This window comes from Leucopleurus acutus (assembly GCF_964270905.1).
Source record: "Leucopleurus acutus genome assembly, chromosome: 20".
NCBI classification, from domain to species: Eukaryota; Metazoa; Chordata; class Mammalia; order Artiodactyla; family Delphinidae; genus Leucopleurus; species Leucopleurus acutus.
The window spans coordinates 10806463-10877848 of NC_139162.1; the positions used below are offsets into that span (position 1 = coordinate 10806463).

Sequence of the window (71386 nt, forward strand, 5' to 3'; positions counted from 1 at the left end):
CCAATACAGTATTACTAACTATAGTCACCATGCTGATGACTAGATATTTAGTTGCATCCCCATGACTTATTTAATTTTAAAACTGGAAATTTGTACCTCTTTATCCCCTTCACTGGTTTTGCCCAGCCCACTTCCAACCCCCCTCCTCTTTGGCTATCATAATCTATTCTCTGTATATATGATTTCTTATTTGTTTGTTTTGTTTTTTAAATTCCACATAAAAGTGAAATTCTACAGTATTTTTCTTTCTTTGTCTGATTTATTTCACTTAGCAAAATATCATCAGGATCCATCCATGTTGTCACAAATGGCAAGAGTTCATTCTTTTTCATGGCTGAGTAGTAGTCCAGTGTGTGTGTGTGTGTGTGTGTGTGTGTGTGTGTGTGTGTGTGTGTGTGTGTATCTCACATCTTCTTTTCCATACATCTATTGATGGACACTTAGGTTGTCTCCACATCTTGGCTATTGTGAATAATACTGCAGTGAACATAGGTGGGCATATAGCCTTTCAAATCATTGTTTCATTTAATTCAGATAAATATCCAGAAGTGGAATTACTGGATCATATGGTAGTTCTATTTTTAATTTCTTTAGGAACCTCCATACTGTTTCCATGGTGGCCGCACTAATTTACATTCACACCTAGGCTCCCTTTTCTCCACATTCTCACCCATACTTATTATTTCTTTTCCTTTTATGATAACCATTCTGACAGGTGTGACATCATATCTCATTGTGGTTTTGATTTATGTCTCCCTGATGATTAGTGATGTTCAGCATCATTTCATGTGCCTGTTGGCCATCTGAATGTCTTGTTTGAAAAAATGTCTATTCAGATCCTCTGCCCATTTTTTAATTGGATTGTTTGTTTGTTATTGAGTTTTATGAGCTCTTTATCTATTTTGGATATTAACCCCTTGCCAGATACATGATTTACAAATATCTTCTCCCATTCAGTAGGTTGCCTTTTTATGTTGTTGATGGTTTCCTTCACTGTGCAGAACCTCTTTGGCTTGATGTAGTTGCATTCATTTATGTTTGCTTTTGTTGCCACTGCCTTTGAAGTCAGATCCAAAAAAATATCACAAAGAGCAATGTCAAGAAGCTTACTGCCTATGTTTTCTTCTAGGAGTTTTATGGTTTCTGGTATTACGTTCACATCTTTAATTTTTTTTTTTTTTTTTTGGATGCGTTGGGTCTTTTTTGCTGCATGTGGGCTTTCTCTAGTTGCGGTGAGCAGGGGCTTCTCTTCATTGCAGTGCACGGGCTTCTCATTGTGGTGGCTTCTCTGGTTGCGGAGCTCAGGCTCTAGGCGCAGGATCAGTAGTTGTGTATCACGGGCTCTAGAGCGCAGGCTCAGTAGTTGTGGCGCATGGGCTTAGTTGGTACGCGGCATGTGGGATCTTCCCGGACCAGGGCTCAAACCCTCTCCCCTGTGTTGGCAGGTGGATTCCTAACCACTGTGCCACCAGGGAAGCCCTTTAATCCATTTTGAGTTAATTTTTGTGTATGGTGTAAGATAGTGGTCCAGTTTCTCTCCTTTGTATGTGTCTGTCCAGTATTCCCAACACAATTTACTAAAGAGACTGTCTCTTCCCCATTGTTTTGATATATTCTTGCCTCCTTTGTCATGAATTAATTGACCATATATGCTTGGGTCTACTTCTGGGCTATTTATTTTATTCCATTGATCTATGTGTCTGTTTTTATGCCAGTCCCATGATGACTGTAGCTTTGTAATATAGTTTGAAATCAGGAAGCATGATGCCTCCAGCATTGTTCTTCTTTCTCAGTATTGCTTTGGCCATGCAAGATATTTTGAGGTTCCATACAAATTTTAGGATTATTTGTTCTATTTCTGTGAAAATGCCACTGAGATTTTGATGGGGATTGCACTGAATCTATAAATTGCTTTAGGTAATATGGAAATTTTTACAATATTAAGTTTTTCCAATCTATTTATGTCTTCTTCAGTTTCTTTCATCAATGTCTTACAGTTTTCAGTGTACAGATCTTTCACCACCTTGGTTAAATTTATTCCTATGTATTTTATTCTTTTTGATGCAATTGTAAATAAGATTTTCTTGATTTCTCTTTCTGATAGTTTGTTGTTAGTATATAATAACACAATGTTTTTTTTAAAATTTATTTATTTATTTATTTATTTTTGGCTGCATTGGGTCTTCGTTGCCTTTCGTGGGCTTTCTCTAGTTGCGCTGAGCGGGGGCTACTCTTCGTTGTGGTGCGTGGGCTTCTCATTGCGGTGGCTTCTCTTGTTGCGGAGCACGGGCTCTAGGCACATGGGTTTCAGTAGCTGTGGCACATGGGCTCAGTAGTTGTGGCTTGCGGGCTCTAGAGCATAGGCTCAGTAGTTGTGGTGCATGGGCTTAGTTGCTCCACAGTCCGGGATCTTCCCGGACCAGGGCTCACACTTGTGTCCCCTGCATTGGCAGGTGGATTCTTAACCACTGCACCACCAGGGAAGTCCCCACAACAGGTTTTTGTATATTGATTTTTTTAACACCTCAACCTTACTAAATATGTTTATTAGTTCTAACAGTTTTCTGGTGGAGTCTTTAGGGTTTTCCATATACAAAATCATGTTGTTCACAGTGACAGTTTTACCTCTTCCTTTCCAATTTCAGTGCTTTTTATTTCTTTTTTCTGACTAATTGCTCTAGCTAAGATTTCCAATACTGTGTTGAATAAAAGTGTCTAGAGTAGGCATCCTTGTCTTGTTCCTGATCTTAAGGGAAAAGCTTTTAGCTTTTTTTCACCATTGAATATAATTTTAGCTGTTGGCTTGTCATATATGGCCTTTATTATATTGAGGTACATTCCATCTATACCCACTCTGTTGAGAGTTTTTTTTAATAATAAATGGGTGTTGAATTTTGTCAAATGCTTTTCCTGCATCTATTGATGCGACCACATGATTTTTGCCCTTCCTTTTGTTAATGCCCATTGCTTGCTGAATCTTTCTCTCCCAGAACAGCTTTGCTTTTTTGTCTGTCTCATTTTGTGTCCTGAGAACTTAGCTTTGGAACCATCAGGTTGGGTGTCCCAAAATGTGGCCAGAAAGAAATGCAGGTTTCACTCCATTGGCAACTAGAGTTCTACTGACTGTTGTCAGCTTCCAAGGCAACTGTCTACATCTTTCTCTCTCAGCTGTCTTTTGGGAATGGTTTGGGTCTTGGGAGGGTAGTAGCTTTTGCACCCCCCTTGGGAGTATCTCTTGCATCTGAAGGGGAGCAGGCTTTGCCACCCCAAAATATGCCACTTACACATGAGGATTATTTTTTGAGCTCTTGATTATTTTTGAGTTCCTGAACCCAGCAGATTCAGGAAAAGCCCTTTACCTTCCCTTCAACTGCCTAATTTACATGGGAAAGAAGGCCTATACCAGGAAGAAAACTATTATCAGAGATATCATTTTGAAACAGGAGGGAAGGCAGCAGGGCACAACCTTTAAAAGAAGGACATAGCTGTTGAGGATAGGACATAAACTGTTTAGAACCAACTAGGTCCAAGATGGTGGAAGATTTGATGTCCAGTGGACCTTGAGCCTCATTATAAGCTCATTGTAATACATTAGCATATGCTAAATGACACACCCACGGGCGCCATGACCATTCCGAGGCTGACCATAAAAGGGCAAAAAGTGGTTGGTGACCCAATTCCTGGAAATCCTCACTCTTTCCCCCAAATCATTGGAATAAACCTTCCACTTGTTAGCCATGAAATTATCCAGACCACAAAAACTAACCACCCCATATTTCAGGGCCACTCTCGCCTTTTGAGACGGACTGCTTTCTGTCCATGGAATGTGTATCTCTCTAAACAAATCCACTTCTTACCCATCACTTTGCCTCTCACTGAATTCTTTTTGCGATGAGATATAAAGAACTTGAGCTTCATTAAATCCTGAGACCAGGTGTGCGATTTCAGTTAAAAGACAGTGGGGGGCTTCCCTGGTGGCGCAGATGGTTGGGAGTCAGCCTGCTGATGCAGGGGGCACGGGTTCGTGCCCCAGTCCGGGAGGATCCCGCGTACCGCGGAGCGGCCAGGCCCGTGAGCCATGCTGCTGAGCCTGCGCGTCCGGAGCCTGTGCTCCGCAGCGGGAGAGGCCACAACAGTGAGAGGCCCGTGTACCGCAAAAAAAAAAAAAAAAAAAAGACAGTGGGTTCAACTCCCAGTCCATGGGTTGAAGACCCAACCTGAGTTTTGGTCTGGTTTGAGTCACATCTGAGGTGTGTGGTTTCAGTTTCACCTAAGAAACTTATGTGCCTAACCAGGCAATCTTTGTTTTCTGAACATCTGCTCTGCCTTCCTGTGAATGACCTTCCTCCTCCTGGTATCATCAGACCCCCTAGCACTTTCCTTAGCTCAGGTATTATACAGGATGTCGTTACTTGGCTGTCTTTTGAGCCTTCCTATCTTTACCGGGCTCCGTAAATGTCTGTTTCTCCTGTTAATCTCTCGTATCAATTTAATTATTAGACCAAAGAACTTAGAAGGGAAGAAGGCGGAAAATTTTCCATCCCTACACATCCAAGCGGTTGTTCAATACTGCCAGGAATATTTACTGTTTTTCTCGGCTGAAGCCTGACAAGATATTTGAAAGGATTCTTTTTTTTTTTTTTTTTTTGAAAGGATTTTTTTTAAAAATAGCTCTATGGTCTGAAGTTGGCCAAGTTGGAAACTGATATTCAGAACCTGATAAGAACTTTTTTTTTTAGGCTTTCTCCTTTAACCTAAAATAAAACTATGTACCCACAGGGGGGAAAAACATTCTGAAGCCTTTGTGGAAGGATTTACTAAAACATTCCAAAGACACACAGCTCTAAACCTAGAACATAGGAATCTTTCGATTTCCATCTTAGTGGAAAATCTTCTCCCTGATATAAAGAAGCAAATTGAGGATAATGTAGTTGGGTGAGTGGGTCAACCTCCATGTTATTCAGGTGGGCCCCAATCTTTTGAGGAATTAAAAAATGTCCTTGTCTTACAAATCGGGTCTTTACAAGACCAGACATGCGGCTCTAGAAACAATTCAAAGCAAACCTATTGTTTTTACCAAGCCCCAAACATTCATCTCGAAAGGCTTGCAGATATGTGCAAAACCTCTGAATTTAGGAAACAAGAGCCCTTGGTGGCAGAACTTGCATTCTTCCCCAGTGCCTTTTGAGATGTGAGTATTCCACAAGCTGGGTCGGGTCAGTCTCCACTTTCAGAGAGTTCAGTCTGGGAGGGGCAGTCCCGTGCACCAGCCATCTCCTTGTGTATCACACTGTATTCACATGAGGAGGAGATTCAGGTTCCCTCAGAGGAGGTTTTGGAGGAGTGAGGAGTTGGCCAGGTTTATAATAAGTTCTGTGCAGTTGGTGGTACCATTTTGCAAATTTGGTAACTGAGTTTTGGAGACATTAAACAATTTGCCTGAGGTCACTCAGTGAGCAGGGAAGCCAGGATTTGAATCTTAGGAGGAAAGTGATGTCAATGGAGTATCCAGGCTGTCCCCATTTGTGTGACATAGAGAACACTTAAGTTCCCTAAAGATCCCTGGACGGTGGTCTAAGGCATGCAGGCAGTGTCAGTGGGGCAGGGGATCATACCCAGGCCTGGGGGGTCAGGTGGACCTGGTGTGAGCCATGGTACAGGGATTAAAGCCTTCTGGGCCTTGTCTGTGGACTTGGGATAATAATAGCAACAACGGTGAGACCCCACATTTATCGTGGGCTTACTGTATACTTTCACTGCCTCAATTTTCCTCATCTCTAGACTGGGAATAACAAGACTAGTAATGAGAATAATAAATGATAGGTAGCATTTATTGAATATATTTTGCATGAAACTCTCTGTTCTAAGAGAAATACACACCCTGGTGTTCCTCATCTGTAGCCTGGGAATAATAATAAAAGTAATAATAAGAATAAATGATATGAATGATTTATTAAATACTTAATGGATTATAGGCCCCCGTTCAAAGTGATTCATGCATCTGAGTTTCCTTCACAGATGGATTGGGAATAATAATAAATCATCATAGTAATTAGTGATAGCTAACATTTTACTGAGTGTTTACTATATGCCAGGTCCTGTTCTGAGAAGAACAGACTAGACAGACAAGGGCCATGGGTCCCCAGGAAGTGTCTCATATTGTTAAGGGAATCACTGACTGAAACCACCTGCCCTGGCCAGGCCCAAGAGTACCACCTGCAGGAGTTCTCTTACAACAGGAGGTCCTGGTAAGGAACGCAGAACTAACAAGCTACCAGCAACCAGAAGAATTCGGGAAAGGTCAAAAGGAGACAAGGAAGGACCCTGAGTCAGAATGATTGGCCAGAGACAACCTGGAAACTAACCCCATCACCATAAAACCTGAGACTGCGAGCCACGTGGCAGAGCGGTCCTCCTCGGTTCCCCTACCCTGCTGCTCTGCACCCAGGCGCCTCTCCCCACTAAAGTGTCTTGCTCTGTCAGCATGTGTGTCTCCTCGGACAATGCATGTCCGAGTGTCGAAGGCGTCCCCCTTCCAGGGCCAGCACTCTACCCCGTGCCTGGTCACCTCGCTCGGCTCCACCACACTGGCCTCCTCCAGACGCTCCTCGCACTGGACAAACTCAGTCCCCTCCACAGCCCTTGTGGGCGCCATCCCCTCTGCCCAGCGCCCCTTCGCCCAGACACCTACGGGGCTCACTCCCTCGCCTGCCCCCTCACCTCCCTGCTCAGGCACCACCACCTCAGTGACATCCTTCCTGACACTGCTACTTAAAATCCGGGGCCTACCATAGTGCCTGGTACACAAGCAGACATTCAGCAAATGCTTGTTTAACCCACACGTGCTTAGCAGGTGGCAAGGTGCCCTTTGGAACTGGGTCCCCCAGGCCAGCCTCCTGAGCTGCTGACATCCTTAACAGTCCTGCACTCCGAGGAGACTGGGGTAAGGGCACCCCAGATGACGACACAGCAGGGCAAAAGCCCTGAGATGACAAGGTGCTTGGAGAAGGGTGGAAAATCGGCTGTGTGGCTTGAAGCAAACGTGTGAGGGTGTGAGAGGTGAGGCCAGGTAGGCGGGCAGGTCCGAGGGAGCCTGTGGGTAATGCAGGGACTCTGGGAGGCTGGGATTTTACTCTGAACCACAGGAGACTGACAGGACCTGCAGCGGGTTTTTAACACGTCCCTTCTAGCCCTTACTGGTAAAACAGACGGTCAGGAACCCGAGATGAGGCCGTGGAGATGGAGTGGTCTTGACACCCACCCAGTCATTGAGCTGTCGGGGGCGTATACAGAGCTCCCGCGTCCTGAGCCGGCCAAGGGACTGGTGGGCAGAGTCCGGCGAGGCCCCGCCCAGACTTCCTGAACCACGCCCCCTTCTCCCGGAGAGAGGAAGGGCACGACCCCCACCCCCAATGACTCCTGTGGCACAGACTCAGCCGGGGAGTTGGAGGATGGTCCGCAAACGTCGCCTTTATTTCCGGGCGGCACTTGAAGGAAGGTGGGGCCGGGTGGGTCCTACTGGCCTAGGGGGGCGTCAGGGCCAGCTCCGCCGGCGGCGCCAGGTCGCCCTCGCTTGGGAGCTGGGGGCCGTCCTGCGGGGGCTGGGACTCAGGCTTTGGGGCCCTGGCGCCCGCCCACGCTGACCCGCGCCGCCCTTTCCCTGTCCCCACCGCCCCGAGGACGCCCTGCACCCGCACACCCCCCTCTCAGAGGGGCTCCGGATCCCAGATCCCGCCCGCTGTGTCTCGGCCCGTCTTGCCTCCATCCCGGGCTCTCTACCTCTCCGGCCCGGTCCTCTGGGGTGGTCTGAGTCTGGGCGGGGACCTGCCCCCCGAGTTTCTCCAGCTCCGCCTTCAGCCTGCGGAGAAGGGTCAGAGGAGAGGAGGAAGAGAGAGGGAGTGTGGAGGGGGCACAGGGAGAAAGCGACTGACACTCTGAGCCCTGAAGACTGCAGAGAAGCCCCGGCGGGAGGAGAGCCCCGCCCGCGGAGGCCCCGCCCTTCTGGGAGGGGCAGAAGGGGAGGTGTTGGCGGGGCGGACCTCGGGCCCCCCGTCCTCCTTTCCCCTCTTACCCGTCTTTCTCTGCCGGGGCGCTCTGGACCTCGGGCGGCGAGCGCAGCCGCCGCTCCACCGTCTCCAGCTTTGCCCGCGCCTGCCTCTCTGCGGGTGGGCGGGGCGTCATGGGCGGGGCCGGGAGCTCCCGCTTGCCGCCCCGGCTCCGACCCCACCCCGCGCAGGAGTCCCACCTTCGGTGAGCAGCTGCTCCTTGCTGCTCTGCAGGGCACGGATCTCCCAGGCCAGTCGCTGCTTCAGCATCTGTGAAGAGAGAGAGGAGCCCTGTCCGTCCAGCTGTCCTCCTGGCCCCTCCTCCTTAGCGCCTCTCGGAAAGTCCTTACTTGAATTAGGGCGTTCATTCATTCATTCAGCTCTCCGTTAATTCAGTGTGCAGCTTCTGCTGTGGCCGGGCGCTGGCATAGATGCTCTCCCCCTCAATCACTCCCCATGTCCCCGTGTACCTTAAACCTCATCTCTTCCCACTGTCTCATCCCCCAGCCTCACTGTTGCTCTTCCTCAAATACCCCAGGCACAGTTCAGCCTCCCAGGGACATTGACACTCAGATACCCGCATGGCTTCCTCACTTCCTTCGTGTCTGTGTTCAGATGACACCTGCTCAGACAGGATCCCCACTGGCGTTACATGATCTACCTACTTATTTTCTTGTTTAGAGTCTGGGTATGCATCTCCTTGCTCCTAACCAACTTGGGGACAGCAAAGACTTGGCCCCTTTGGAATGCTGTTGGACACATCCAGAGACATGGGTTGAACGAAGGAATGCCCTGAACATGCCTGTCTGGTTCGGAGTTCCCATTTGCCACTGCAGGATAAGCACTCTAGGCAAGCAGGAGGGAAGCGCGATCAGCAATGGCTCCTGCAACACTCTGGGCAATGGACGCTGGGTGTGGCAGTGGGGGATGATGAGACGTGGTTGGGTTTAAGGTAGAAGCTGAAGGACTGAGTAGAGGCGGTGAGAGGAAGAAAGGAGTCAAGGACTACCCCTCGGCATTGGGCCTGAGCAGTAGGCGGACCCTGGGCTGATCAGCAGAGACACTGAAGCCAGGGGAGGAGTGGCTTTGGTTGAGGCAATGACAATGGCTCACGTGGAATTCCCAGGGGTCCTTGTGCTGGCCTGTCAAATCCTCCAGACGTTCTTCCACGTGCAACCTAGGGGCCGACATCCAGGAATGAGAAAACACATGCTAGGACTGACACCCAGCCTGGCTCAGTCCGGGGGTTTCTCATTCATAGGGCTTCAGATCTTTGCCTGGTGGTCCCTTGCTAGGAGCCCCTTTATGGGCTTTTTCCTCCAAGCCTTGCTTCCAACAGCACCACTTCCAACAAACTCTCCCTCATGCAAGCCCCACTCCCATTCCCCACACCGCGCCACCCCAGGCCTTAGACCCAGGGTTACCCCGGCTTCCTCTGTCCTTGACTCTCTGTGATCTGACAGTTATGGATAGAAATTTGCTCCATGTGCTCCGCCAACATGTACTTCCTGGGAAAGGCAAGAGAACCCTCAGTTATATCCTCTGAATGAGCCCCCACTCCTTCCAGCAGGAGAGGGGCTGGGAGTCCTCATTCTCCTTTCCTCTGAGCAAATGTGAACCTTCATAGGCCTCTCTTGACACTATCACCCTGTCCATTCTGTCCCCCATCAAACCATGCCTTCCCAAGAAACCTTTGTGAAGGGTACAGTAGTTTAGTTTCATGAATTATAAAGTCCTAGATTGAGGCCTGGATCTGCTACTCCACTGTGATTTGGACAAGTTATTTAACCTCTCTGGGTCTCAGTTTCCTCATATGTAAAATGGTGGTACTGTCATTGCGAGGATTAGTTGATAAATGAACTTAAACTGCTCATCAGACAGTGGTAGGTGTGGTGGGGTTAAGCATATATACACTTTAACTAACTATCATCAAGTTTTACCACATTATTAAAATCATGATGTGCCAGCATTTGAGACTTCTGGTCACAAGAATGTAAAGGTTCAAAGGACGGAGAGATAGATGGATAGATGGCTGGATGGACAGTGAACTGGATGGGTGAATGGTAGGCTGGAGAGATGATGTCTGGTTAGAGAAATGATGAGTGGAGGGGTGATGGATGGATGGAGAAATAAAGGAAAGATTGTCAGAAGGATGGATAGCTGTCTGGATGGATGGTTGGGGAAAGAAATGAACGGTTAAATGGATGATTGGAAAGGTGGAGAGAAGATGAATGAATGATTGGATGGGTGAAAGATGATTAGATGGAAGGCTGGAGAGATAATGGCTGTCTGTCTGGATGAAGAGTTGGATAGTTGGATAGATGTATGTATGGATGAGTGGGACAGTGGGTGGATGGGTGGGTAGATGGATGGCTGGGGTCATAAATGAGTAGACAGATAAACAAATGAATGGATGGCAGAAGAGCTGGCTAACCAATAGGGGAAGACTTAGAATAAAACTAATGGGTGAAATTTATTTGATAAAGAAACTAGCAATGAATGATTAAATGAGTTCATTTTAACACCACCACTTAATGCTAACGATGAGCAGGGGTGTCTCTTGTCTAGCCATTTGATTTTATAGAAAGGGAAAGTGAGGAGTGTGTGTCCAAGATTTATTTTCCCTAGCTCTTGCCCACTCCTCCCTCGGGCTGGGGAAAAAGGTGGGGAAGAGCTGGGCAGGACCTCTTACCTCTGAGCCTCACTTTCCTTCCTTTGGCAGTGCAGCTGGAGGGTCCTCAGTGCCTCTGTGGGAGGAGGAACCGAGGGGCTTTGTGAGAGCTCTTGAGAACTCAGGGCTGGGTAGAAGCAAGGGGCCTCGCATCATGCTGGGCATTGGAGGGCACTGAGGGACTTCAGTGCTTACTCCGAGTCAGATGGCGGCCAAGGGAGAGAGCTGAGCAGAGAGGGGGCCACCCTGACTCAGGTGCCAGGGGGATGCCTCTGGCTGTCTGGGAACTTCAGGCATTTGTGGGGTGATGCGGTAGAATAATGAGGACGAAGCAGCTGGCAAATACCTTGCTTTTTGCTCAAAACCTCCTCCAGGTGCACTTTCTCTCCATTCACTGCAAAACACAATGACACTTTGCGTCTCCAGGGGGCCTCATCCTGTGCCCCGACTGCAACTTCATGCAAAGGGAAGGCCCAAGGTCACAAAGAGGATATGATACAGCCTCAGGGGAGGAGAGGTATCTCCTCACCAACCGTGCACCCATCTCCCGCTGGGGACCATCCTGGTCCAGCTTTTCCCGCTCGGGGCACACATTCCCTGTAAGTGCTGAAGGAGTGAAGGGCTGCAGGGCTCCCTTGTGTACGATGTCTATGGTTTATACTGAGGGTAGAGATGATGAGAAATACAGAAGTACACCACGTCAAGTAGAAATAATGGCTGTGAAAAAATAAATCAAGCAGGGGAGTGAGAGAAGGTGGTGTTCTATTTTTAGAGGGGGCCATCAAGGTAGACCTGTTGGGGTGAAGTTTCAGCTGACAGCTGAAAGGTGACTCGAGATAGCACGAGGCAATGTGGATTATGTAGGACGAGAACCTCTCAGGTGGACGGAACAGCCCTTGCAAAGACCCTGAGGTGTGCACAGGAACGTCAGCACTGGTCATGAGATCTCTGGGACCCTCTTCTGGTCCCACTTACAGGAGTCCAGGTCCCTACGCAGGGCCTCCCAGAGAGCTTGGGCTTCTCCCAGTTCCTCGCTGGATTTCTTCTTTGCTGGGTCAAAAAAAGGGAAGAAGACACGGTGTGAGTGCAGCCACTAGCCTTGCTATTCTCTCACAGACCCTGACACTGCACACTCATCTTCAGACAACCCGGAGGGGCCTGGATCTCATAGATGAAGAAGTGGAGACTTTCAAAGCCCAGGTCCCTCTTGGGCAGCTGGCCATCTTACGTCCCGGAGCTTACCTTGCTGAAGCTCATTAATCCGGTTAATCAGGTCTTCGACCTGTGGCTCCAGGCTTCCCTCTGCAGAAGGAAAGAAAGATTGAGCCAGAGAAGGCAGATGCCTGGCTGTCTAAGGCGGAAGGAGGGGGCGGGTGTTGCCACTGTGTCTCTGCTGCTACGGGTCAGCATTTATTGAGTGTGCGCTGTGTCCCAGGCTCTGTAAGAACCCCTTGCAGGGCTTGCATTCTGGGTGGGAGAGATGGACACTAAACAAAGATTCATGATGTCAACGCTGGTGGCAGGAAACGTCAGGAAGGGAAATAAAGTGAAGCAAGGGGCTGAAGAATGAAAGGGTAGAAGGTGCCTCTTGAGATGTGGAGAGGCCCCAAATGATGTGAAGGAAGACAGCCCTGCAGTTCTGTGGGGTGGGGAGTGTGGAGTGGGGGACATGCCAGACAGGAGGACGATGAGTGCAAAGCCCCCGCAGTGGGGCTGAGTGAGGCGCATGCCCCAAATATACGGCCAAGCGGTCTGCTGTGGCTCGTGTGGCTCTAGTGAGCCGGTGGAGAGTAGCTGGAGGCCAAGTGGGGAAGTGGGAGTGGCAGATCGCCCAGGGCCTCCCGGGATGTGGTAGAGGCTTCTACATGGAGATCTGAATGCGGTGGGAGACAAGGGAGACCCCCCTGCCCCCCCATGAAAAGGCTGGCGGGGTGGGTTGTCGTTTCTGTCCACCTGGACTCTGGTGCTGACCTCATATGAGATATGGGGAAAATGTCATTTTGACAGCTATCAAGTTCTCCAATGACAGGGAGATCAACTGTCTCTTTAGGGCGTCATCGCTAACGTCTCACATTCCGAATTTCAGTGCTCCGTATGGGGAAGCCCTCCTCGTGTGTCTCTGGCTTCAAGGTTGGAAGCACAGGGTTGAGATAAAAATCTGCCCAACCCTCGCTGGGTCTCACTACCAGCCTATGAGATACTCTGGAGTTAAGTTCAAGTTCTGGATTTCCAGAGGCCACCACCTTCATCTCCTGTGGCTTCCAGGAGACTGAGTGCTCTCCAAGGTGCTGATTATGATACAAATCCCTGGGGTCTTTGTTTTACTGGAGACGGGCAGAGTCACTGCATTTTCAATCACGCAATTCCTCTACCTAAGTTTAGTCTAGGCAGCAGCTCCAATGTACTTTTGCATGTGGCCACAGAGTTGGGGAAGGGGAGGTTCCCCTTTATTTGGAACAGACCAATGGATTGTAGTATTTTAAGCTGCTGATGGACTGGGGGGGATCCAACCTCAAACACGGCCAGAACTCTGCCCCAGCGCTGTTGTGGGTACTGGATGCTGGCTGGCTCCCAGTCTCCCATCAACAAGCAAAGCAAGGTGCAAAGCTGTTTGCATTGCCATTTGTATATAAAAAAGGAGGGCAAAGAATACACACCCAAGAATGTACTTTTTTTAATGTCTAGAAAAATACCTAAGAATTTAAAAATAGTTGCTGCTGGCCTATGCGTCATGGAAATGGATGGCTGGGGTGTGTGTGAGTGTGAGTGTGTGTGTGTGTGTGTGCATGTGTGTATGTGCGTGCATGCATATGAGTGTTGGAGGGTAGGGTTTTCCATCCCTTTATACTTCTTGAATTCTTTTTTTTTTTTTTTTCGGTACGCAGGTCTCTGACTGTTGTGGCCTCTCCCGTTGTGGCGCACAGGCTCCGGACGCGCAGGCTCAGCAGCCATGGCTCACAGGCCCAGCTGCTCCGCGGCATGTGGGATCTTCCTGGACCGGGGCACGAACCCGTGTCCCCTGCATCGGCAGGCGGACTCTCAACCACTGCACCACCAGGGAAACCCTACTTCTTGAATTTTGAAGTTGTGTTTTTGGTTTAAAGAATTAAACTGTATAAGAGGGAGAAAGTGCAACGGGATAATTTCCCAAGGTTGTGAGTTGAGAGGGTGGGTTTGAACCACATCTTCCTGACTCAAAACCTCAGGCTAAGCCTCAGACACGAGGAGACACATGACCTTTCTGCAGCTTCTTCACCATTTCCAGCAACTCTTCAGTCTTCTTTGAAGACTTGGTCTGACCTGTGGAGATGAAAATCAGAATTGCAGCATCCAGTGACAGTGAGAGGGGACTGAGGAAAGGTCCAAGCTAATCTGGGCAGGGAGGAAGAAAGCCTCACTGGGTTCAGAGGACACCCCTGGGCTAAACCAAAGATAGGCTGAGGGGCAGCTCTCCAGCCAGAGCAGGGTCCCTGCAGGACCCCTGTCCTTGTTTTTTTTTTGGCTGCACCACACAGTTTGTGGAATTTTAGTTCCTTGACCAGGGATTGAACCCAGGCCCTTGGCAGTGAAAGCATGGAGTCCTAACCACTGGACCATCAAGGAGCTCCCGGAACCCCGTCTTGTGTCTCTAGGGTTGATGGCGTGTGCTAGATGAATCAGGACCCCTAATGGCCGTTTCTTCCTGAGAGGTCCAAGAACACCACAGACATCCCTTTAATGAAATTCAGGTGCGAGAGAAGGAGATGCACTTTTGCTGCTACTGCTGTTCAAAATCAGTATGAAGTTGTAAGCGACGCAGTAGGACAGAACAATTTCATATGAATTCCTTTAAAATCATTATAGGCCACAATTTGCAAATTCTTAAAGAACTGATGGGTCTAGGAAATGGTTTACTAATGGCTGCTAACATCCATGAAAGACAACTGGATATTATAAGACTCCTGATGGAAGAACATAACACCACCTGTGAAGGATTCTGCTCCCCTCAATCCCAACCAAAAAAAAAAAAGGAAACTTCAACCTTTGTCACTTTTGCCAATGAGATAGGCAAAAACAGCATTTCATTTCCAACTTTCTGGTAGTAAATATTAAAAACTTACGCAACTCCTCTGGATCAGAAATTCCACCTCTAGATATTTTAAGGAAATAATTAAGGATGGTGGGCAAGATTGTTTCATTGTTCATAATCTTAAAAGACGGAAGCAACTTAAAGGTACCTTAGTTGACTACAGTACATTCAGAGGATAAAATTCTTTGCAGCCATTAAAACTCATGTTGTAAATCAGGGGTTCTTGGGAATTCCCTGGAGGTCCAGTGGTTAGGACTCAGCACTCTCACTGCCGGGACCTGGGTTTGATCCCTGATCAGGAAACTAAGATCCCACGAGCCTCGGGGGAAAAAAACAATCAGGGCTTCTTGACCTAAGCTTATTAAATTTTGTTGAAATGTTTGGTGGTATGTTCATTTTCTTTACATCTTTTTGTCTTGTCTGAGATCTTTTACAAATTGGTACATATTAATTTAATTTTGCATAAATCTCATTGCTTTTCTCTGGTATCATTGGTTGGTATGTCTCCTCTGGAGACTTTTATGTTCTTTAAATATTCTTAATATTTGGAATGAAATAAAAAAATTAAATCTACTTTAATAACGAAGGGAGATATTTGTGATTACTTGTTTTGTTTTTAATATTATGAAAATTTCCAAAGGCACATGGAAGTAGAGAGACCATGATGAACTCCAGTTTACTCAGTGTCCAGATCTGACAAGCATTAATATTTGCTTCAGCTGAAAAAAACATATTTGCTTCAGCTATGTTTTTCTTGTGCTAAAGTATTTTCAAGCAAGCCCCAGACTTCATGACATTTCATCCCTAGATACTTCATTGAGTCTCAACTAAAAAAGAAAGTCTCAACTACTAGAAGACATTTTCTTAGATGACTCCAATCCTATAATCACACCGACAAGATTAGCAATCGTCACTAATCATCGGATCATTTATATCATAAAATGCCCACAACATATGTGGTTTCCCCTGATTGTCTCCATATGTCTTTCACAGCTGGCTTGTTGAACCATTTCTTTGAAAGCTCCATCTGTGTTTTTCCTCTCCACTGCATTAATTTTTTTATTGCAGTATAGTTGATTTACAACGTTGTGTTAGTTTCAGGTGTACAGCAAAGTGAATCAGTTATACATATACATATATCCACTCTTTTTTTAAGATTCTTTTCCCATATAGGCCATTACAGAGTATAGAGTAGAGTTTCCTGTGCTATATAGCAGGTTCTTATTAGTTATCTATTTTATATATAGTAGTGTGTATATGTCAACCCCAACCTCCCAGTTTATCCCTCCTCCCACCCTTACCCCCTGGTAACCATAAGTTTGTTTTCTACATCCATGACTCTACTTCTGTTTTGTAAATTTGTACCCATTTGTACCTTTTTAAGATTCCACATATAAGCAACATCATACAATATTTGTCTTTCTGTGTCTGACTTACTTTACTCAGTATCACAATCTCTAGGTCCATCCCTGTTGCTGCAAATGGCATTATTTTATCCTTTTTTATGGCTGAGTAATATTCCATTTTATATATGTACCACATCTTCTTTATCCATTCTTCTGTTGATGGACATTTAGGTTGCTTCCATGTCCTAGCTATTGTAAACAGTGAACATTGGGGCACATGTATCTTTTAGAATTATGGTTTTCTCTGGTATATGCCCTCAGAATGGGAGAAAATATTTGTAAATGAAACAACTGACAAGGGATTAATCTCCAAAATATACAAACAGCTCATGCAGCTCAATTAAAAAAAAAAAACCACAATCAAAAACGGGCAGAAGATCTAAATAGACATTTCTCCAAAGAAGACATACAGATGGCCAAAAAGCACACAAAAAGATGCTCAACATCACTATTAGAGAAATGCAAATCAAAACTATAATGACGTATCACCTCACAACAGTCAGAATGACCGTCATCCAAAAATCTACAAACAATAAATGCTGGAGAGGGTGTGGAGAAAAGGGAACCCTCCTGCACTGTTGGTGGGAATGTAAATTGGTACAGTCACTAAGGAGAACAGTATGAAAATTCCTTAAAAAACTACAAATAGAACGACCATGTGATCCTCTCCACTGCATTGCTAGTCCTAGTCACACAGTAAGATCATAGGTGATCAGTAAATCTTTCAAATAGTCCAGCTAACATGTTGACAAAAGTTAAAAAAAATCAATGCGACAGGGCTTCCCTGGTGGCGCAGTGGTTGAGAGTCCGCCTGCCGATGCAGGGGACACGGGTTCGTGCCCTGGTCCGGGAGGATCCCACATGCCGCGGAGCAGCTGGGCCCGTGAGCCACGGCCGCTGAGCCTGCACGTCTGGAGCCTGTGCTCCGTAACGGGAGAGGCCACAACAGCGAGAGGGCCGAGTACCAAAAAAAAAAACAAAAAAAAAACAAAAATCCATGTGACAAAACAAAACAGCCTATAGAGCATGAACCCCTTTGAAACACTTTATTTTGAAATAATTTCAGATGTATTGAATACATAAAAGTTGTAGAAATAGGCCACAGGGCTATTTGCCCTTGTATCAGATTTCCCATTTGTGAGCATTACTGCACATAAATTGCAGGCATCATGACCCATTATTTCTTAATATTCCAGTATACATTTCCTATTTATAAGGGGACTCTACCAGGTAACTGCAGTATAACCATCAAAACAGAGATGTTAATATTGACCAATATTAATGTATGATCCTCAGATGCCATTCAGCATTTTTTCTCTTATATTTTAATATTATTTAGCACTACTTACATTTTCCTTTCTAAAAACTTACAAAAATGCTTCCACCTCTACACAGCCCCCAAAATCCAAGTCCCTTGTTGAGAGTCACCAGTTAGGCCTTTAGCCTTCAGACATTTTTCTAAGCAGCACACGTAGGGCTGTAGTTGAACTGCCTCTTCTTTTTTTTTCTTTTTTTTAATCCCAACTTGCTTTTCTCTCATAAGAATATGATCTCTTTTGAAGCTCACTCTGTTAATGAATCACCATCTTCTCCTTTTAAAATTAATTTTAATTTAAATTAAATTGGAATTTTTTTCCTGCCTCTTAAGAAAAAATGTCCACTATACAGGCATTCCTTAATGCATGGATATACCTAAATTTAGTCATTTCGTGATTGCTCCTGTGTTTTGCTTCCATCAACAACATTCCAATGACCCTGCTTGGTCCACACATCTGTGTATTCTAAGATTACCAAGCGTGGTGAGTGAAGATATGAAAATACCAGATATATTTTTCTAAAGCCAATTTTGATGGGTTAGAAATGGTAACTTGATATGCTTTTCAACTTTCTCCGTTGCTGGCAAAGTTGATCATAACTTCCTTTTTTTTAAAAAAATTGATAATAAGTCTTTTTTTTTTTTTAAGCACAGTGGCAGCTATACTAAGTGCTTAATAAGGAAGATTTATTGGCATCTGTCTTATTTCTTGTTGAAAGCTTGCACTCAATGTGAGGCCAAAATCTAAGAGAGCTCTCAGTGTTAGTTATTTCATTATTCATGCAGTAAAAAAATTACTGAGCACCTACTATATGCCAAGCAGGCATTGTTTCAGGTGCTGGGGAAACGGCAATAATTGGTCTGTTCTCATGAAGCTCACATCCTAAGATAGACAATATACAAGTGCATAATTATTGTCATCTGCATAGATATATCTGGAAAGATGCAATCCAATGTGCTCATTAATATGATGGTTTAAAGAGTGTGTAGGAAAGGTGGTCAGAGATAAATGAAAGGAGGGCCAAGAGTCGAAACACTTGATACAGAGTGATGGGTACAAGGGCATTCATCACGCTATTTCCTGTGCTTTGGTACATTTTGAAAATTTCTATAATTAAAAAAAATGCTAGTGGCTAACAGGGGATCATTGTCTTGGGAGATTTTCTTCTTTTGGCTAGACCTAAATTTCCAACTCCTTCTAGGAAAGTTTTCTCTTTCCTCTCACTGGTGTGTGTGGTGTCAATATCAACAAAATGCCCTGGAGAATTTTCTCCAAAGAAGCCGTCTGTGGGAGTGGCCATTCACAATTAAGATTTAAGAGTCCATGCAAAGTGTGATATGGGCTGGGTGTGAAATGATGATATTGGGGAACTACTGTTAATTTTCTTAGCTATGGCAGCAGCTGAGTGGGTGCTGCGAGACCATCCACCCCTCTTTTGTTTGAAGAGATGCATACTGAAGTATTTAGTCTATTGTTTACTTTGAAATACGTAAGCAATATAGCCAATAAAGTTGACAGCAATTAATCGACCTGCTGACAATATACATGTTATTTATCTGCACTTTGTTGAAGAGCTTTTTTTTGTTTTTATAAAAGGCTTACAATTTTTCTTCTTTAAGTACTGCTATCAATGTTTCATTATTGTAAGGGCACGAAGCCTCCCTTCCTTCTACCCGGGCCACCAGAGGCCCACTTGCCCTCACTACCTTCAGCCTCCTCAAGGACTACCGACGGCGCCACCTCGGAAGGGTCCAACTTCCCCGCCATCTTCCAACGCTCGCACGACTGGCGCGCCTGCGCTTGGGACGATGATTGGCTTAAAAAAAAAAAAATCACGCGAGTGGGGATAGGCTGTGCAGAGCGCACGCGTCCAGTGCGTGTCTGTGCGTCAGTGGACCAGGGTGAGGAGAAATGGGCTTTCAGCTCCCGGGAGGGGACAGCCCAGAGCCCCCGAGCAACAGTTGGCCCGCACGCGTGCACCACGAGGCCTGCAACTCCAGGTTAGAGAAAAGAAGGGCAAAACTAGGGTCTTGGTCGTTGGCGAGTGAGTGCTGCGTGCACGCATGGAAATTACAGGCAGGTCTCGCCATCTCCCTCTCTAGGATTCTTGTGTTGTGCAGGTTGTGCAAGTCTGGGACAAATGTCCATACGCTGTGTGGTGGTACGCATGTGTTGAGTCCCTTTTCGTTCACGAATCCTCACTTAACAGCCTATGAGAGGTTAGGTATCTCCATTTCACGAGTGAGTAGAATGAGCCGTGGAAGGTAAGTGGATCTACGTAAAAATTCTGGATCTCAGCCACCATGTGAAGTCAGGTGCTTTGCCGCGGGTTACAGAGACAGGTAGACGCTGGAGGCCATCTTCTCAATACTAGAAGCAGCCAGCACTGATGGGGGCCGTTTTTGACTGGGTAAAGGTGACGTACGTGAAGCACAAAGGAATGTCCTTATGGGGGTCGGTTTTAGGCTTTTTATATGCAGTTTTTTTCTTTAAAATATCTTCAGGCCGTTTCTGGGCACAGGCTGGTCCTGCATTCCAATTCCAGAACCCCCGTGGGCCACCCAAGGAGACCCTGGTCAGCCCTGGACCCTCAGGGCTGAGATCCCGTGGGGGAGGCAAACCCCTGATGCAGGACGGAGGGTGTGGTGCCCAGGACTGGAGGAGACGGCCCCTGATAGAGGTTGTAACATCATCCAAGTGAAGGAGGTGTGGCAGAGGGAGGGGAAGAGGGAGTCCTAAGGATTTCCCCAGCGGTGGAGGGGCAGAAGGGGGCTGGGGAAGCAGCCTGCTCACCTGTGTGCAGTCACACTGCCACCCATCTCTCATGTGTGGGCAGCCCCCCAGATCTCGCTCCATTGCCCGGGGAGACAGGGACCAGCCACAGACACCACCACCAGCAAACCCCCCGCCCCCCCCCCCCCCCCCCGCCGGCCCATTTCCAGGGTGGAGACAGGAAGTAAAAAGCCAAAGGTGGTGCTTCCCCACACGGCACAGTCTGGGAGCTCCACCTCTCAAGGTCCAGTAAACAGGCCGTTATGGGAAGCTTGGTCCGCGGAGGCAGCTGGGGCTGCTGGGGGCGTGGAGTACTTGGGTGGGTAACGAATGAACAGACGATCCTCCTCTTTCTTCACCCAACGCAGGAGTTTGGTCACTACGAGGATGGCACCTGCCTTGGTCACCAGGGGGCTGAGGCAGGTGTACAGCTCAAATTTGGAGGTCACCTGGGGGTTTGAGAGGAGACAGGGTCAGCTGGGCCGGAGCTGGCCATGCCCGGTGCTGTCCACCCCACCCTAGCCCCATACCGGTCCTATTTGGAAGGTGCACCTGGCAGCAGCTCCTCCTTGGTGCTGCCTGGTCACTGGGCTAAAGTGGGTAAGCTGATGCTATGGTATCATGAGTGGGCCAAGGGATGAGCGAGATCTAGTGGCTTCAGCTGGGTGATGCTGGCTCTGTGTGTATGTACACTCTCTGGACCTCAGTTCACTCATGTGTGCACTGGGGATGGTGACAACAATGCTTAACGTTTAATGAGCAATGGTTGTATACAAAGTCCTGTTCTAAGCTCCACACACCTGTTTTTATCATCTGTAGCCTGGGCAAAATAGGAGGATTAACGCAATTTAATCTTCATTCCAACCTGAGAAGCTTAACCTGACCAGGTCACCAGCACCTTTCCACATCACCTCTCTCTGCTCTCCCCCTCGCTCTCTCTGTTCCAGCCACTCTAGCCTCTCCTTGCTATTCCTCAAACATAACCAGGCTCAGCCTCACCTCATGGCATTTGCACAGTCCTTTCCCTCTGCCAGGTGTACTGTTCCTGGAGATACCCACACGACCTGGGGCCTCCCCTCCTACGTGGATGTCATTTCCTGACCACCCGATTTAAAATCCTGGGCCTACCAGATCTTGTTTTTGAAATACCGTCCTCCACTGAAAGGTACAAGGGCTCATTGGACAGATGGCCAATTTCAGGACTGGCACAGAGAAAGTACAAAATGGGCTTGGAATATCTTGTGCCAGAAAGTAAGAAGTGCTTAAGCGGTCATGCAGACGTGTCAAAAGGATACAGGGGCCAGTCTGGCTAACTCATGGCTCCTGCTGGCTAACTCAGAGACAATCTGAGCACAAAAATAAATGAAAGGAGAAGACTTTAGCCCAATGAATTCAAGAAAATTCCATAATATAAAATTCAAAATTCAACAAATCAATAGGAGCAGGGAAAGTTCTTCCATACAGTAGAATCTCAACCAATAAATGAAGTTATGATGGAGTCAGAAAAGTAACCATCTGGTAAATACCGGAGAGACAACTGTCAAAGGCAAAAATCATTAACGGATATTAGAATTAGGGGATGAAAATACGGTGAAAAAGAGAACACTGGCCTAATCACCACAAGATATTTACTAATTACAAAGGGCAAAAACACCTAACTTTAAAGTGGAGAAACCCGGCAGCTACCACCTTAATGAAGCGACAGAAGTTAACATCATCAATGGGATACAGTGACATTGTGGTCCTCCTGATAGGAAGCAGAAAAGGACACAACATCACTTCTGTGATACACTTGCCCAAAATGCACGACCTCAATTTAGTCTTGATAAAATATTAGAAAAACCCAAGTTGAGGGACATTCTACAAACTAACTGGCTGGTACTTTCTAAAAGTGCCCAAGTCATAAAAGACAAAAAAACGACTGAGGAAATGTTCCAGAATAAATGAGGCTAGGGAGACACAATAAACAAATCTAATATGTGATCCTGGACTGGATTCTGGACCAGTAAAAGGATATTAGTGGGACAAGTGGTGAAGTCTGAATGAGGTCTGTGGATAAGATGTGATTGTACTGATGTTAATTCCCTGATTTAATGAGTTCCTGTGGTTGTGTTAACATCTGGAGAAACTACGTGAAGGACCTATTTAAAGTAACTTCTTGCAACTTCTTTGTAAGTCTAAAATTGCTTGAAAAGGAAAGCTAAAGAAATTTTTTTTGATTAAATAAAATTCTCAGCCTAGAACAATGCCTGATACATAACAGGCATGCAAATAAATGATGTAATAAATATGCACTAAATAGCAGAATCTAGGGGAAGGTGCCGTTTCCCGTGGGGTCACATGACCAAACGCCCTGAAGCTGACCTTGAATAGACCCATAGGAAGTGAGGACAGGAGCCCTGAGGAGACCCCAGGGAAGGATACCCCAGGTGGAAGGCACAGCAGGGGACCAAGCCTGTAGTGTTCAAGAGTGCTGGGAACTCATGGTGTCAAAGCTCAACTGGTACCTGCAGACACGTGGGCGGGGCTCATGGGAAATCGGCGAGCACAGTGATGGTGGATAACGGGGCCTCTTGAAAGTCAAAGACACTCTACTGGTGGCTAACCAGGAGACACTCTACTGTAGACTGGTGGTTTGTCTACAAGTGTCCATGCATGTGTCTAAAAAGAAGAAAACTTAATTTCTGTTTTATGTGAAGAACAAATTCAGATTTGGCACTTTTGTGTTTTAAGTGCCTAAGAATGGAAAGAGATAATTAAAGAGTATTTAAGAAATTTAAGATCATGAACTGGGAGAGTCCTAGGCATAACTGCTAAGAATCTTGGAAACAAAAAGAAGTTGAGTGTCTGTCATGCAGTTTCCTTAAGCTACAGTGAACACCATCTTCTCTGTGGAAGAAGACAGAAACAAGGAGCAACTGTGCATGGTAATTTTCACTAAATTCTTCTAAGCATATTTACCTTGTTTACAACTGGATTCATTTATTCCTTCTAGTATTGACTGGAATACTCCAGTCAGATACAGGAATTTTTTGTGTAACTGTAATTTCAAAAATTTCCACATGATGGCAGAAGATCCTAATATCTGGAAACACGTTATTGAATGAAATTCAGAAAACTCTGTATTTCAATTTTACCTGAAATAGTATGCGTCTTTCCATATTTCTGCTAGTAATTTTCACACTTGTATTGTCTGATAGAGACAGTTACTGCTACTTAGAACATTTAAAATGTTTTCAGTAATTTTAAAATTTTAAAAATAAATTTGTTTTTCCAGAAAAAAACCCAAAAAACCACCAGACTCTCTACTGGTTGTTTCTCTGGTATTTACCAGATGGTTACTGTTGACCGAGGGAACGGTCAACAGAATGATGGAACTAAAGGTTCTGGGCACTGCAACTGCTGGGTTTCATAGACACACGGAGTGGCCAGGACACTTCTGGAGGCAGAACCGCAGCCCAGGCCAAGGCGTGGTGCACTTGAAGGAGGCCGTCACAGCTGGAGGGGATACAGGGGAGGGAAAGAAGGCTTGAAGTGGGGCAGTTAACTCCTTCAGAGCCCCCCACTCAACTCACCCAGGCCAGCAGCGTCTCCTTCTCAGCCACGTGGTAAATGAGGCGCAGGGGCCGGGAGGTGTTGTGGAGGCGCGCGTGCAGGCGGTGGTACAGGTCGGACAGGCGCTGTCGCTCCTCCTGTCTGCTGTATGGGGCCTCCAGCTCGGGGCTGCAGTGATGGACGGAGGCGGGGGACAAGGTCAGTCTAGGGCTTTCTTGGCTGGCCTATCTCCCCTCAGGGAGTTAAGTTAGGAGCTGAGCCTCCCCCATTGGACTGGAGGCTTCACAGGGCCTAAGCTCCCCATCAGACTCGGGGATTCCTTGAGTCCTGGGGCCCTCCTCTCCATTAGAACAGGGGAATTCTCGAGGCTGCTGGCTGAGCCTCCCGCATCGGGCAGGCCCATTCTATCGCATCTCTCTAGAGCATGGCTGGCTCTCTCTCCAGACTCATGTCTATGAGTTGCCGAACCTTCCACTTAGATAAGCCTTCCCACCGGGCCACTTGCCTGCAGGGTAGGGGCCCACCTGGTAAACTGGGGCAGCTGGCGGTGATGGTCGGGGATGTCCAGCGGCTTATAGAGGAAGTGCCGGAGGCCGGCGGCCTCCACAGCCTGCACACTGTAGGCCGAGGCACCGGCCGATGGAGTGTTGGAGAAGCTGGCAGCTTCCCTGAGGGTGCGCATGGCCCCAAGGGAGTGCATGCCGTCCTCGACCAGGCGCCGGCAGGTGGCCATGTCGTGGAAGGCCTCGGGGTCGGTGCCGAGCAGCAGCAGGCAGACAGGCAAGGCGTCCAGGCGGGCCACGTAGGCGTAAAAGAAACCATCGGGATTGAAGCGGGGCAGGCACACAGGCGCCCAGGCCTCGCCCGCCGCAAAGGCCGGTGCCCCCACCCAGTCCAGCAGCAACTGCAGGTCGGCTGGGTCCAGCCGGCACTCGGCCAGCACAGTCCGCTCCTGGGCTGCTGTCACCAGGCGACCGCCAACCGCCAGCACCGAGAGGGCCAGGCCAGGCGCCGTGCAACGTCGCAGCAGCGCACCCAGCGCATCCCGCAGCGGGCGAGCGAGAGGGACGCAGCGCACGGCGCCCAGCAGCAGGGCACCCGGGTCCCGCTCCACACTGTCCAGAAGCCGGTCTAGAGTGCGCTCCGAGCCGGCCAGCAGGCGGCGGAGGTCGTAGTTCTGCTTGCGCGCGAAGATGCGGGCCACGCTGGCACGCGTCAGGGTGCTCACGATCTGTGCGTGCACGGCCATAAGCTCCCCCCGCAGCTGTGCTGCTGACTGAGGCGTCCTTGACACGGCCACCAGCAGCAGTGGGCCCTGCTGCAGGAACACCAGCTTGTGGTCCTCTGGGGGAGGGAAGGGGCAGGGGGTAGAGATGCGTCAGTGGTGACAAGACGGGCTCAGGTGGGGCTCTTCCACCCTTCCCCAGAAGGCATACACTCCTGGTCCAAGCCCACACGGTCACTCTAGGGACACAGCACTAAGGTAAGGACAAACTGGGGGAGTTTGGACATTTGCAGGGACACGATGGGATGGTCAGGGAATCAGGCACACAGCATGGAGTGAGGAAGATGCGGCAAGGACTAACAGAGCTAGAGAGGCACCAACTCAGCCCAACAGCCCCCAAACCCACCCTCTTAGGCAAGAAGGAAATATCCAGCCAGTTACTTAGATCCCAGTGAGTTAATCACTCAGAACCCAGCAGGGCCAACAGACAGACAGACGCCTGGCCAGCCTCCACACACACTGACTCACTCCTAACTAGCTGGATAGTCCCCCAGGCAGCCAGCCAGACAGAAAGACCTACTGCCGGACAGACAGCCACAGTCCCAGTCACCGTCACCTGTTCTGCCTCCTGCCCCTTTGCTCACCAGCATAGATGGCGCGAATGGCATCTCCTGCACTCTGCACAAAGGACACGAGAGCTGTCATCACACCCATGGTAGTTGACAATGCCTCCACGCTACCATACCGCGAGTAGATGGGCTTGCCAGCCTCACTCAGCACAAACACGTGCTTCCGCTTGCTGCGCCAGTCCTCGTCACTGGGGTCCCCGCATTGGCCCCCTGAGCCACTCTCAGGGCCGCCCACGGGACTGTTCTCAGAGGCTGCCGGACCCCAGAGCCCATAGGTGCATGATGGAGCCTCGGACTGGAGCAGCAGGCCGGGGGGCTGGTCCTTGGTCTCGGATCCTGAAAGGGAGCCCCTGGTGAGTCATCTGCCTGTGGACTCCCATTAACCCCATGTGCCCACAGACCAACCAAATCCCTACCAGCCCTGCAATGACCCCCTGCTGCTGACACAGACCTCCAGGTGTCTCCTCTGCCCCTCAATAACATCCACTAACACTTAGGTTTCAACGATCCCCCTAAAACTCCAATAATCCCATCTCACTGTCATTACTGAACCCTTTATATCCCTACAGACTAATTATTCCCCTTTCAATGACTGCCATTCCGAAGTCTTCAAATCACTCCACTGCCTCCGAATGAGTATCAATCTCTTCATCTTCAATGATTCCCCCATTAGTCTCGGACCCCTCATTTATTTTCCTGGTGTCTACTCACCCCTCAATAGCTACCATTATATCTATTAACATCTATGTCTTTGAATGTGCCCCTCACCACCCTAACCCCTTATTTATTCTCACTGATCCTAATGACCCCATTGACTCTCCCAGTCTTGGTGATGACCACTAATCCAAATTCTGCCATGATTATCCACTAACATCTGGATCTTTAGGACTCCCCTCACCCCCTATTCATTCCCACTGCTGTTCACTAACATTCCAATGACCCCACATTAACGTCACTAATACCTGGGTCTTCAATGACCTTCAATGACTGCCCTGACCCACAATTTAATCTACTCCATGTCCACTGCATTCCCAAGAATGACCACCGTTAACCTCTACTAACATCCAAGACTTCCAGTGACCTCCACTGACTCCCCTGACTTTTATTCTCATTGATATGACTTCCCTTTATTCTCACTGTTATCCACTCCCCTCCCTACAATAACCACCATAACATCCACTAACACACAGGACTTTAATGACCTCTGTTGCCCTTCACCATGACCATCATTAACATTCACCAATGAAATCCACAATTTCATTGCCCTCTACTGACTACCCTCCCATTTATTTTAGTTGATGTCCACTGATCCCCAGTGACAGCCAGTGTTATCCACTGGCAAACTATGTATCAGTACTTTCCTCATAAAATCCCAATGACCTCATATTCCCTCATTTTCTCATTGACAGTCCCCAAGTACCTACTCCCAGTACTTGCCAACAAGCTCTCAAAGACGCCCTCCCCCCCCAATTACTGATTTTCAGTGAAGTGTACTGATCCTTCCCAATGACCCCATTAACATCCACTAATTCCAAAGTGGTCAATGAGCACTCATTCCGCAATGACTTCCGCTGATCCTCCACTCTATACCTTTACACGTACACCAGAGTCTTCAAAGATCTTCCTACTGGTCCTCTGACTCCCCAGATAATTTCACTGATGTCCACTGTCTCCCCATCAATGATCATCATTAACGTCCACTAAGATCTGGTTCCTTAAAGACTCCCTCCAACAACTCCCATCAACTCCTCAATGATGTAAATACTCTGAGCGCCCACTGGCCCCCACTGATCCCCTTTCCCACCTCAATGATTTAAAGACCCCAAAGGGGTCAAAGGGGGACTGACTTCTAAATAGTCCGCCTTTGACCGTATTAACATTTTTTTTGGTCATTCACTGACCTTAACATCCTCAATCCCTAGTGCCCCTCTCTAATCCCAACGGATCCCTTTATGATTCTCCCATTACCTAAATTCATACCAACTCCCCAGTGAACATCCATTGACGCCCATTCATTTCTTTTTCACTCCTCAATGATTTAAACTACGACCTGAGTACACAATGACTTCCCACTGACCCAAGCTATGGTTTAAACTACTTCCCCGGGTCCCAAAAGGCTCCCCTCTGGTCCCCCATGGATCTCCCCCAACAATAACACCCACTAGGGATTCCTTCCAAGACCCCAGTGAAGGGAGTGCATACCTGTTTTCTCCACGCTCGCATCTCCAGTACCGGGTAGGTCCCTGCAAATCCCTCCACCGTCTCTAGCCTCCCCACTGGGGAACCGCATCTCCTCCAAGTCCTCCGCGTCCCCGGGGGCTGGGGCAGCAGTGCCTCCTCCGGCCTCCATCTGCACATCCCTGTGGGGGAGGGGAATGGAGAGTGACCCGCAGCAAAAGAAACTTCTTAAAAGCTGTTACTGAACCTGGCCCCCTTGTACACACTCCTGGGGCTCGTTTCCCCTCGCGTTTCAACAGGATGAGACATTCAAAAACACGACCACATACTTGCAACCTCCAACACTTTCCGAAAAGTGAGGCTCTACCGAGCCTCTGGAAATAAAGATATATAAACACCTGTTTTAACTCCGTATCTCAATTGGCCAGGTACCATTACTTCCCGCAGCCGCGGAAGCATCACACTTCCGGATGTGGCCGCTCTCCTGCCACACTTCCGGGTGCGACGCGGCTCTGAAGACACTTCCGGTTGCGGACCTTTATTCGCTCGCTGGGCGCCGGACCCCTCTCTCCCGCCGCCCACTTGTGTTCCCTCACCGTAGAGAAGGCGCGCGCCACTCCCGGATCTACGTCGGATCTGGCCCGGAACCCAGAGCCCCTTCTGCCCTCGTTCCCACCGCACCCGCACCAGCGGCTAACAGGGGCCAGTCCGGGCCACTTCTCGTACCCAAGGTTGCCGGCGTGAGGGGAGCGCGGCTCACGTTCAGCCAATCCGGAGTACGGAGGGCGGCACTGCCTCCTTTATGGCCCAATCAAGCGAAGCCGGTCCCCTCCGACCGTTCCGCCGCTTTCCGTCGGTTTCGTATCTCCACCAATACTGTGCGTCGGATTGCTATTGCACCCGCCGATCCCTTGACTGACATCTCTCTGGACCCAATCGAAGATTCGAGCCTATTCCTCTCTTCACTGGAGGAGGTTCGCAGCCTAGGTCATGATAGATGCCCGTGCCTGGTCTATAGACGTGCTCGCCAGAATTGAGGCAACTTCACCCTCCTTTATCCACCAGGAAAGGCAGGGGCGTGAGGGTGGAGTGGAGTCTGACAGAGAGAAAATGATTGACGGACAGTCGCCGCTTCCAATCGGAGTGCCGTGCGCAGGCTGGCCAGCCTATGGGACTCAGATTCTAAGGCGAGAGGCGGGCCTCTCAGATGTAGGAAGTATTCGTGGGTGTCTGGGTATTCAGGCAGGCGAAGGGCTTAGCGGCCTCTGGAAAAAGGCAAGCGCGAGCCGTGGACATGCTCATGGCGCAGAGGGGTGAGTTTGTAAAGGCAATGTGTAGGCTGACCAGGGCCTGCCCAGACCGGCAAAAGGCCGAGCTGACCTCACTTCCGAAGATAGGGCTCTGTGGGCGGAGCCATGCAGATTAGGAGCCCAGGCCTAACTAGGGTGCTTGTGGGCGAGGCTTTGGGAGCCTTCTGAGACCTCGTTGGTTGAGGAAAATGCCCCTTCGGCCTCTGAGCGCCACCACTGGCTGGACGAGGGTTGGGCAAGATGCCCGCCGCTGGGATCCGTCCCCTGGAGGGTGTCTAAGCTAGCTTAGAGGAGTGCGCGGTCCGGATGATCCGCTCTTCTTTTCCTGGGCTGCATCAGGCGGTCCTAGCCGACAAATTTAGTGTGAGGGTGAGCGCAGATGTAGACAGTCCTGCTCTGGATTCTCCTTCTTTGCTCTGAATGTCTCTGCCCGCGACTCCTTGTCTCTGAGCCTCTTTCTCTCTCTGTGTCTGGATGTCTCTTTGCGTCTGCATCTCTGTCTCCCTTCCGATGTTTATGTCTCCGTGTGTCTGTGTGCCCTCCTTCCTTATCCCTTTAGCTCTTTTTATGTCTTTTTCTCCAGGTCTTTGTCTTAGTCGTTCTTCAGTTTTCTCTCCTCCAATATCTCCCTTTCTCTCTCTTCCTCTGTGTCGCTCTCACTTTGCTCTCACTTGATCTCTGGCTTCCCACTCTTTCCCCTTTGGTCAGACGAATGGAGCTCAATGAGGCAAAGTCCCTGAGGACCAGCCTACTTGGAACCCCGACCTCCACTGCCCACAGGATTCCCATTTACGTTGAGCAATCTTAGGAGAAGTTGACTCTCATTGTTACCGAGTCCAAGCTCGTTCTGCTCGCCGCATGACAGGACAATAAATCAAGACAGGAGGTGTTGGGGCAAGGAATAACAACTTTATTTGGAAAGCTGGGAGTCTGAGAAGATGGCAGACTAGGGTCCTAGAGAACCGTCTTGCAGGGGGTCTGGATGCAAGTTTCTTTTTTTTAAATTAATTTATTTTTGGCTGAGTTGGGTCTTTGTTGCTGCGCACGGGCTTTCTCCAGTTGTGGCGAGCGGGGGCTACTCTTCCTTGCGGTGCTTGGGCTTCTCATTGCAGTGGCTTCTCTTGTTGCGGAGCATGGGCTCTAGGCGGGCGGGCTTCAGTAGTTGAGGCTCACGGGCTCTAGAGCGCAGGCTCAGGAGTTGTGGCGCATGGGCTTAGTTGCTCCGCGGCATGTGGGATCTTCCCAGACCAGGGCTTGAACCCGTGTCCCCTGCATTGGCAGGCGGATTCTTAACCACTGCACCACCAGGGAAGCCCTGGATGCTAGTTTCTTTTATAGAACAGAGAGGGGGCAAGCGAGGAGGTAAAGTAAAAAGCCCATACGTTTTGCAAATATCTTCTGATTTCACCAGACTCAAGGAGGGGATATGTTAATTTCTTCTTTCCTGCAGTCATTCACAGGTAGCTTGGGTCAGGATGTTTCCCCGTGAGCTGAACGAAGGTATTTTAGTTTAACTTTCAGGCAGGGGGGCAGGGTTACCTGAGACGGGCTATTAAGTATGTATGCTTCATGCTATAGGCAACATCCTTTTAGTGATTAACTTGTAACAAAAGCAACAGAAATCAAAGGTTAAAGTAAAAGAAACAGATCTAATATGGAGTCAGATTTGTTATTCCCTATTACAATTCCCCACTGTCAATGTCCATTCCACAATCTTATGGGAAAAGGGGCAATGACCCCTCTGGCTACTTCCTGCTAAATAGGGGTGATGTGGGTGATTGTAGAATGGAATTGATCAGCCTTGGGCTGATAAGAATATTCTATTCTAGTCTAAGAATAGTCCTTAGAATCTTTGGTAGATAGGACAATTCTCAATTATTTGGACCCGATGAAATCCCTCAGTCCTTCTGTTGTCTAATTTGTAATTGGACTTGGGGGTTTTGGTTCAAGTTTCTATACATATCTATTAATTTTAACTTTCCGACTGTGTCATAATTACACTAGATTGCTGTGTTGTTCAGTTGAACAAGATTAAACAAGTAGGTTGACCCACCCTTCTCCAGTTACAATGAAATTGCAATCTCAATACTTATCATTTTTGAAGAGCAGACTTAAGTCTTCTAAGGGTTCACAAACCCATTGCTCTCTAGGCCTTTCGGGACCTGGGCCATTTTCTGATGACAGTGGTGCTGCTTTAATCTGAGTGTGATAAATCCATGGCTTTTCTTCAGCTAACTTGACAGATGAGTGCACGGTAAGTAATACCACATGTGGTCCTGTCCACCTTGCAGTCAGTTGAACTTCAGGCCCTTGTTCCCTCCAGGTTTTAAGGAAGACTCAGTCTCTGGGTCGGAAAGGATGTAAGGCTACTTCAGTTGGATAGGCAGACCTGTTGGAGGCAAACTCTTGAAGAGAGGTCAGTATAGTGCCCCAAATTTTAACTAATTAGCAACAGCTAGATCTTTCAGAGCGTTTACAGATTCCCCGGTCCAGGTAGACACCTGTAATGGCCTACCATAAAGTATTTCACAGGGGCTTAATTTAAGCCTGCTTCTGGGAGCCACTCTGATCCATAGCAGGGCAGCTGGCAGAGCCCTATCCGCAGTTAAATTATTCTCTTGACCTATTTTAGCAGTGCTTCCTTTTAATATATGATTCATTTTCTCATTTTTTCCCTGTTGATTGTGGTCCCAGGGTGAATGTAACTGCCCATTAATTTGTAGTGCTTTAGGATCATGGATCATGCTAGAGGCAAAAGCATGATCTTTAGGATCATGGCTTTAGGATCATGGATCATGATAGAGGCAAAAGCATGATCTTTAGGATCATGGCTTTAGGATCATGGATCATGATAGAGGCTTTTGGATCATGCTAGAGGCAAAAGCAAGCCTGTTGTCACTTCGAAGGGTGTTAGGCAGTCCAACCCGGGATAATTTCCTTAAGGAGGGCTGGGACCACTTCAGAGAATTTTCCTGTCCTGGTGGGTTATGCTTCCGCCCATCCTGAAAAAGTGTCCACAAACGCTAGCAGATACCTGAAATTTCCTACAGCTCAAGGCATTTGAGTCAACTTTATTTGCCAGTCCTCAGTGGGGCAGGTTCCTCTGTGTTGGGTCCCCATCTGGGGAGGCCTAACAGAAGTCTTTGAATTATTTTTAGCCCAAATCATGCAATTCTGAGTGACTCACTGGATGGTTTTTTGTAGGTTAGGCCCCATTATATACTTTTGAATCCATCGTAAGGTGGCATCTCTCCCGTGATGGGTACGATTATGAATGTGCTACAGCACGGGGTCCAGGAGTATCTCAGGAATCAAAACAATTCCTTGTGCACTACATTTCCGGCCAGGTGATGTGTGGTCAAGAGTGAAACCCCACTCTTCGGCCCTCTCCTTGTCCTTTTCTGAATACACTGCCTGGTGTTTTGACAAGTCAATCTGTGGGAGAAGTGATCCTATCATGGCTTGATGGTTGCCTTCTTTGCTCCCTTCTTTGCAGCTTTGGTCAGCTAACCAGTTGCCCTCTATTATATGAGTTTCACCCTTTTGGTGGCCTGGGCAGTGCATTATGGCCAATTGGGAGGGCTTATGGACTGCTTCTAACAGTGAAACCACTAGGTGGCATTTCGGGGGGCTCCAGGGAGCTCCGGTCCTTTATGTCTCAGCACAGAAAGAATTAAGCGAGAGGCAAAGTGATAGATAAGAAGCGATTTATTAGAATAGGACCCTTGTGAGGCTTACAAGTGGGTGGGTGAGAGGGTGCTGCACCCTGAGAACTCCGTGGGCTACAGTTTTATAATCAGAGGAAAAGTGGGGAGGGGGAGAAGACCACCTTCCTCCTCATTCTTGAGTAGACGTCACAGTCCCATCATCAGGTCATCCTCCAGGTTGGGCAGGGGAGTTTTCTTGTCCCTGCATGGTCAAGCCAGGAGTGTCATGGCACTATGGAAAAATGATTTCAGCTCTCGGTACAATGAGGGTCTTTCACTTTGAAATGTCACCTTTCCATAAATTATTGTTTTTTATGTGTGCAGAGAGCATGTCCTAGGGGTCATTAACTTGCTGAGCTCACTGGGCAGGATATGGCTCTCATGACACCATTGTTTTATTGTTTTGGGGCATTTCTCATGCTTCTGTTCCATGGTTTTATTGCTAAGCAAGCCTGCTTGGTTTTGTGGTTAAGCAAACCTGCTTTCTTGAGTGATCATTAACTTACAGGGGTCTCCCACCCCTTTTTCTTTACCTACAATACCCTAGTGGGATTAACTATTTAATTACCTACTTTGTCCCTTTACTCTGTCTCTATCAATAGTGACAGGATTTCAGAAGAATGTTTTATGTCTTCATTGTTCGAAGTGAGGAACCCCTTTTCCTTCCAGATTGCCCCGTGAGCATGCACCATGGAGAACACATAGCAAAGAGTCTGTGTACATATTTACTCCCTTGCCTTCAGTGGGAGTAGGGCTCTTGTCAGTGCAATGATTTCCGCCTTCTGAGCTGAGCTCCCTGCGGGGCAGGGCTTCTGCTTCAACAATCTTCTTAAGGTTTACCACCACATACCCAGTGTGTTGGCTGCCTTGGTCCATGCGGCTGCTTCCATTGGTGAACAGTTCCGTATCTGGCTCAGCTGAGGGCTGGTCCGTTAAGTCTGGTCTGCTAGAGTCCACTAGCTCGATGAAGTGTAGGCAGTTGTGCTCTGGGAATTGTGCAGCATCAATTGGGAGCAATGCGGCTGGATTTAGGGCTGAAGTGACCTGAAGTCTTACGTTGGAATTGTCTAAGAGAATGGCTTGGTACTTTCCCATTCTCCCAGAACTCAGCCAATAGCCCCCTTTTTGTTCCAGCAAAGAAAGGACGTGGCGAGGGACATACACAGTGGTGGGTTGCCCCAGAGTAAACTTCTCAGCTTCCTGAAGTCTGTCACATGTAGTGGCTACAGCTCGAAGGCAGGGTGGCCGTCCCTTAACAGTCTCTTCTAGTTGTTTTGAGAAGTAGGCAGTGGGTGAGGGGATATTCCCCAGAGCTTGAATTAACACCCCAAGACTTATGCCTTGTCTTTCATGGACATACAATTTGAAAGGTTTCTTTCAGTCTGGTAATCCCAAAGTCGGGGCTGAGACCAAGTTTGTTTTTATTGTTTCAAAGGCTGTTTGGCACTCTTTAGTCCAAGTAAGGGTCTCAAGATCATGTCCCTTTAAAGCCTCATAGAGGGGTTTTCCTATGAGAGCCAAACCTGACAGAACCCTGCCATTCCCAGGAACCCTCTCAGTTGCCTGTGGGTCTTGGGTATTCCCAAGCCTGCAATTGCCTGTTTTCTATCAGGCAAAAGATCCCGCTGTCCTTGGGAGAGGAAAGAGCCCAGATAGGTGACTTGCTTACATATCTGGGCCTCTTTCTGGGAGACCTTATATCCACAACTGGCCAAATAGTTCAGGGTTCTGATGGCATCTTATAGACATTTATCATATGTAGGACTTGCTCTGAGCAAATTGTCCACATATTGGAGTTAGAGTCCTTCATCCAATATTAAGTTTCTGAGGTCCCTAGCCAACACTTCCCCAAACGAAGTAGTGTTACTGAATGAATCAGGTCCTGCAGCTTGCCGCTTACAAAATCAATACTCACAAATGTCGGTAGAAAGAAAAGGTGCCTTTAATCAGAACACCAGCGATCTGGGAAGATGGTGGCCTCAGCCCAAAACCACCTCCAAAGATTCTGCTCAGAAATCAAAGTTTTGAAAGGGAAACAGAGAAGGAATCTCAGTTAATCATTGAGATGGGGGTCAGAGTTAGCGCCACCGCCCACTGTGTGCAGGCTTGTCGACTTCTGGTCTTCCTCTAGACATTATCTTGTTCACAGAGTTTGCTCACACAGTTTGTTCCAGAGATTACTGAAAGGGAAGCTAGGGAAGAGATCTGCTCATCTGTTAATTACTTATTCTTCATTTTTACTGCTTTGATCTATGGAAAGAACCGAAAAGTTAGGTAAGGTATTGTTTGATTAAAAGATTTGAAAGGTGTGCTTGGGTCAGATATGAGTAGAGCATGGGGCTGCTTGGTTTAAAAGTTAGTTACAATATAGCCTTGCTAAAGTGACAAGGAAAGGGGCTTCCTGCTGAGGGCGGTTTCCTGCAAAGAGCAGCTTACCGTAGGGGAATTCTTAAATCCTTGAGGCAGGACAATGCAACAATACTGTTGGACTACCTGTGTTTCTGGGTCCTGCCACGTAAAAGCAAATAGCTGCTGTGATTCTTCTGCAATAGGAATGCAGAAAAAAGCATCTTTCAAGTCCCAAACCGAGAACCAGCTGTATTCTCCAGCAATCGTTGTGAGCACAGTGTACGGATTAGGTACCACAGGGTGCAAATCTTGGCTATTTCATTAATAGGCCTCAAGTCTTGGACAAAGCAATACTCTGCTGAGTTTGGCTTTGACCGGGAGAATAGGGGGGTTGTTCAGGGACTTGCAAGGTTTAATCAGTCCTGTTTTCAAAAACTTTTCAAGAATTGGCTGAATTCCCTTTTGGGCCTCTTGACTCAGAGGATGTTGTTTTAGATTAGGTGTCCCAGCATTCCTTTTTAATGGGATTCATACTGGCCATGCATTTTTGGCTTTCCCTGGGGTGCTGTCAGCCTACACTTCTGGCCTTACCTTTTTGTAGACTTCAGGGGGGAAAAGAGCTGTCTCCTTTTCTGGGGTTTCCATGAGCCCCATCTGTAGGCTCAGAGCGTGCTCTGGTGGGTCCCTGATGTCAAGCTATTCTGTCAAAAATGTTACTTGAGCTTTTAATTTACAAAGGAGGTCCTGTCCCAAAGGAGGGATTGGACACTCTGGCATATATAAGAAAATGTGTTTCAGGGTGAGGTCCCCTAGTTGACATTCTAGAGGTTGTAAGAATGAACGATTTTGTACTTCTCCAGAGACTCGCATGACCAGGATGGATTGAGATGTTTTCTGTGCCACCTTGGTGTTTACCACAGAATATGTTGCGCCCATGTCTATTAGAAAGTCAATCAACTTGCTCAGCACTGTCCAAGTTGCCCGGGACTCCTGTGGGGAGATTGGAATTTGATGCCTCAAGTCCAAGGGAGCCCCCGGGCCTCTTCACTTACCATGAGCTTTCCTCTCTTTCTACCATGCAAGAGAGCCTCCCTGCTTCCTTTTATCGTTTTTGTTCCTATGTTTCAGCCTAGGGCAATCTTTTTTCCAGTGCCCTTCCTCCTTAACAGTAAGCCCATCGTTCTTTCCCCAGTGGTGGCTTACCTCTCTTTGGGTTACTCACCTTCTGGGAATCCAATGCTGCTGCCAGAAAAGTGGTGTTCTGTTTTGCATCTTCTTTCTTCTGTCGTCATCCCCTGTTGTTGAACACGTTAAAAGCAACACCTACCAATTGAGAAGGGTCCATTCCAAATGCACCATCTAACTTTTGTAGTTTTCTTCTTACATCTGGGGAGCTTTGCCCGATGAAGGTCATATTTGCCATCCTTTTATTCTCGGGCCTCAGGATCTGCATCCCTGTAGCATCTATGAGCTTGATAAATTCTATAAACTCTGATGGATTCTCACTGGGTTTTTGTTCTATCTCCTGAATTTTGTTTAAGCTCTTTTGCCTAGGTACCCCCTTTTGAAGACCCGCTACACTTTCTATTGATATAATGCTGTAGGTGTGGCATGCGTCCATTTTTAGGTCCCAATTAGGCTCCGCAATAGGAATGCCAGATTTGCTTCTGGAGTTTCACCTGGATCCGCTAGATGGAGCTGGTGTGCTTCCTCTCTAGTCTTGTCAACAACCATCCTCCTTTCATCCCCAGTAAGCATCCTATTCTTAAGAGTGTGAATGTCCGCCCGAGTGGCATGTTGAGTGGCAAAGACAGATATAAAAAGTTCAGTCATGCAGAGGGGGTCCTCTCAGTAAGCAGGTTTATGGTCTTTCCAGTTAAGCAAATTGTAAGGCACGGCACCAAAGACGGAGGAGAGCTTAAACAAGCTTTATTTGGGAACGCTCCCGGGCGAGGTTCACTGGTCCGAGAGAAAGGGGCCAGAGAAGTCGCGCCCGGGTGCGGGCATGAACAAAATTTATAGGGGCGGACGCAGGGGAGGTGCTTGCTGTGTGAAGCAGCCCTTTTTTGGTAATCTCTCGGGTGTTGTGGCAATGTCAGGTGTCGGTTGCATCAGCCTCAGAGCCGTTGGTTCCGCCCCTCGGGGAGCGGGAAGACCGGGGCCGAGTGGTAGGTGTCGGTTGCATCAGCCACTTTGGCGGGGGTTCCGTCTGGCTCCCTGGGCCCTTCCCTGGACCTGCTGGCCTTACACAAATATGAAGTTGAGAATGGATTGTGCATCCATAGAAACCTATCTGGTTGGCCATTTGCATGAAAGCCTTCTACGGGATATCAGCACAAGGGAAATTTCCCAGCTCGGGAAGTGGCTCCAGGTCCAAACTGAGTGCGCTGTTGGGTTTTAAATGGTGATACCAAACCAGGTCTCCGTGCCCCAGCGGTTAACCTAGAAACGTCTACTTGATCCCCATTAGTAGGGGAAACAGGAGGCGGGAAAAGGGGTGAATATATTGGCGGCATGCGGACGGTCGGCACAGCTGATGGTACAATCGGCTCTGCCGGTGGGGGAAGCGGATAGGTTACAGTTCCGGTTTTTTTTTTCTTTTTTGTTTGTTTTTTGCGGTACACGGGCCTCTCACTGCTGCGGCCTCTCCCGTTGCGGAGCACAGGCTCCGGACGCTCAGGCTCAGCGGCCATGGCTCACGGGCCCAGCCGCTCCGCGGCATGTGGGATCTTCCCAGACCGGGGCACAAACCCGTGTCCCCTGCATCGGCAGGCGGACTCTCAACCACTGCGCCACCAGGGAAATCCCCGGGGTAAGTTTTGACATAACATGTCCCCGCTGTCATTTCCTCTCTCTCCCTCTTGTAGAACAGATTTTCCCTTGGGTTTCCTTTCAGACCGATGCACCGTAAGGCGTTAGCCCTCTGACTCCTTTTCCTCCTGATGTAATAGTATAAATGCTTCAATGTGTAGGATCTTGTCATTTTCCCTTGCTCTTTCACAAAACAATTCTAACTGCAAGATCGTGTAATAATTGAGTGAGTTATTCAGGGGCCATCGCTCTTCTGATCCTAACACATATTGTGGCATACACTATTACAATATAATATCATCTCTCTCTTAGTTCTAGGCTTGTTATCGAGTCCAAGCTCATTCTCCTTGCTGCAAGACAGGCCAATAAATCGGGAGCGAAGGTGTTGGGGCATGGAATGACCACTTTGTTTGGAATGCCGGGAGTCGAAGAAAATGGCGGACCAGTGTCCTAGAGAAGCGTCTGACTAGGGTCTGGATGCTCGTTTCTTTTAGAGAACACGTAAAGGGGGAGGTGAGGAGGTAAAATAAAAGGCCTTGAGTTGTTGCAAACATCTCCTGGCTTAATCCAGACTCCCGGAGGGGATGTGTTAATTTCTTGTTGCCTGCAGCCATTTACAGGTGGGCTGGGTCAGGATGTTTCCTGTGAGCTGAACAAAGGTATTTTAGTTTAACATTCAGGCGTGGGGCTGGGGGTGCGGCAGGGCTCTCAGAGAAGACAGGCCATTATGTATATTTTAAGCTATAGGCAACATTCCTTTAGTGATTATCTTGTAGTAAAAATAGAAAACAAAAGTTAAAATAAAAGAAAGATGTAATACGAAACCAGATTAGTTCTTCCCTGTGACAGGGCCTGATGTAAGGCCGGGCACGTTACAGAAAGCCAGGCTCTTGACATAAAGCTAGGCTCTTGAAGAAAAGCAGGGTTAGGAAAGTTAAACCGGGATAAGACGGGTAAAGCCAGATCACCTGACGCAAACCCTGAAAACCTGACATCATGCCAGGCAGGAGGAATGCCATAAAGCAGGGTCAGGTGAGGTAAAGCAAAGTCAGCTGATGTAAAGCCTGGAAGTGTCGTAAAGCATTGTCAAGTGATGTAAAACAGGGTAAGGTGACGTAAAGCCTGGGAAATTAATGTAAACAAAGCCTGGTAGTGCCGTAAAGCATTGTCAACTGAAGTAGAGCAGGGTAAAGTGTCATAAAGCAGGGTCAGGTGACGTAAATGCCAGGAAACTGAGGTAAAGTCTGGGGACCCTTGTTTTTAGTGCCAGTTATGTTACAAAAGCTGGGCACATGGCGCTCAGCCCAAGGACCAGACATAAAGAGGGAACGTGAAATAAAGCTGTGGCACCAGCTATGAAGCCGGGAACCTGAGGTAAGGGGGCACCTGACCTAAAGCCGAGGGATAAACGTCAGGAAGAAAACGTCCTGGATTTCATCCTAGGGGTCTGGCTCCGTTCTCTTTGATGTTGTGCCTTGTGGAAACTTTCACAAGCCTCTAGTGTCTGTGCGTCATCCACATTATATTGACATAGTAGTGTTGTGGTGATGTCAGTAAGGTTACTGATAATACACACTTCATGCGTTCATCGTCAGGCAGGTATATCCTTCAGTGTTTCCTCCTACTTGTAGCCCCAGAACCCTTCACCCCCCACCCCGCCCCCCACCCCAGTCTCCTGTAGCTGACGGAGCCAGGTGGGTCTCAGGCCTCCACCAGGTCCTGTTGAAAGAACAAGACTCTGGCCCTTCATCCCACAGCAACTCTTCTGTCCCATTTCATTCCTTTTCTCCCCGCAGATGACCAAAAGCTTTGTGAGGACGTTTGCTGTCTTCTAATTAGCCACGTCATTGATTCTGCTTGAGAACAGACATGAGGCTGGAGTCCCAAGCAAAGATTTCCTCGTGTGGGCTTCGTGACCCACGCCAGTCTCCTTGCCCTGCACGGTTCCCTTTAGCTGGGTCTCAGACGTGGGCCTGGCCACACAGAACCTCTCACGTAAGGTCTTCTGCCCTCTGAGTTGACTCCAGGACACTGTGCTGCGGAACAAGGAGTCCTAGAGGATTCCTCCCCTGCCTCAGCGTCCTCGGAGCTTCTGGAACTGACCCTTGTGAACCACAATGTGTCCTTTTATGGAGCTATCTGGACACATTGTTCTGGCTCTAATGTTGTACCGTGTGTTCCCTCAAAGTTATCTGTATAACAGGTTATCTGAGTCACAGTATTTGCCCTATGGATTCCTGGATGGTGCTGCATTTTGAGCAAAACCAGGTTTCCTGGTACACAACACGTGGGATGAAACGGCACCACAAGCAGCTGACCCTGCAGCTCTCCAGGACTATGGCTTGTTTTCCCTCCATGTTCCCTACTGCTTCTCCGTGTTCCTTGTTCTCTGCTTTTTCTTCTCCTTCCCTGCGTTCACTCGCTGACCCTGCTCTCCTTCCTCCTCCCCAGTGCCTGTCCCTGTTCCCAGCTCCTTTACCACGTTCCCTGATCCCTCTCTTCCTACTTTCTGATCCCGTTGCTGTTCTCTGTGTGATCTGGTCTCTGTTTTTCCTCCCCGTTCTCTTCCCGCTCACTCTCAGCCTGTCTCCATCTATCTGCTCCGTGGCTTCACCAAGACTCTGTTGCCTCTTCTCAAATATTTGATTCACTTCTCTTTAGTTGGGGTAGACTGAAGTAATGGAGAGCAGACGGGGACCGACTTTGCTGTACTTTGAACTCTGTAGGTAGATTTCAAAACAAATGTGGGTTGCTGCTTTCCTGAATTCCTGTCCCATGAAGAAGCCCCATTTGCATGAAAGCGTTGAGTTCAGTCCGCTTGTTGGTGACCGGCTCCTGAGGCCCTCTCTGCTTGCCCACTGTCAATGAAACTATATGAATAAGAGCCTCCCACATTTCACTGCACCTCACCCAGCTGGTTAGTTGTCTTAATCTCTAAGCTCGTAAATCTCCCCAAGCCTGTCAATGTTCCCAAACACCTTAAGACTGCCAGGCTCACCAGTCATTCCAAACACACCATTCTTGCTAATCCCATCACCCCTCCTCCAAGCCCCCAAAGCTCACTAAGCACATGAATTCTTATCTGCATGTGGGCACTTGTTTTGTTTTGTAACAATTCACGGAGTTGTACACTTATGATGTTCACACATCAGTATAATAGAATAAATAAGTATACCCAAATTGTCCTCTCCTCTCTGCCTCTTCATTCTGTGTACTTTGCTATTTGAATTCTTCCTCACCTGCAAGTCACACTCCTGGCGCCGTTTTTTCCTCAGTCTCAGGTATAGTCTGCATCTTTACCCCACTGAGTATAAAACCTCAAGCTAGAGAGGGTGCTGGATCCGGAGTGTTTTGGGGGTAAGAAAACTTTCATCTTGTGAACCTCTCTTAAAGATCATGGAAGCCTTGAGTCGTCTGGGATAGGGAGACAGGGAGAACACCTGGCCTGTTTGGAGGGTTGAGTGTTACATTTGACTGGTAAATCCCACAAGGTCTTAGACACGCACAGGAGATGGTCTGGAGATGTGGGTGTAGTTCGAAGAGTAGGGTCGTGCCTCATGGATGCCATTGGCAGCTTGACCCTTTTCCTCCGATGAGCCTGTAAGCCTGGCTCCCAGTCCAAGGCAGGGACAGGGCTATGGCTCATGGGATAATGGACAGGTCTATGGAAAAGGGCATGGTGCATGGGGAGAGGTTCCTGTGCTGCCTGTGACTTCCTCCTATCTACAGTCTGGTTTTCCTCTGAATCCCAGTGGCCCTATATCCCTCTTCCTGCTCTTCTGTTCTCAGAGGGTCTTTGGGGGACTACACGGCTCGAGGCAGGAGGCACTCACATTGGGAGTTCAGGCGTCATCATGGCAATCATGGCAGACAAGATGAGCTAGTCAAGGCCCATCCTGCCAAACCCTGTCTCCTCCACTGTACCCTGGGGACTTTGAGAGGTCCAGAGCATGCCTGATCGAATGGATTTAATTCTGAAGTGAGTGATCTCCTGCTGTGTACAGAGAAGATCTTGGAGAATGGTTATGTCCTGGGGTCACAGTCCAAGAGGAGAGCCCTGGAGGAGAACAGGGCCACCAGAGCCTGACCTGCCTGCGTCCTCTAGCCAAACACCCGCTTGGCCCTGGGCCTTGCCAGGACTGGGAAGGAGCTGATGGTCTGGTTGCAGACCAGTGTGTATCCAGAATTTATGAAGGCATGGTGACTGCTTTCTGACCCGTAATTGCCCTCTCACTAAGTCCTTGATTCAATCCGCACATTTCCTTGCTTGACTTGTGCTCTCCTGTGATTGCTGCACATAGGGTCTCCAGGGGTCAAGGAGACCTGAGACCTTTTAGGACGTCCACGAGCTGTAGTGCAGACCAGATGAGCTGGTTGAGGCCTCAAAGACTCAGATAAGAGAAAGCCTGCTTTTCTCCCCGTCCCATAATGAGGCATGGACTGGCCTTAGTAATGGCTTGGGCATGGCCAGCCCCATAGATTGGGGTGGGAGCCACGAGCATTGATTATTGACCTGTGCATCTCCTTCCACTGAGGGCCTGAGAGGTCCTGGACATTCTTAGGCTGAAGATGAAGCCATTAATGTTGCATATAATTAGCCCAGTCTAGGACCTGGGAGCTTCATAACCGGCCTCAGATCTTTGTGTGACCCTCCACAAGATCTAGCCAGGGCCTTCCTAGGGCTTAATGTATGGCTACATAAGTACTTGAGATCTCTGTTCCCTTCCATGAAATGGGATGATTCTAGTAATTTGCAAAAGGAAATACACCAGAGGTGTTTCACCCATACCTGGACCTGATCTAGATGATAAGATTCCGGATTTTTTAGCTTATACTTTAATGGGAATTTGGGAGTCCTTGGGAGGGGATGAGAGTATTTTGCCTGTGGGAGTGTTGTGAATTTTAGGTGCCAGAGGGTGAACTGTAGTAAACAGCCTCTAAGATATCCTTCGATTATTCCTGCCTCTTGTTGCTCATACTTGTGTGTAAACCCGTCCATCTGAGTGTGCACTCGATTTAATGACAGTTCTGAGGCATAGAATGTTGCAGAGTAATGGGATGCCATTTGCTGATTAGGTTATAAAGACTGCATCTTCCTTCTTGGGCAAACTCTTTTGATCTCCCTCATCTTTCTTGCTCTAGGGGAAGCCAGCTGCCATGTCATGAGGCAGATGAAGAGGGTCTCAAGGCAAAAAACTGAGTTCTTCCAAGAGCCAAGTAAGTAACCTGAGAGGCATAGCCTCCTACACTCGAGTCTTGAGATATCTGTGGTTCTGATTTTCTTCTTGATCATAGTCTCACAAATCACCCTGAACCACAATCACCAAAGCTGAAAAAAGAACCTTTTGAAACATTGGACTCCATTAAACTTTAAATTATGCTATTTGAAAGATGTTGTTAAAAGAATAAAAGGAGGGCTTCCCTGGTGGTGCAGTGGTTGAGAGTCCGCCTGCCGATGCAGGGGACACGGGTTCGTGCCCCGGTCCGGGAAGATCCCACGTGCCACGGAGCGGCTGGGCCTGTGAGCCATGGCCGCTGAGCCTGCGCGTCCAGAGCCTGTGCTCCGCAACGAGAGAGGCCACAACAGTGAGAGGCCCGCGTACCGCAAAAAAAAAAAAAAAAAAAAAAAAAAAAAAAGAATAAAAGGCAAGCAACAGATTAGGGGAAAATCACATAGCTAATAAGGGACTGTATCTTGAATACATAAAGAACTCTCAAATTTCAACAAGAATATGAATAACCAAATACAAAATTGGCAAAAAATTGAACAACTACTTTACAAAAGAAGTTCTACATATGGTAAATAAGCATATAAGAAGGGCTGAACTAATTAGTCATTGGAGAACTGCAAATTAAAATCACAAAGAGATACTACTGCATATTTAATAAAATGTCTAACATAAAAAAGTAATGAAATTTAAAAAATCAAGAGGATAAACAATAGCATCAACACCACAAGACAGTTAGTGGGAATTTTAGCAAAATATGTGCAAGACCTGTATCCAGGTAACTATAGAATTTTGCTGCAAGAAACCAAGAAGATGTAAATACGTTGGATGTATACTATGATCATTGATTGGAGAACTCCACAAAAGTTTCATTTTTTAATATAATGAAAACCGTAATGTGCATTTTTGAGGAAACTTACGAGATTATTTTAATATTTACATGAAAATGCAAATATTTTAGAGTAGTTAAAACCATTTAAAAAATGAGGGAAGACCTACACTAGCAGGTTTAATCACATACTTAGGTTATATTAAAGAAATATAGGGCTTCCCTGGTGGCGCAGTTGTTGAGAGTCCGCCTGCCGGTGCAGGGGACACGGGTTCGTGCCCTGGTCTGGGAAGATCCCACGTGCCGCGGAGCGGCTGGGCCCGTGAGCCATGGCCGCTGAGCCTGCGTGTCCGGAGCCTGTGCTCCACAACGGGAGAGGCCACAACAGTGAGAGGCCCGCGTACCGCAAAAAGAAAAAAAAAAAGAAATATATATGATAGTGAGAAAGTTTACACATATAGATCAATGGACCACACTAGAGAACTCCTCCCTCCCCCCCACCTCTACGGTGCAACAAAAATGACAAGATAATTCAATGGGGGAAATGATGGTCTTGCCAACAAATGGAGTTGGAACAGTAAATATTCATACAGAAAAAAAAATACTGAACCCTAAATTAACACCATACAATGAATTAATATAAAATACGTCAATCACCTAAGCATAAAAGTTAGAATTATACATTTCTAGAAGAAAACATAGAAGAAAAATTTTCACAGTCTTGGGTTAGGAACGTTTTTTTCCACTTATGTCTCCAAAAGCATCAATCATGCAAAAAAAAAAAAAAAAGATGAATTGGACTTCAAAATACACCACGAAAATAAAAACAAATAACACAGACAGAGAGAGAATATGATAGATTAGATAGATAGATAATTGACAAAGAAATTTTACCAAAGAAAGTGTGCATTTGGTAAATAAGCACATACAAGATGATCAACATCATTAAGGATTGGAGAAATGCAGTTTAAAACCACAGTGAGATACCACTGCACATTTAAAAATTTTTAAATGTCTCAAATTCTCAGACAAAGAATATATGGAAAGAACTCTTAATAAGAAGAATACAACCCATAGATACTTTTTAAACTAAGGTACGCACATGACTAGTCAGTACACGACAGATGCTGAATGTCATAAACCAAACTGGGAATTCACATTTAATCCAGAATTATCTGTTGTTTGTGGCCAGTCCCCTCAGTGTCACTGCAGCCTCCACAGGAAAACAGATTGTCCTTCATTTTCTTTTTTTTTTTTTTTTGTGGTACGCGGGCCTCTCACTGCTGTGGCCTCTCCCGTTGCGGAGCACAGGCTCCGGACGCGCAGGCTCAGCGGCCATGGCTCACGGGCGCAGCCGCTCCGCGGCAAGTGGGATCTTCCCGGACCGGGGCACGAACCCATGTCCCCGGCATTGGCAGGCGGACTCAAGCACTGCGCCACCAGGGAAGCCCATGTCCTTCATTTTCAACCCCCATCAAATCTCCCAGATTGCACAGGCCCATTGATTCATGTTAGGGGAGCCTGGAAAGGGTCTCTGCACACTTTCTCCTCCAAAGGTTTGGGTATATGTGTAAGGATAAATTCTTTAGTCTCTTCATAGCAGGGAATTCCTGAATTGTAACTCCTTTCTTACCCTGGCCAGCCTCCTGTGTTAAATTCCAGGATCCTGGCCATATTAACAGGAATATGCCTGTCCATGAAATCAACATTTAAACAAATGAACTTTTCCAACCTCCATGTCCCCACCAAAATACAAGGTCTTTAAAAACAGCTCTGGGTGAATGGGGTTGGGTGAATTCCTAGAGCCCAACAAATTCTCTTGAAATATTAGGACTCTGGATTCCCACAGATTCCCTTGTATTAATCACCTCTTGCTGCTTTAACAACTTATCACAACTTCAGTGGCTTAAAACAGTACAAATGTGTCTTATTACAGTTCTATAGGTTAGAAACCCAACATGCATCTCACTCACCAGGCTAAAAATCAGGATGTCATTGGGAGGGCTTCCCTGGTGGCGCAGTGGTTAAGAATCCGCCTGCCAATGCAGGGGACACGTGTTCGAGTCCTGGTCCGGGAAGATCCCACATGCCGCGGAGTAGCTAAGCCTGTGCGCCTCAACTACTGAGCATACGCTCTAGAGACCGCGAGCCACAACTGCTGAGCCCGTGTGCCACAGCTACTGAAGCCCACATGCCTAGACCCTGTGCTTGTGCTCTGCAACAAGAGAACCCACCGCAATGAGAAGCCCATGCACCACAATGAAGAGTAGCCCCCACTCACCGTAACTGGAGAAAGCCTGCACATAGCAACAAAAACCCAACTCAGCCAAAAAAACAAACTAATTAATTAATTAATTAATTTAAAAAAAAGATCATTGGGGATGTGTTCTTTTCTGGAGGTTCTAGAGGAGAACCTGTTTCCTTGCTTTTTCTAGCTTCTACAATCTTCCTATATTCCTTGGGTCATGGTCTCCTGCCTTCATATCCAAAGCTGACAGTGTTGCATCTCTCTGAGTACTCTTCTGTCGCCACATTCTGACTGAGATCTAAGAAAGGTTCTCTACTTTTCAATATTCACACAGTTAAATCGGGTCCACCCAGATACTCCAGAATACTCTCCCCAACTCAGTGTCCTTAAATTTAATCATGCCAACAAGCTCCCTTTTGCTATGTAAGGTAACATAATCACAGGTTCTTGGGATTAAGACACAGACATATTGGGAGGGGGGCATTATTCTGCTATGGATTGAATTATGTCCACCCAAATCCATATGTTAAAGCCTTAACCCCCAGTGTGATGGTATTTGGAGGTAGGGCCTTTGGAATGTAATTAGGTGTAGACAGCCGTGAGGATGGGTCTTCATCATGGAGTTAGTGGCCTTATAAGAAGAGGCCAGAGAGCTTGCTCACTCTCCCCCATGTGAGAGTACAGCAAGAAGGCAGTGATCTGCAAACCAGAAAGTGGGCCCTCACCAGAAACCAGATCTGTCATCACCTTGGTTTTGGACTTCCCAGGCTGCAGAACTGTGAGTAATAAATGTCTGTTGTTTAAGCCACCCAGTCTATGCTATTTTATTATAGCCGCTTAAGCTGACTAAAACACTTCCATACTCTTCAGGCCATGCCACACTCCTGTTTTTCATTATAGATGATCAAGGCAACTGAGAGAGTATATGAGTTCATTTGTATAACTTCTAAGGAGGATAACTATTTACATCCAAAAGTAGACATCGCGGGAGAAGTTGAACTTCTCAGGAGGCACTTACCTTGGTTCCTCATCTAGGCTAAGTTGACCATTGTCCAGACTCCTACCCCTAACCCTTGGTATGCGTTCCTCAAAAGTATACCCAACCCATCTTCCCAGGACAAAAGGTTCCACTCCCTGCACATTATTCTTCATTAGTCTCCCAGTACTGACCAGCCATGTCCATTCTATACCTGCCCCAGGGTGCCCTGAGTCTCTGGAACAGACTGTTTGTAAACCACAACGTGTTCTTGTCTGTGGATATCTACACACACTGAGGTGGCTCCGGGCTATGACCTCTGTTCCCATGAGCCTTTCTGAATCACAAGAAATTAAAACTGAATATATGCAGCAGGAATTACTAGGGAAGATTTCTAGCTGGGAGTAGCAGCAAGGCAAACTCTGGGTCTACAAGGGAGAATGCAGCTATGCTATTTTAGATTGTGTCTTGGGCTTGTTGAATATTATATGGCATGGTTCCTTTTATTTATTTATTATTTATTTATTTATTTTGTGGCGTTGCATTTGCTTTTTTTTTCTTCCAGTTGTATTGAGATGTAATTGACATACAGCACTGTATAAGTCTAAGATGTACAGCATAATGATTTGACTTATATACATCATGAAATGATTACCACAATAACTTTAGCGAATACCCATCATTTTATATAGACAAAATTAAAGAAACAGAAAAAGACTTTTTCCTTGTGATTAGAACTCTTAAGGTTTACTCTTGTAACAACTTTAATATATAACATATATATGAGCACTGTATATGATAGTGGTAATTATATTTGTTCATATCGTACATTACATCCCAGGTACTTATTTATCTTATAACTGGAAGTTTGTGCTTTTGACAGACTTCTTCCAATTTCCCCTTCCCCCAACGACTGCCTCAGGTAACCTGATCTCTCTTTCTATGAGTTTGTTTGTTTGTTTGTTTGTACATGGTTCCTTTGAAAATCTTCCATTTTAGTAAGTGATCAGTCTGTTTTGGTTTGGAACGCATATTCTGACCTGCTTTTATGGGCTGTAGCTCAGCTATGAATTTAGCTTTCAAAGCCTTTGCAGTGTGACTCTTGTCTCCCTCACGTGTGTGCTACCCAGAGGCCAATTTTGAAACCTGTTTGTTTTTCTATATTGTAATTCACTTCTCAAACCTTCTTCTGTGTTGGTTATAGCCCCTTTCATATGTACATTTCTTAAGGGTCTACCAGGACATCAAATACAGATTTAGTGAATCCCTTTCTCCTGCTCCATCATTTCCATAAAGCTCCCCATACTCTCTAGTTGGGTTAGGAAAAAATGCCATCTTGTTATTGTAGGGAAGCAATGAGGATGTAGGAATGGAATTTCAAGCTCTAGGCAACAAGATGACAGCAGTCGCACACACACTGAGGGAGAAGCAGACTACAGAATTAGTCCAGGGAAGTCACTAAACAGACAAATAAAAATCCATCAACTACAACCACCCACAAGGCAGCAACAGAATCTAAAGTTAGTATAATATACTGTCTAAAATGCCAGTTTTTCAAGAATGCATGCAAAGAAGTAGAAAAGTGTACCTTATACACAGGAAGAAAAAAATCTGTCAATAGAAATCTTCTCTGAGGGGGGCTAAGATGTTGGACTTAGTTGAAAAGGACTTCAAAACAGGTGTTATAAATATGCCTTAAAAACTAAAGAATCAAAGAAAATACAATTACATGACTCATAAAATTGATAACATGGATAAATACATTGAAATCATACATATGAACTAGTAGGAATATCTGGAGTTAAATAAGTACAATAACTGGTATGGGTGACTCACTGGAGAGGTTCAACAGCAGATATGAGCTAGCAGAAGGAAAAATTTGCAAAACTGAAGATAGATCAATACAGATGGACATAAAAGAATGTATTCAAAGAAAAATAAGAGAATCTTAAGAGACCCTTGGGAAACCATTAAACATACTACATTAAACATGCAGTGCTAATCCCAGAGAGAGACGGAAGGAAGGAAAGGAGGAAGGGAGGGAGGGAGGAGGGAAGGAAGGAAGGAAGGAAGATAGGGGTCAAAAAGAGACATTTAATGGCTGAAAGCTCAGATATGAGGAAAAGTATTAATATGTGCATTTAAGAAGTTCAACAAATTCAGAATAGGTTAAGCACAAAGAATTCTACACCTAGATGCTGGGGATGACATATACCTAGCCTAGGCCACTGTTCTAAAGTGCTGCTCCTTTGGCGTTCTTGGCTGAGACACTCCACAGAGTTTCTGCAGCGCTCTCAAGCTACTTAGGAGATAAATAGTCAACTGTATTTTATTTTGGGCATATCTGTGAGAGAAATACAGGCTGATGATGGGTTCACAAATCAATTGGAATCATTCTTCTTAGGTTACTTAATGCAAGTCACCAACTCCACCTGCCCTAGACTCCTTTGCTTTATTTTGTTTATTCTTAGGAAGGGCCTTTTCACAATTTTGTTTTTACATTTTAACTTGTTAAATGAACTTTAATTTTGGAAATTTAGTATGGAGAGTTCCTGTATACCTTTCATCCGGTTTCCCCAGGGAAAGTACATAAAATACATGGTATGCAACCATTGTACATTCGTTAAAACTATGAAATTAGCGTTGGTACAATATTATGAGCTAAACTATAAACTTTATTCATGTTTAATCAGTCTTGCCACCCATATCCTTTTTCACTTCCTTGGTCAAATTCTGGATAACAGGTGACATTGACTCCTTAAGTGCCATTAGTCTTCTACAATATGTGGCAGTTTTCAATCTTTCCTAGCTTTTCATGACCTTGAGAGTTTTGAAGATTACTAGTCAGGTATTTTATAGAATGTCCCTCATTGTTGTCTGTCTGGTGTTTTCTCTTGTTTAAATTTGGGTTATGGACTTTCAAGAAGAGTACCATAGAGGTATTCCCCTTCTCATTGTATCATGTCAGGTGATACATGATATCAGTATGAACCGTCACTGGTGATATTCACCTTGATCACTTGGTTGAAGGTGTCTGTCAGGTTTCTCCACTGTAAAGTTGCTAATTTTACCTTTTCATACTTTATTCTTTGGAAGTGAGTGAGTCATTAAGTCCAGTCTGCGCTCAAAGAAGGAAGTGAAGTCCTCTAGGGCAGTGGTCCCCAACCCCCAGGCTGTGGACCTGTAGTGGGCTGCAGCCTGTTAGGAACCAGGCCGCACAGCAGGAGGTGAGCGATGGTCAAGGGAGCGAAGCTTCATCTGCTGCTCCCCATCGCTCCCCATCGCTCGCATTACCGCCTGAACCATCGCTCGCATTACCGCCTGATCTATTCCCCCCAACTCCTCATCTGTGGAAAAATTGTCTCCCACAAAACCGGGCCTTGGTGCCAAAAAGTTGTGGACCAGTGCTCTAGCGGTATCTACGTATGTTATTTGGAAAACTTTTGTAGGAAGGATTTGCCTCTTTTCCTCATTTATTTCTTTATTCAGTCTTTAATTTATATCCATATAATTAGTGATATTTATTTTTTCTTTTTGGGCATAATCCTATACTGTCACTATATATTTTGGGCAAATTATTCCAGCTTTAGCCATTGAGATCTCTTTGAGATCAACTCCTGTTTCCTTTTGGGATATCTGTAACTCTTACGTATTTATTTAAATTTTGTGCTTTCTTCTCGGCCATGGTCACCGAGGGGTGGAGAAAATGGAGGAGAGGTGGGTTCAAGGGTTACAGACTTTCAGTTATAGATAAGTTCTGGGGATTGAGTGTACTGCATGTGCCATAGTTAATGATACTGTGCTGTATACTTGAAACTTGCTAAGAGAGTATGTTAACGGTTCTCACAGCACTGAAATAATTTTTAAAAGAAAATGCAACTATATGAGATGATAGATGTATTAATTTAGCTTGACTGTGGTCATCATTTCACAATGTATACATATATCAAACCATCATGTTAACTTCTTTAAATATATACAGTTTTATCAATTATACCTCAATAAAGCTGGAAAAATCTGTACATCCTTGATTTGTGGCACAAGATGATGCCCTGGGATCATTTTGCATTGTCCCTGCTTCTGTCCTGGAATCAGCCATTTCTCCCTGGTGCTGCACTCTTTGTCACATTCTACCAAATATTTTCCTAACTCAGAGCCTTTCAAGGGCTTCCCACTAAGTCAATACCTATGAAAAGGTCATAATGTATCCCAATGAGGGACACGTTGAGCCTGCTAGGAAAGTAGAGACAATGTCTCAGTATAATGACAGTACATAGATATCATGTACTGGCAAGAGCCATGGAGTGGATGTGGAACCAGACTCTGAGGTTGCTGGCCAGGTGGTATTGAAGATTCCATTTGGATCAGAACACCAAGGATACAGGATTTAACACCAAGGCAGGAACTGTTTTAGGTGGTGTCAACCTGTCTCTAGGATGGCTCCTAGCAATGTGTAATAGCTAAAGTACTTGATGGAGAAAAACCAGAAATGCCATAGCAGACAGAAGAAGGTAACATAGACCCACAGAAGTAGGCGTGTTGGAGTGGATTAACTACGTAAGACCAGAAAAACTATCAGACCACTCAGTTCTTTAAGAGAGCCCATGAGATAACCGTTTATATCATCCATAAGTAATGCACTGGGGAGAAAGGCATCAGAATCATAGCAAGTTATTTAGTGGCTCCCCTCGAAGCTCAGTGCTGAAGATAGGAAACGCCATTCAGATCTGAGATCGCTAATAGCATTGGAAATGGTAGGTAACCAAGAATATAGGTACTAGGTATAGGACTTAACCGTCAAAAGCCTGGTGATACAATTATCTTCGTGAGCTACAAGGTGGGAATGGAAGACAAAGGGGCCTGAATGGATGAAAGTAATCGAGTTAATAGAAAAGAGTCCCCCTCAAGCAGATTAGATGGGCAGCCATCATGGTAGTTCTCAGTCTGTACAATCAAACGAAGTAAAAGAGGGATGGGAGGCTCAGGGAAGCTGTCAAACTGAACACTTCCCCAGTCCTGAGCCACTGTCTTTACTGGGAACACACTAAATGCTGGAGAGGATTGGTCCACAGAAGGGAAGACCCTATAACACCATACAGTAAACATTTTCCTGGTCCTCCAATGGGACTCTGGACCTTTTGGTAACTATATACTGGGACAAGGAGTCTAACTGAGCATTTCCATCACTGTTCAGCGCGGGTCTGAGTTCACATTGCTATCCGGAGAAACAAGTTTGATTGGGATCATATGAGAGCCAGGTAATTAGTAGAATCCTGGCCCCAATACAGCTCACTCTGAGTTGACCAGGTCCACATAAACTATGCTTGCACTGGATCATTCCCAGCTGAAAACTTAGGATCCTCTCAGGTCTGTTCTGAGCATGTGCCTTGTCCTGGGCCTGTGCATCACCTTCTAACTTCCCTGTCTATGTGAGTGCTTTTGAATGCGTGATTTCCTAGAGAAAGTCTTCCCAGATTTTGCTCTGAAGTTTTGCTCTCTGGCCTTAAGCAATCTATTGAATGTTTTGAAGGTAATATTTTTGCCCCAGGCATCTGAGGGTAGTTAATAGGCCTTGTAGTGTTTCTGAGGAATGCCTGTTACTTTTCTGCTCTGTTATCCTGTGCTGGCTTCCAAGTTAGATGAAACAGAGATGAGGAACTTTTATTAGTTTTATAGGTAGCCCCCAGACAGATCTGAACAGATATACAGTAATTTGAAAAAAAGATCTACTCAGTTCCTTCCTGATCCAGGGAGAAGCGTTCCTTTCAGGGAATGCAGGTTGCTACTGCTTTAAAACTGCTGCTTGGCTGGGGAGAGGGGTGGAATAAGGGCAAATAAAATAACCACAAAATTTTTCTACAATTTTGAAGATTCATTTTTTTCTTGATTCAGCATTGGCTTGATTGAGGTACATTGTTGATTGCTGGAGAGTTCTGATAAAATTGGTTCTGATAGTTTTTGTGTTTTGATGTGTCTGTGGGGAGACAAGAGCTTAGAGCTGCCATTTTGCTGACATTACTCCTCCAGATACTGGCTTTTAAATACCATTCTCTGATTTTAAAAAATATGGGGTTTACAAATGGGTACAGGAGCCAACCTGAAATTGCTCCCAATAAGCAAAGCTGGAACAATTTGAGCAAATACATAGATAATACTAGTACTGGATTATATAACCCAAGAAACTAAATATCCACGAGTCTATGAAAATGTGAATGAATCATTGAATGCATAAATAGATGGGGGGAAAGGAGGTCGATCTTCCTTACAGAACAATTTGAACTGATTCCAATTACTTTCCCTCCCCTGGAGTGTAGGCTGGACTTCTGGCTCACTTCCTAATGTTAGGGTATGGAGGGAATTCCCTTGGAAGTCCAGTGGTTAGGACTCTGCACTTTCACCGCTGAGGGCGCAGGTTCAATCCCTGGTTGGGGAACTGAGATCCCACAAGCCTTGTGGTGCGGCCAAAAAAAAAAAAAAAAAAGAAAAGAAAAGATAGGGTATGGAGAGAGAAAAGAAAAAGTGGCTTTACAGTAGAGAAGACATGGTAGAAACCACCTTAACCAAATGATCAGGATTAACATCACCAGAGATACCACGGGCATATAACGCACTCCTGTTATGATTTCATGAGAAGGGTACTTGCTCTTCAGGGATTTTTTTCTCCCATAACAAATGTAACCCTAGTCTAATAATGAGAATACAGGAGACAGAAACCGAGGGATATAGTACAAAATATATGATCAATACTGTTTACAGTTTCTAAGTTGTACAAAAAAGGACTAAGAAACTGTCGCAGGTCAGAGGAGACTAAGGAAACATGGTGACTAAATGCTGTGACCTGGAATAGATTCTGGCACAGAAAACGACATCAGTGGGGAAACTGGTGAAATCTGAACAGGGTCTGTCATTTAGTTAATAGTACTGTGCCCATACTAATTTTTCAGTTTTGACAAATGTACCCTGGTTATGTAAGATATTCTCCTTAGGGCAAACTAGGTTAAGGCTGTAAACAATTCTGTGTACCCTCTTAGAATCTTTTCTGCAAATCTAAATTTATTCTAAAGTCTAAAAATGAATAGAACAAAACAAAATAAGAGAATGCGCTGTCTTTGAAGGACTCTAGAAAAGTTTGGTGTTGTGAAATTATGTTAAAAGGAGACATTTAATCAGTTCCCAAAATATGAACTGTTCAGACTCATATCTGCCGTACATCTCCTACAACTCTAACTTGTGTCTGCACCTTACTGTGTTGTCATAGTGTTGGCTGTGCTTTATTTTATTTTTGGAAACATGTTTTACTTAAAAGTAGTCAAACTCACTAACAATTTCCTGCATATTTTGTGCCTTTTGTATCTTGAAGTCCTAAAGATAGTCTCCTTTGTGTTATGATAAAATTTTAAAAGTTTTACTCTTTGGGAGCTAGAATACCCTCCCTTCTCTTGCCCAATGATTCTTGGGTTCAGCAAATCATCTAGGGAATGTTCGGGGCATGTCAGGTGGAGTTTGACTCCAGATCCCACTGGATCTGTTTCTTTGTCCAGGCTGTGTTTTGCTTTGGATGGAGTGAGAAGATGGCAGGAAGTTTGGAATGGGAAGGGTTAGGGTCAGGCATGAGTTTGCTGGATGAATAAGAGATAAAAGGTAAATGAAGGGCTTCCCTGGTGGCGCAGAGGTTGAGAGTCCGCCTGCCGATGTAGGGGACGCGGGTTCGTGCCCTGATCCGGGAGGATCCCACGTGCCGCGGAGCGGCTGGGCCCGTGAGCCATGGCCGCTGAGCCTGCGCGTTGGAGCCTGTGCTCCGCAACGGGAGAGGCCACAACAGTGAGAGGCCCGCGTGCCGCAAAAAAAAAAAAAAAAAAAAAGGTAAATGAAGAATACAGAGGATCAAGGGGATTTTTCATCAGGATGGAGTTTGTTATCCTGAGATTTATTTTCATAAATTTTATTAATGCATATGTTACTTATAGAAAGTAAACAAAACTTAAGGGTACAACTCAATGAACTTTCACAAAATCCCCCCAGCTTGTCCCCATTTCCCACATCAAGGAACCAAACATTATAACCCTACAGTGAAAGGACAGGCTGAAGTACTGCTTGGACTACTTCAAGTAGTTTAAATGAACTGGAGGAGTTTTTGCATTCCACGTAGTTGTTAGTGGTCTGGATGGAAAGGTCATAGGATTAACAGTTGGATGAGCTGGTGGGGTCCTTGGGTGGAACGGTAGAGTTGTGTCCAGAAAAGTTATCATGTGTGCTGGGGAACTGTTGGGATTCAGGCTGTAAGTGGGCAGGTGTACATCAGGATTCTTCTTTGGAGGGGAAGGATTGGGCGCCACATCAACTTGGGTCCATTCACAGCCACCAGTCATGGAGGGCACACACTTGGAGTGCAAGGACTGGTTTCCTACCCATAAGCGGCAGCCTACATCCAATGACTGGTCTCGATGGGATATAAAAGTCCACAGACAACCCATTCCTGAAAATATAAACCCCATTCTGTAAGCCCACAGATCGATACTCACTACCCCACATATGTCCATCAGTGTCTCCATACAGCACCGTCATCAACCCCAAAAGCCCTGTCACTTATCCCACAAGCCCAGTTCATACTCCACAGTTCCAGTGAGGTTTGTGGGCAAGGCCCCAGGTAGGCCAAGAAAGAAGAGAAGCCTCAAGACCCTCCTGCCCTCTCTGCTCACGTAAAGACTATGGTCCTTCTCAGAAATGACCAGTAGATGGCAGGAAAACACATGATTTGGATATGTAGACATGTGCTCCCAAATTATGGAGCTTTGACAGTCTGGAGTTTTTCTAAGGACACCGGCTCATCTGCCTGGTGAATACTGAGAATTACAGATCATTGTGATATCATCAGATTTTCCATCAAGACGTTTTGTTCTCAGCCCACCACTTATAACACTGCCCACCTACTTCTAAGTCACTTGTCCAAATCTGTACTTGTCAGAGTAGTGTTGTGGTTAATCTCACCTTTCTCTTCGTTAAAACCCATTAGGAGGAAATAATCTACTTTTCTTTTTTTAAGGGATTTAAAAATGTATTTATTTTTTTGGTTGCATTGGGTTTTTGTTGCTGTGCGTGGGCTTTCTCTAGTTGAGGTGAACAGGGGCTACTCTTTGTTGCAGTGCGCGGGCTTCTCATTGCAGTGGCTTCTTTTGTTGTGGAGCTCGGGCTCTAGGTGCATGGGCTTCAGTAGTTGTGGCTCACGGGCTCTAGAGCACAGGCTCAGTAATTGTGGCGTGCAGGCTCAGTAGTTGTGGCTCACGGGCTTAGGTGCTCTGCAGCATGTGGGATCTTCCCAGACCAGGGATTGAACCCATGTCCCCTGCATTGGCAGGCGGATTATTAACCACTGCGCCACCAGGGAAGTCCCTCTACTTTGAAAACTAAAAAGTCTTGAATGTGGTATTTCACGTTTCCTGCTAGAGTTTTCTGCATTACAATAGAGATTTGGCAATCCAAAGTGATGAATATGTAATAGAATGGTGTGTGAATAATTTTGGACAAGGAAAGAGTTCATGTGCTTTTGAAATTAACTTGGTGGAGGCAGCCCTATAATTTTAGTAATAATAATAAAAGCTGATATTTATTTAGCACTTACTATATGCTAGGCACTGTATGAAGCATTTCATATTGGCACATTTAATTTTCACAATAACCCTAAGAAGTGATGGCTATTTAACAATTTTTTTTTTTTACTAAGAAGTACACTGATGCCCAGAAAGTTCAAGTAATTTGTTCAAGGTCCTACAAATAGAAAACTGCTCAGGACTTTTCCTTTTTATCTGTTCACACTACATGCAGTTGACAATGTGGTGCTTGTTGTTAGCATTGCTGCAGCCTTATGAATTCAGGTGAAATGTTACTGTTCTCTTGACACTGTGACGCATGGGTTAAAATCTTCTCCTTCCTAGATCTGGGAAACAGTTTTAGCTGTGTTGTCTTGAGTAAGTGTGACCATAAATGAATGCTTAAGAGAGCACTGTGATAGCATCCAGGCTGATGTTAGAGAATATTTTCAACCAGGACTGTCTTGCTGGCCCCAGGTTACATGACCCTATTTTATATTATGTTCTGTTATGTTGTTATGTTATTTTTCAGGCCGTGCCGTGTGGCATGTGGGATCTTAGTTCCCTGACCAGTGATGGAACCCGGGCCGCCTGCATTGGGAGCGTGGAGTCTTAACCACTGGACCGCCAGAGAAGTCCCATGACCCTCTTTTAGTATGATGGAGTGGTTAAAACACACATCCTAGCTGCCAGGGACCATCTTGAGTCTATCTTCTCCCTCCTGCACAGGCAGAACATCACTCAGTTCTTCCAACCTGATGTGTTTCTCTGGTGGTCTAGTTTGATGCTCATGGGCTTTTGGAACAGCTCAGCCTCAGCACCCCTGGGACTGAGTGAGTTTTGTCAGCGATGTGTTGTGTTGTGCCACGGTCCTGTGCCTAGAAAACAGCCTCCCTACTCACTGGCCCATCTCCTAACACTTGCTATAGTGGTTAGGATGCTGGGTTGAAAGTAAGAGAACCCAGCTCTGGTGAGCTCATTAAAAGGGAGGTAAGGAATCAGAGCCTACCTCATGGCACATTGGATGGAAAGCAGCTGAACTTCAGGAGGGATGGAATCAGAAACTGGAAATCCTGAGGTTTCTTTCTCTGCCCTCTGCCTATACCTCTGTCCAAACATCCTTATACCTCTCTCCACACCTCTCTCTATATCTTTGTTATTTACTTCTGAGCCCCCTGCTTTCCTTGTTTCTGAATGAAAATCCTAATCACACAAAGCTCTCAAATTCCCATGTTTCGTGTTTAGCCACATAGGAAGATCTGCCTTGTCGGCCCCAATTCCAAGTTCCTCAGCAAATATCTGATGAATTCAGTTCTGAGACTTGCCTTTTACCAGTCAGCTGTGGGTAGAGCCAAATCACGTGGTACACACGTGGCTTCTGGGAGCCTGTCCCTACTGTGTGAGAGAGAGGGGCTCCAGAAGGAGTGCACAGATCCACAAAGCTGCAACAGACAGAGAAGCGTCTCTCCGTAGCTGTGCTTGGGTAGACCTTGCTCAGAACAGTAACAGGGTAGTGAATGGTGTATGAGGCCCGCTCTGGGGCATTCTCTTAGGCCCTGGTGGGTGATTGCCATATGATCACAGGTGTCTCTGGTCAGAGAACACTTTCGCTTGAGAGAGCTGTAGGGGCTGTGATCTCCGTCCCCTGTTTTTTGAAAGTGGCGCTCCTCTTCTCTTTTAGGAACTTCTCCTCCCTCACCCTTGTGGCCCTTGGGTCCATGAATCACCTGGCCCCACCCTTCCCTTGGCCCAAGGCTTGGGCCAAGCCCGTCCAATTGGAGTACCACAGCCCAGACCTTAGTGACCGGTCGGTGAAGGGCACATGATCCCGGGGTGGTCTCCTTGGAAATTTTCATGCCTGAAAAGAGAAAAGACTGCCTTTTTTCAGTGGGGTGGCTGAGCCGGCGGATAGGAGCCCATCGGAGGAAAGGCGCCAAAAGAATCCAGAGAGTGTGAGGTGGAGAGGGAGATCAGGAGGCCTCAGGGTACTCAGTCTTCGCGTCAAGCCAGGTCTGAAGCCAGAGGCAGTTCTGTATTTCCTCACTGTGAGATCCCACAAATTCTTCCTCTTTTGCTTAAGTTACTTTGAGCTACTTTTCTGTCTCTTACAACCTAATGCACTCTCTTGTTTGCCTAAACCCACAACAGTCTCTGAAGGTCTTCACAGACCCTGTTTAATCATTTCATTCACGGTTGTTTGTTTTATTTGTAAGTCTCTTCAAAGGAGAGCATCTAACTAATCATCAGCAGAGCCCCAGAATGTCACCCTTCATCACCCTTCAACGTAGGCTCACATCTGATGCTGGGATTAGTAACACTTGGTGTTGCATCACGAATGAATTCACAGGCTTAGTGATGTTATCTTGTTATCTGTTTTCGCTTAGATGAATCATTTAGGGACAAGATCATGAAATAAGTTTTAGAAAATTGCTTAACTTGAGGGGAAAATCCACTACATTTTTTTCACCCTTAATGTTAGGCATTCCTAAAGCCTAAATACAGAATCATATGTGGAAAGGAGGGATAGTTACATCCACATAGAAATGCTGTGGTGTCAAGAGCATGTGTTAACCACACACCCAGATCACTTAAATTAGTGGAAGATCTGATCCTTATCATTTGTTTGCCTTACTCACCTCCCTGACAAGCAATGGTGGTATCAACCAAATGTTATACAGATCCCTAAATTTCCCTTAGCCTGCAAAAATAAAAACTGAGCTCAGAGTATGTGAAAGAAATTTGGAACATGCTTGGAAGAAAATCTGGAAATTACTAAGAGCATTATTTTTTAACATATATATACCAAGCATCATGAAGGTTAAGACATCTCCGTCTTCTGTCATTAACAACATGAGTTGCAGTCTCATAGGGAAGGACCTCATTTGAGTCACATTCTCAGCAAACATCCTGAAAGACCAGAAGGCAAGACCCCTACACTCCAGTAGTCAAATTTTGAGATTAAGTTTTTGCATTAACTTAGTGGATCCTAGATGAGAAAATTCAACAAGAAAAAAAAATGCGGGCAAATCTGTAATGGTCAGCATTTAATTTTTTTGCATTAGTTTAGAGTCAGTGGTTATAGATATAGTCATAAATTTAGTACGTTATAGCAGAGGCTTACAAAGGAATTGTAATTTAAATATAATGCATTCATCACATATTTAAGTAAATTTCACTTTGAAAAGAGAGAAAATATATTTCTAAAATATACTCAGAGGTAGAGTGTGTTTCTCATTGCATCATGTCAGGGGATATATGGTTTCAGTAAAAATGATCACTGCTGAAATTAGCCTTGATTGCTTGCTTAAGATGTTTCTTCACTACTTCTCTATTATAAAATCATGATTTTCTTCTTTCCATATTCTATTCTTTGGCATATGGCAAGTCCTCCCCATACTGAAGGGGAAGGAAATGAATTTCCACTTCTTAGAAGGCAGGTATCTCAACATGTTATTTGGAATTCTTCCATAAGGAAGATTTGTTCCCTCCATTTATTTATTTATTCAATATTTTATAAATATTGGTATGGGCTGATGGATATTTATTTTTTTCTTTGGGGTATAATTCAATATTATATATTTATTTTGCTAGGAAAATTGTCCCATATTTTATTCATTTATTTATTTATTTATTTATTTTTGCGGTACGCAGGCCTCTCACTGTTGTGGCCTCTCCCGTTGCGGCGCACAGGTTCCGGACGCGCAGGCTCAGCGGCCATGGCTCACGGGCCCAGCCGCTCCGCGGCATGTGGGATCTTCCCGGACTGGGGCACGAACCCGTGTCCCCTGCATCGGCAGGCGGACTCTCAACCACTGCGCCACCAGGGAAGCCCTGTCCCATATTTTAATTTTTCCATTTGTTATATAGTTTTCTAGGAAAATGGTTCCAGCCTTGTCTATTGGGCGTTCTTTCATATTGATTCATGTGTCCTTATAACATAGATGGGATCATCTTGTGTTTTACCTGGCCCAGCCCTGTATTCAGCCCTTTTTCCAAAGAGCTCTGGTTTCCCTTTAATGGATAATGGTGTTTAGAAACCAAGATCTGTGCACTGAATGTGCTCATTGCTTTCAAGGTGTCAGTGCTTCTAGGTCTGCTCAGGAGACAGAGCCAAGAAACAGACAAAGAAACAAATAAATATTCAGTAAATATCTATTCAATGAATAGCTTTTATATATATATATATATATATACTGCTAATTTTGTATATAAGCATATCTATAATTATTTCTGCATCTGAGTATCTGAATATATAGTAAAATAGACATGAATACTCACTGCACTGATATCTCTGAGTATTCTGTCACCACAAAATGCAATGTATTCAATAGCATTTCTCTCCCTTGCTTATGCAGGGGGGGCTGGATGAGTTCAATGGTGGCAGCGAGAGGCCCTAGAAGAGGGCATGGGGACAAGAAACTGATCTTTGACCTATTTGTGACCTCCTCCTGAGGCAAAAGGCAGGGTGTGTGATTGAAGTCAGGGCTTATAGCCTCAAAAAGATTGTATGTTGTTTGTTGGGGTATGTTGTGGCTGTGTGCTTGCGTAGACTTGGGCATTCTCAGAGGAGGGGGGAGACTAGGGCATGGCCTCAGTCTGGTGAGTGGCCAGCATGGGGTGAGGGTGTAGGGACATGGCTATGTCCAAGAAAATTCACGGCCAGCTTAGAAGGAAAATGGGGGGTAACGACTGTGGGGACTAATCTCTGAGCAGATTACAGAGTTTACTCTACAGAGTTCTTTCATATCCCGGGACCTTTATAACCAGGGCCAAGAAAGTCGTCATAAGAATGTTGGCATTCTCTTTGGGAGTATTGATTTCCCTTTAGGAAATGGGGATGATTTCGGTACACTGTTAATTTACATTAGTATAACATTATAACCATGATTAATACTACCCTGGTGAATCCTGTTGTTGTCCCTTAATCTATACAAAATTGGGATAGTTATGATGCATCGTTGATATTACTTTTGCCTTTATAATTGAAATTAATCCTATAATTAGGAATGAAGAGATACTTGTAAATTAGGGGGATAAATCTATATTTTTATGAGTATTTGTGAGGTGTAAAAGAGGTAGATCCTTACTTATTAAAGCTATGTTAGTAACAGTAACTACTAACCATAGAGTATACAATACAAATCCATAGTTTTTGAGTGTTCACTTGGTTTCAGGTCATACCTCAAGTGTATTCCGTGCATTAAACGTGTAACCTTGTCGGTAATCCTGTAAGAGAAGTTCTGTGATTATCTGCATTTCATAGTTGAGGAATCTGAGGCAAAAAGCTGTTGAATGACTTGTGCTGAGGTACTTCAGTCGGGAGTTCGTGCAACTTGGATTTTAACCCAAGCACCTTGAGTCCATGCTGCATTTATTTAACCTCTGTGTTTCTCATGGTGATTAAAAGAATACTTATCATAAGTCACTAGTATTATTTATCTACATCCTGTCACAATTATGTCAATTAAAGACAGGGAGACTGCAAGAAGGTCTTTTCCTAAATCTTTCCTTATCCCCCACGCTCCCACCCGGCTCCCGCCTTCCTGGTGGTCTCTGCATCTTCCTGCCTCTCATCACCATGCCTGGGCAGGCCTGCTCTTGTGCACTATTACGCCACTGGATTGTTGCTTAGAAGTTGGGGAGTCTGTTAAGAATGCAAGGCCCTGGGGACTTCCCTGGCAGTCCAGCGGTTAAGACTTCGCCTTCCAATGCAGGGGGTGCAGGTTCGATCCGTAGTCGGGGAGCTAAGATCCCACATGCCTCATGGGCAAAAAACTGAAACATAAAACAGAAGCAGTATTATAACAAATTCAATAAAGACTTTAAAAAAATGGTCCACATCAAAAAAAAAATCTTAAAAAAGAAAAAGAAGAATGCAAGGTCCTTTGTTGTGGTGTTTCAACGTTTGGTTCGAAGGGGTGAGATTTCACCCTGCTCAGGTGGTTGAGGGAAGGATCCCAGGTATGAGTGCAGTGGGGCTGCACATTTTGTATTTTGAGTCTTGGCTGGAGGCACATGAGTGGGATCTTGAATACCTAGACATGAGGGGTCCCATGCATACTCTTTCCGCCCTCTCAATCATTGCTGCTTTATTCTAGGGCTTGGCCATGTCAGCAGGAAAATGTAGCCCTATGAGAGCGAGTAGCAGGGAAACCCTACCAGTTCCTCCCCATAGGTGTCTCCCCTCGAGAACAGAAGATTTTGGCGAACGGAAGATTCTGACTGAGAGAATGTGCAGGGAGGGTGTCTGGAGTCTAACAGGTCTGGGTTACACACAAACACCACAGTCATTCCACCCCACACATATTCCTGAGTGCCATATCACTCTCTTTCCTCCACAGGTGATCAGATCTCTTAAGGAGAAATTTGAATTTATCTATGCTAGTGGTAAGGAAAATTATCATGGTTACATTCCTGAGTGGAGTTTTCAGCAAAAATACCTAACCTAGGATGAGTCACACACCCCCTAGCCCTTTGCCTTCTCTCACCCGCTGGCATGGAACCCTCAGTTTTGGCCAACAGACCAGAAATATAATCTCTCTTTAGTAACTTAGAACACTGTGCTCCCTCCCGGGACTGCTCATCCATAGCTGATTTGTTTCCCTGCCCAGGGTCTCCTGAGGCCATTAGGGCTAGATTCACTTAAACCACAGAGTGGACACAGTGTGCTGACCTTCCAAATTTGACTTCTGTCTTCATGAGCAGTTTTGAGTAACAGTAAATCAAAATTGAATAGACGTAGCATGAAATACGGAAAAGAGTATAACTAAGATACCTTCTCCATATCTACAGGACAGGTCATTCTACCATGAATGACCCATCCGCTGTTCTTTCAGCCCAGGACCTGGTGCCTACTCTCTTTGTGCCTTGCTGCCTCTCCCTCTTCCTTTCCTCCTCTCCTCTCTATCCTCTTGGCCGTTCCGTAGTTCCTTTTTTTAAATCTGTTTTTGCCCTTTCTCTTTGATGAGCTTCTGATCTTCCCTGTTCTCTGTTGTCACTACCTGCTTTACTTGCTACTGTTTGCTCCACTTGCTGTCTTTTTGTTCCTTCCCTCTCCTCCCAGGACTCTGCCAATCCTTCATCTTCTGTTCCACCTTTTTTCTATTGTCTGCATTGAACAGGGCACAGAATTAAGACGTGGTAAACTTTGCTCTGCTTTCTGCATCCTCCAGAGAGATTTCCGTAGGGATGGTGGTCACTGCTTACTCATACTCATACAGTCATATAGGCAAGATTTCTCCTGCCCTGTCTTCAAGGTGTACAATTTACCAAACCAAGCACCTGTCTAAACTGTGTGAACAGTTGTTCTGAAATAACTTGAATAAGACCCTCACAGACGTCATGCCAACCTCCTCAAATCTAATAACACTTAAGTGGTTTGTGTTTTCTTTCTTGATCCAGATTCTGGTAAGAGGAATACTAGGAGTTGTAGAATTTGATAGAGCGGTGTCCATAGGAAACACACACATTTCTCCTTGGAGTTTTTTTTTTTTTAATTGAAGTATAGTTGATTTATAATATTGTGTTAGTTTCAGGTGTAAAGTGATTAAGTTGCATATGTATATTCAGATTATTTTCCACTATAGGTTATTATGAGATATTGAATATAGTTTCCTGTGTTATACAGTAAATCCTTGCTGCTTATATATTTTATGTATAGTAGCATGTATCTGTTAATCATATACTCCTAATTTATCCCTCCCTCCATTCCCTTTCCCCTTTGGTACCATAAGTTTGTTTTCTGTGTCTGCGAGTCTGTTTCTGTTTTGTATATAGATTCATTTATATTATTTCTTAGATTCCACATATAAGTCATATCATATGATATTTGTCTTTTTTTCATAAATTTATTTATTTTGTTTATTTTTGGCTGTGTTGGGTCTTCATTGCTGTGTGTGGGCTTTCTCTAGTTGCAGCGAGTGGGGTCTACTCTTCGTTGTGGTGCATGGGCTTCTCATTGCTGTGGCTTCTCATTGTGGAGCATGGGCTCTAAGTGCTTGGGCTTCAGTAGTTGCAACATGGGGGCTCAGTAGTTGTGGCTCACAGGCTCTAGAGCACAGGCTCAGTAGTTATGGCGCATGGGCTTAGTTGCTCTGTGGCATGTGGGATCTTCCTGCACCAGGGATCGAACCCATGTCCCCTGCATTGGCAGGAGGATTCTCAACCACTGTGCCACCAGGGAAGCCCCTGATATTTGTCTTTGTCTGACTTACTTAGTATGATAATCTCTAGGTCCATCTATGTTGCTGCAAATGACAATATTTCACTCTTTTTTATGGCTGAGTAATATTCCATTGTATATATATGCCATATCTTCTTAAACCAGTTGTCTGTTGATTGGCACTTGGGTTGTTTCCATGTCTTAACTATTGTAAATAGTGCTGCTATGAACATTGGGGTGCATGTATCATTTTGAATTAGAGTTTTCATCTTTTCCAGGTATATGTTCAGGATTGGGATTGCTGGATCGTAATGCAGCTCTATTTTTAGATATTTAAGGAATCTCCATACTGTTTTCCGTAGTGGCTGCACCAATTTACATTCCCACAAACAGTGTAGGAGAGTTCCCTTTTCTCCACACACTCTCCAACATTTATTATTTTTAGGCTTTTTGGTGATAACCATTCTGTCCAGTGCGAGGTGCTACCTCACTGTGCTTTGGATTTGCATTTCTCTAATAATTAGCAATGGTGAGCATCTTTTCACGTGCCTGTTGGCCATCTGTATGTCTTTTTTGGAGAAATGTCTATTTAGGTCTTCTGCCCTTTTTTCGATTGGTTGTTTGTTTTTCTGATATTGAGTTGTATGACCTGTTCGTAAATTTTGGAAATTAAGCCCTGTTGGTCACATCATTTGTAAATATATTCTCCTTTCAATAGGTTGTCTTTTCATTTTGTTGACGATTTCCTTTGCTGTGCAAAAGCTTTTAAGTTGGAATAGGCCCCATTTATTTATTTTTGCTTTTATTTCTTTTTGCCTCGGGAGTTGGATCTAAGAAAATATTGCCACAATTTATGTCTGAGAATGTTTTGCCTATGTTCCTTTCTAGGAGTTTTATGGTGTCATGATTTATAGTTAGGTCTTTAAACCATTTTGAGTTTATTTTTGTATATGGTGTGAGGAAGTGTTCTGATTTCACTGATTTACATGAGGCTGTCCAGCTTTCCCAGCACCACTTGCTGAAGAGACTGTCTTTTCTCCACTGTCTATTCTTGCCTCCTTTACTGTAGATTAATTAACCCTAGAGGTATGGGTTTATTTCTGGGCTGTCTATTCTGTTCCATTGATCCATATATCTGTTTTTGCGCCAGTATCACACTGTTTTGATTACTATAGCTTTGTAGTATTATCTGAAGTCTAGGAGCGTTATGCCTCCAGCTTTGTTCTTTTTCCTCAAAATTACTTTGGCAATTTTGGGTCTTTTGTGGTCCCATATAACTTTTAGGATTGTTTGTTCTAGTTCCATGAAAAGTGTCATGGGTATTTTGATAGGAATCACATTAAATCTGTAGATTGCTTTGGGTAGTATGGCCGTTTAAACAATATTAATTCTTCCAATCCAAGAGAGTGGAATACCTTTACATTTCTTTGAACCATCATCAATTTCCTTTATCAGTGTTTTATGATTTTCAGCATATATGTCTTTCACCTCCTTGGTCAGGTTTATTCCTAGGTATTTTATTTTTTGATGTGACTCCTACTAGGGCTACAGACAGTCAGTGACTTGGATCTTGGTCTCCAAAAATATAACTGGGATAGATATAAGAAGTAATAAAATGATGGTTACCAATTTAATCAAATATGTTAAAGAAATGGACACACAACACGACATGCACATTTCAATCACACAGTCTAAAGAATTTTTATGAATAAACACACTATGTAACAATACCTCGGTCAAGATATAGAACAATAGCATAAATACTCCAATTCCCTCATATCCCTTTGGAGTTAATCATTCATCCATGCCAGCTTTGGACAAACATTGACCTAATTTCTATAAATATTGATTAATTTTGCATATTTTAGAATTTAATATAAATAAGTTAATATAGCATAATCTCTTTGGTAAATGACTTCTTCCTCTCAGCACAGTCATTTTAAAATTTATCCATGTTGCCTGTACTAATAGTTCATTCCCTTTCTTATTAGTCACTGTTACAATGTATGAATAAACCAGAATTTGTTTATTCAATCAATTTCTGATGGAAAATTGTTTTCTCTCAAGATTTTAGCCATTATGAATAAAGCTGTTATATACAGTCCTTACCAGTCTCTGTTGTCATATGCTTTCATTATTTGTGTAAATTCTAAGGCTGTAATCTGTTGATCATATGATAATTTTATCATTAGCTTCATAAGAAACTGTTGGGCTTTTTCCAAATTGGTTGTCATATTTTGTACTCCCAAGAGCAATTTAGAAGAGTTCCAGGGGATTCCCTGGGTGGTGCAGCGGTTAAGAATCCGCCTGCCAATGCAGGGGACACGGGCTCGAGCCCTGGTCTGAGAAGATCCCACATGCTGCAGAGCAACTAAGCCTGTACACCACAACTCCGGAGCCTGTGCTCTAGAACCCGCGAGCCACAATTACTGAGCCTGCGTGCCTCAACTACTGAAGCCCACGTGCCTAGAGCCCATGCTCCGCCACAAGAGAAGCCACTGCAATGAGAAGCCTGCACACCGCAAGGAAGAGTAGCCCCTGCTCACCTCAACTAGAGAAAGCCCACACGCAGCAACGAAGACCCAACACAGCCAAAAATAAATAAAATAAATAAATTAGGGGCTTCTCTGGTGGCGCAGTGGTTGAGAGTCCGCCTGCTCATGCAGGGGACATGGGTTCGTGCCCCGGTCTGAGAAGAACCCACATGCTGCGGAGTGGCTGGGCCCGTGAGCCATGGCCGCTGAGCCTGCACGTCTGGAGCCTGTGCTCTGCAACAGGAGAGGCCACAACAGTCAGAGGCCTGCGTACCGCAAAAACAAACAGAAAAACAAAACAAAACAAAAATTAATTAATTAAAAAAAAGAAAAAAAAAGAAGAGTTCCAGGTACTGCAAATCCTTGTCAACACTTGGTATTATCAGTCATTAATTTAGCCACTGTAGTGGATGTGAAGTTGTATCCTGCAGAGGTTTTACATATATTTTTCCAATAAATATTGTAATGGACTATTAGACATTCATGTACCATGTTTTATAAAATATTCAAATACTTTGCCCATTTGTATTGTTTCTCTTTTTATTATTGAGTGGTAAGAGGTTTTTAAATTTTCTTTAATGTATTCTGGATACAGGTTGTTTGTCAGATAATATATATTTTGCATATAACACTTCTTTCCGAAGCTTATTGTTTTATTTTTGGAATTACAGCTTTTGAAGTGTGGGAGTCTTACATTTTAATGAGGCACAATTTGTCAGTTTGTCTTTTATAGATTTTTGCTTTTTGTGAGTATCTGTTGCCTGGGCCACTGATAGATTTTATTTCACTTAGGCACTCACCACACTAAGCTAGGAAATACATGTTATCAATGTATACACAAATATTTTAAAACATTTTTGTAACTGTGTGTGTGTGTATGTGTGCGTCTATGTGTGTGTGTGTGTGTGTGTGGCCTTGTAGTCACAGAAAACCTCCTTGTGCCCATTTGGTCCCCCCAGTCTGTGACAGGTATGCCATCTGTCCCGTAGTTGCTCTATTTTTTGAATCATCCTTTGATTCCAGGGTTGATAGTTGAACTCCAGGGAGGATGAGATCACAGGCAATTGGTCTATGGATTTTGCAGCCTCCCATTATGCTTATTAACCATAACTATACCCACTCAGATTCTTAATTCTTTTTCCAGGAGCTCTGTCTTATTCTGAGAGCTTTTAATGGGAGGACCTCCTTCTTGGAAACTTGAAATTGGGAGTCTGGATAAATTAGGTGGGGATTGTAGAGGTGTAATTACCAGGCAGTGCCTTTATTCCTGACACCGCATGTAAGTCCGCCCAGATTTCTGAGTCTGGGCCAGGAACACCATCTCCCCTGCAGGGCTTCCTCTCCCAGGATGGACACAGATGCTTCGGGAAGCTTTGTGCCCAAGGGTAGGGACCATAAATCTGAGTAGATGTATGTAAAAACTACATAAACCTGATACTCTAGTTGATAAAATTATTTTCACAGGTGTATATGTTGAAAATTCTGAAACTACTTTATATGTATACTAGAGTCAAACAAATAAGTAAATAAATTATATAAAATGGGAATGAGGTTTCTTATTGTCAGAGAAAAAATGTACAAATAATCAAGGGTTGAGGGCTAGAGCTAACCCTGTATTACTCTGTAGTTGGAGATAGTATGAACTCATGTTTATTTAATATATATTGAGGGAGATATAGAAGTAGGTATGTCTATGTGTATATACATGAATTAGTAGCTCTGTTTACTGAGAGGGCCTGGAAGCAGTGACCCCAGTGACAGTGAACAACCCAGCGCCCAGGTATGGGTTTCTAAATTCCATTGTTCAGTTATAGAAAAAAAAATAACCATGGGCATGGTCAATAGAGTGTAGAAAAGGAAAAATCATGGCTTTACAGTGGAGAACCCTGGCAGACACCACCTTAACCAAGTAGTCATTATTAATATCATGAGTGATGTAGTGTTAATGCTATGTACTTGTGATGTGGTGCAATGAAAAAATATTTCCTCTTTGTGGTCCTCTTCCCCAAAATTGATAGCCCCAGTCTGATCATGAAAACACATCAGCCAAAACCCAACTTGAGGAACAGCCTGTGAAACACCTGACCAGAAAAATTGCAAGGTCATCAAAAACAAAGTTAAACTAAAAAGCTATCACAGACCAGAGAAGACCGAGGAGGCAGGTTGACTAATTTCTGCAGTATCCAGGTTTGGGTTCTGGCACAGGTGAAAGGAAAAGGTGTAGAAGTCTGAACAGAGTGTCATTCAGTTCATAGTATTGTATTCATGTTAATTACTTAGTTTTGCCAAATGTATCATCATTACATAAGATGTTAGCATTAGAGCAAACTAGGTAAAGGGTACATATGAATTCTCTGTAATCATTTTGGTACTTTTTTTTGTAAATCCAAAATTATTCCAAAATTGAAAAAAATTAATTGAATAAAATGAATAAAGAGAGAAGACACTGTTTTCAGAAGGACTGTGGAAAATTTTCAAGGGGAAAAATTGTGTTCAAAGGAAAACTTCAATTAATTCCTTAAAACATTCATTGTTGAGACCTCATTTTTACCATAATGCTGTAAGTCTGCTATCATTCCAATCTATGTCTGCATCTTATATTTTTATAGTGTTCATGGTGCTTTATTTTACTTTTGAAAAGATGTTTTATTTTTAAAGTAGTCAAATTTATTAATATTTTTATTCATATTGTGTGCCTTTTGAGTTTGAAGTCCTAAAAATATTCCTCTTTTTGTTCTTGTAAAAGTCTGAGTTTCATATTTTATTCTCAGGACTTTACTCTGACAAAGAATGATTTTTATATTTGCAAAGGAGTCTTGATTCAGTGGGAATAAGGAATATTTTTTCTCCCTGGCCCAGTAATTCTTACTTCTGCATATCGTGTGGGAAAGGGTCAGGGCATGTCAGGTGGAGACTGACTCCAGTCTCTCTGGATTTATCCCTTTGTGTGAGCCCAGGGCTCTTGCTTTTGGTAGGTTGAGGAAATGTCAGGAACTCTGGAATGAGAGAGATTAAGGTCAGGCATGCTGTTGCTGGATGAATAAGAGATAAGAGATGATTGAGGAATTGAGAAGATAAAAGGAATTTGTTACCAGGGTTGGGTTTGCAAGCTTGGGATTTATTTTTATAAATTTTATTGATGCATACACTACTTGCAGAAAGTAAACAAAACTTAAGTGTTCATCTCAATGAATGTATACAAAACTAACTCAATTCTGTTAAGAATAGCCAAGTCGGGCTTCCCTGGTGGCGCAGCGGTTGAGAGTCCGCCTGCCGATGCAGGGGACACGGGTTCGTGCCCTGGTCCGGGAGGATCCCACATGCCGCGGAGCGGCTGGGCCCCTGAGCCATGGCCGCTGAGCCTGCGCATCAGTCCGGAGCCTGTACTCCGCAACGGGAGAGGCCACAACAGTGAGAGGCCCGCGTACCGCAAAAAAAAAAAAAAAAAAAAAAGAATAGCCAAGTCAAAAAACAATATTAAAACCCTATAATGTAAAAGGTAGCATCTCAGGAATTGTTTCTGGAGTAGTGGTTTCGGGTTGATAATTATGGGTCTGGATTCTGGTCCATTCACAGTGACCATAGTGCGTGAGGGCACACATGGCGTACAAGGACTGGTTTCCTTCCCATATATGGTAGTCACAGGCTCTCTGCTGCCACACACACTCTTTGACATCAGGTTGAGGGCAAGGGCGCCAGCAGAGGAGGCATGGCTGAACCTAGAGGTGGAGAGAGACCCAGGGCTTGTTGCCACCTGCTACCCACTCCTGTTCACAACCC

General features: G+C 45.4%; 2 protein-coding genes and 1 long non-coding RNA gene across 4 annotated transcripts; all 3 read right to left on the bottom strand.

Annotated features, from left to right (window-relative positions):
• Positions 1-8177: 8177 nt before the first annotated feature.
• On the bottom strand, positions 8178-14011 carry SYCE1L (synaptonemal complex central element protein 1 like; the record flags this gene model as incomplete). Its single annotated transcript, XM_082862984.1, has 7 exons — positions 13954-14011; positions 11959-12018; positions 11692-11766; positions 11063-11110; positions 10738-10792; positions 9159-9222; positions 8178-8315 (listed from the first exon to the last, which is right to left on the bottom strand). Exons 1-7 carry the CDS (start codon positions 13973-13975, stop codon positions 8178-8180), a joined length of 462 nt encoding a protein of 153 aa, XP_082719110.1. The 5' UTR covers positions 13976-14011.
• Positions 14012-20481: 6470 nt separating this feature from the next.
• On the bottom strand, positions 20482-28592 carry MON1B (MON1 homolog B, secretory trafficking associated). Of its 2 annotated transcripts, none has more exons than XM_082862105.1 (6): positions 28463-28592; positions 27891-28048; positions 25704-26024; positions 24359-25178; positions 23855-24002; positions 20482-20728 (listed from the first exon to the last, which is right to left on the bottom strand). In XM_082862105.1, exons 2-6 carry the CDS (start codon positions 28036-28038, stop codon positions 20519-20521), a joined length of 1647 nt encoding a protein of 548 aa, XP_082718231.1. In that variant the 5' UTR covers positions 28039-28048; positions 28463-28592; the 3' UTR covers positions 20482-20518. The 2 variants fall into 2 exon arrangements, with proteins under 2 accessions (XP_082718231.1, XP_082718230.1); XM_082862104.1 differs by having other exon boundaries at positions 28265-28568.
• Positions 28593-34809: 6217 nt separating this feature from the next.
• LOC309977166 lies at positions 34810-37337 on the bottom strand. Its single transcript, XR_014327031.1, has 2 exons — positions 36455-37337; positions 34810-35133 (listed from the first exon to the last, which is right to left on the bottom strand). It is a non-coding gene; the product is annotated as an uncharacterized lncRNA (long non-coding RNA).
• Positions 37338-71386: the final 34049 nt, after the last annotated feature.

Bases quoted from the DNA above. Each gene is read 5' to 3' on its own strand.
- MON1B (XM_082862105.1), bottom strand. From the start codon at position 28,038: ATGGAGGCCGGAGGAGGCACTGCTGCCCCAGCCCCCGGGGACGCGGAG. The intron at 25,179-25,703 runs GTGAGCAAAGGG...TCCCTCCCCCAG, and splicing joins CATTCGCGCCATCTATGCTG to AGGACCACAAGCTGGTGTTC. The intron at 24,003-24,358 runs GTGGGCCCCTAC...CCATCACTGCAG, and splicing joins CAGCTGCCCCAGTTTACCAG to CCCCGAGCTGGAGGCCCCAT.